A 72089-nucleotide genomic window follows, 5' to 3' on the forward strand; every position below is an offset into this window, starting at 1 on the left:
GTTTGAACATCAACTGGCTGCATGCAAGCAGTGTATTCTAGTGCAGAGAAGAGACATATCTGGTTAATCAGAAGAAACATGATTGAAATTAAGCAAGGGAAAATTCAAAGAGGGTACCTAATGCACTGGTTTTCAGACTGGGGAACTGTGAAAAAGTACTCCTGCCTGGACCCCACCCCAGAGATTCTGATCCCATTGTTCTGGGATGGAGCCCAGGCAGGGGTATTTTTGCAGGTTCTCCAGGTAAATGTGATATCTATTCTGTTCTCTTCCCTTGAATTACTATATTCTTGTAGAAATAAATAAATTTAAGAGCAGAGCCAGAGTTGAAATTGGCCTTTTGATTAACAATTAATAATTTATATTTTCATATTATTATAAACATGAAATGTCTGCATATAGTTAGTTCTTCTTTTAGTCTGGTTAGGAGTTGAGAATTTTTAACACGTTGTTGATAGAAAGCTTGCATGTTGGCAGATTACTCGGGTGGCAATAATAACAAATGGAGGAAATGCCTCCATTCCATGTGTTGTGCAAAACGTATACCATAACCTATCTATGTATACATATGCATGCGTGCATGAAAGAGTGCATCCGAATTGATTTTTTAATCAGATAAGGAAAGGGAACAAAATATCATCAGTAAAAGTCCTTCTCTATAATGAAACCCAAGGACATGTATAAAGAGAAATGGACATTTGGAATCGGTAATAGGATATGAAGACAATGACCTCTTAAATGCTATTTTTAATTTTTTTCAGGTCAATAATAGACAAATGTTCTAATATACTGATTTCCCAGTGACCCATGTCAGTTGACTAGATAATGTCAGTCTTACTAGTGAAAAAATTAGAGACAAAATTGCATCAATGATGAGATATTTAAAAACTCAAATTGAGAAATACTTGTTTACATTCTGAACAATTTCTACTCTAAGTCTAAAACCCATCAGATCTAGAAACTCTAAAAATGTACATTGTTAATAAGAGGTTGCTTAAATTGATTTGTTCAGTAAGAAATACACACACAATAGCATAAAATTTAAGGCTTTAGAGATTTAAAGAGGAGTGGTAAACTGCGAATCTGTTCAGTGTAAATGGCAAAAGGAAAAGGAAAATTCAAGCCAGTTTTGGAACAAGAAATTGAAAGCAAACTGTGATTCTATTATAATGACTAGATCAGGGATAGGAATTTAAAGACTTATACCATGCTCTGTTAGACATTTCATTTTGCTGCCTGTGACCTAATTTTACATTAGAAATATTGACTTAAAAAAGAAAACCACAAAACTTGCTGTTAGTACTGTCTACAATGGTTTATATCGATCAGGTAATTAGAGGAAGGCTACTCGTTTGATTATCATATTGATCAATCAACTTAAAACTCTGAAATCAAAGGCTGAATTTACAAATTTGAAGAGCCATTTCTCAAATTTGTACTATTTATCATAATGAAGATGGCATACATCCTTCTATGGTCCATCCACAGCAATATCTTCATCCAAAGATTATACAATAATATGGGGTTTAAAATGACAAGTACTTTTCACATAAAATATCTTTTCAGAAAGAAAACCCAATACTTGTGTTTTTATAGTTGAAAAAAAAAGTACTTCAATAGAAAACATTTCCAAATAACCTTTCCTTCCATCTTTGCAGCTGAAATAAATATTTGGTTTAATGTTATTAAAATACCCAAATGCCCAGCAACTAATTCCAATTAACAATTGCTCTGTCACCAGGTGGAAATGGTTCAGCTGTTTTAGAAGAGCTTCTGAGCTGCAAACAGGTTTAGCCCTGATTAAGCAGTAAGAAAAGTAAATTTTTAAGATATTAATATATCTTGCTCTTTCTCAACCAACTTAAGGTTTTCAAAGAATATTATTCCTTTTCCACTTAGGTAATAATGATGTCATCAAATGTTGCAGGAAAACACATAATTCTATGTCCCCAGTCTTGACAGGTAAAGCCCTCTTATTTAACTTCTGTCAATTTTTTTTTCTCCCTAGAAATATGAAAGTTTCCAGCTGTCACATGAAAACTTTAGACAGAACAAATAGCTAGAGTTGCCAACCTTACTCGGTAAGAACTTTAGCAAACCATGAAACTCTTACTCAGAAAAGTATTTCGGGGAAGAAAAGGGAATGGTTTCCATCCGTTATTGGTATATTAGATATTACAGGTGTATGATATAAAGTAGCAATCCATGTTGCTCTTAGCAGTACAGGAAAGCCCAGATGGGCCTGCTAGGTCTTGAGCCAAGTGAAAATGCATGCTGCTCATACAAAAATGTACTGGATGTAAAAAAAAAAAATGGTGTAATATGCTCTGTTTTTCCCATCATATTGTGATTAGGTGACAGTCTTTGTAAGTTTTTATGAAAGACTTGGAGTGAAATATATATGGAAAAGAATGACAGGAGCTCAGCTTTGCTATTCTAAGAGACCCATTACTCCTAATGAAATGATCATTATGACTTAACAGCAGTAAAGCCAAATGAAAAAATATTGTCCCGCTGTTTGATCATAATTCAGAAGATGAAGTTAAACACTCCAACAAGGTACCTAGATTCCCAAATACTGCCAAGGAGATAGCTGACAATACAACAATGTAACACTTGTCCTATGTGCTAAAAGAGAAAAGAGAAAAGGAAGCATTTACCTGAGCTAATCCATGGTGCGATTCAGACAGAACACTTCACAGAGAAGTTCGAGGAAAGAAAGATTCTGTCTTTTTTTTTTTTTTTTTTTTTTGCTGTACTTGGGCCTCTCACTGTTGTGGCCTCTCCCGTTGCGGAGCACAAGCTCCGGACGCGCAGGCTCAGCGGCTATGGCTCACGGGCCCAGCCGCTCCGTGGCATGTGGAATCTTCCCGGACCGGGGCACGAACCCGTATCCCCTGCATCGGCAGGCGGACTCTCAACCACTGCACCACCAGGGAAGCCCCAAGATTCTGTCTTTTGCAGCAGCTAATTCTACTCACCAATGTCCAAACTGCAGATCTTTGGTGATTGGCTGTTGGCTTACAATGTCTTGGGTTAGACAGCAAGATCCTTAATTTCTTTAGTATTTCAAATCTACCAAATTAATCGAATAGACAGTATTTTTTTATGGCAATGAAGCATTGGGACAAAAAGATTAATTTCGTTTCCAACAACAGCATTGATAAGAAGGCACAGAGGCATAAAGTTTTTCTAGTCTTCCTACACTTTACCTATTCAATGTATTCCAAGCATAATTCTTTTATTCTGTTCTTAACTTTAACCCCAATAAAAGAGGGGGATGTTAAGTAAATCATTGTCTCATTATTCATGTAGGTAAAAATCACTCACATCTGGTTCTACCCGTCACCTGAGAAAATACATATGCATACGTATATGTTAAAGATACTTCATATATAATATGCATTTTTAAAACACAAGTAATTTATTTTTTAATTGTTCAGAGCTTTCACCTTTAAAAGCACACACAGTCATTTTCTTTAATCTACTGCATAATCTTAATTGAAACTAAACCAGGTATTTATGAGATTAAAGAAATAAGCAAACAAAAAACAGAGGAACAGAGAGATTACAATTTGCCTAATGTCTCAAAAACAGTTAGTGACTGAGGCAAGTGATCTAGAGTCTAGGTAGCAAGAGATTAACTAGGTTGAGAGCAAATACTATTTTTCAGGACTTATTCCAAAATATCAAAGATGCTGATTTAGTAGAAATTTAAAAACAAAACAAACAAACAAAACAAAATACAGATAGAGAGAACAAACTAGTAGAGGCAAGGAGAGTGAGAGGACAGACAAAATAGGTGAAGGGAATTAAGAGGTACAAACTTCCAGCAGTAAAACAAGTCAAGGGGATGTAATGTGCGTATAGGGAATATAGTCAATAATATTGTAATAATTTTGTAGGGTGATGGGTGGTAACGGGTCTTACTGCAATGATCATTTCATAATGTATAAAAATATCGAATTATAGGGCTTCCCTGGTGGCGCAGTGGTTGAGAGTCCGCCTGCCAATGCAGGGGACACGGGTTCGTGCCCCAGTCTGGGAAGATCCCACGTGCCGCGGAGCGGCTGGGCCTGTGAGCCATGGCCACTGAGCCTGCGCGTCCGGAGCCTGTGCTCCACAACGGGAGAGGCCACAACAGTGAGAAGCCTGCATACCGCCAAAAAAAAAAAAAAAAAAATCGAATTACTATCTTGTATACCTGAAACTAACAAGATTAAATGTTACTTATAACTAAATAAAAAGTAAGGTGTTTACTAACAATATTGTTTAAAACTTCTCTGAAGAGGAAATTCAGACTCCAAAGAAATCCAAGTTAAGTGTTAGAATTTTATTTGAACTGAATTTTTTACTAATCTTGCTTGTACAGTACTATCATTTAAATTTTTAAAATCAAATATTATATCTTCTTCACTAGATTGTAAGCTCATGAAAGTCATGAAGAATAATCTTATTCAGGATCTCACTCTCCCAAGAAATATGCATATACTCAACAAGCACAGTTCCTCACACATAGTGGCAAACTCAATAAATATTTGTTGAATGAGTGTATGGGTTTCTCAAATAATTGACCTAATAATTCCAATAAATATCTAGAATAACAGCTGACAATTATGTACTATTTCTGAGTTTATTCAGGATTTGGTTCATTTTCATCACTAGTTTATTCATAAATTCATATTTAGATTATTGGGAAACTTCTTATCTAATTGCCAAAACATGTATCCTATATATTCGTATGAGTTTTGATTATAAGCATCATTCACTAAACCAACTAAGATATGTCATGGGCCACACAGGGTAATGGCTTCTCTCTGCCATAATAGTCCATGTTTCTTCCTCCTTACTTCTCCTCTTACTCTCTACAGGGAAGTCAGATTGGGATTGGGATACAAAGGACTCTATACTGGTTTAAATTTTGTTAGAGGATATGAGAATCCCCTCTGATTCACCCAGTCTCTTCACCAAGAGTCATCATCAGCCTAATCTCAGAGAAACAACTGGGCAACTCAGACCCAATCAAAGAGTACACAATGACTAAAATAGCAACAAAGTATCACTGCATTATCAACAAATTCCTCAGTTTCATCACTGATATATCTGCCAAACACATCTACTTTGTGCTATTTCAACCATCTCCACTGTCTGCACTCAAAATTATATAATCTCTCACCTAGACAATTAAAATACCCTCATAACTGATCTCCATAGATCCACTCTTATTCTTTCAACAGGATGTTTCCAATCCATTCATCATAGTGCAGTCACAACAACCTTTGGAAAATTCAAATCACTCCTTTGACACTGTCAAGGCTTCCCTTTGCTGTTTGAATCAAAACAAAAATTCCTAACATGGCTTTCAAAGGCCTGCATTACCTGAAACCCACCTCTACGTGTCATCTCCCATGGTTTCAGTTATCTATTGTTGTGTAACAAGACACTGAAAACCTTAGTGGCTGAAATAACATGATCATTTATTTGCTCATAATATTGCAACGTGGGCAGGGCTTGCAGAGGACAGCTCATCTCTGCTGCATGTGGCATCAGCTGGGGTCACTCAATCAGGGCTGGAGGATGCACTTCCAAGAAGGCTCATACACGTCTGGAAAGTTGATTTTGTCTGTAGGCTGGGAGCTCAGCTGGGGCTGTCAGCAAGGGGCTTCAATTATACTTCATATGGTTCCCCTCCTTGCTACTGATTGGGCTTCCTCACAGCATGGCAGCTAGGTTTCAAGAAGAAGAAAATTGAAACTGCCTGTCTTTTTAAATTCTAGGATCAGAACCAGTACAGTATTACCGCCACCATACTTTATTCACCAAAGTAGTCACAGGCCCAGCTCAGATTCAAGTTGAATGGACTCACCTGTGGCAGCGAAGAATTTGTAACAATATTTAACCCCTCAAACCCATCATCTTCTTTCTTTCTTTCTTTGTTCCAGTCTCTTAGCACCTATCAGCATCATGGTAGAATTTGATATGGATAAACAAATATAAGAAAAATAGATCTAAATTTACATCTGTTCTCCATAATATTTAGTTCTCCAATTTTACATTGATGCCATGGCCATATATCCTAGATGAAAGGGTTTGTAAATTGTCCCTTAGTTTAAATTATCAATTATTGCTAATGATTTATTGCAAATATCAATTTACTGCAAATATCAATATATTGCTAATGAAGATTTACCTGAAAATACAGGCCTGAAGTATAACTTAAGTTTGCTCTTCCTGCCCTTTTTCTAAGCTTTCACACCCTGATACTCAGTTTGTGATGTACCTGGCCTCACTAGATCATCAGCCAGAGAATGAGAGAGGAAAGATAAGATACAAATAGAGAGAGGTGGAGGGTTGGGGGGGAGAAAAAGACAGTGAGGGAGAGAAAAAGGATACAGAGCCCTTAATGAAACGTAATTAATTCTGCAAAATCTCTTTAGCTCTACATTCACTTCAACTCAAATATATTAAATCAAACATACTTATTTTGTAAAATTTCTTCTTCAGAGAAAACCACTAGAAATGTTTATATATGTAAAATAAATTATAATAGATATTTTTTAAAAATAAAGCCAACAAATACGACCACAAAAAATTATAAACATTTGGAAATTATTTGACAATATTTTTATTAAGAAATAATTCGTATCCAATTAATTTCTTTGAAAGCAGACATTACCAGAGAAATTAGATGGGGATTTGAGAACTATGTTATACTAAAAAGAAATTCAATTTGTCTTTTTTTCACTTAAGAGGGATTCAAGACTCACAGTATATGAAACTTTATCATGAATCAACATTGTACTTAGTAAAAATGTATGTGGGCTGGTCAAGACTATATATATTCCTGCAGCAAATTTCATCCTGAATTAAGAATCATCTAAGCCATTAAAATGCTTTATGAAACGTTATAAGCTGGTTCTCAATAAAACTGCACCAACTATGAGAGCCCAGTACAGAATATGAAGTAAATACAACATCGAGTTTTATTTACTATACAGGTTTTCTTATCCTAGATAGATAACTTTCCATATCATATTTCACGCGTATAACTTACATGTTACATAAAGAAGAACTAGAATCTTGTTGTGACACATAAAGATGCGCAATGAGGATATGGAGAACTTACAAGAAGAGCCAAACAGTCACAAAATTGGTTTCAGGGCTTCCCTGGTGGCGCAGTGGTTGAGAGTCTGCCTGCCGACGCAGGGGACACAGGTTCGTGCCCCGGTCCGGGAGGATCCCACATGCCGCGGAGCGGCTGGGCCCGTGAGCCATGGCCGCTGAGCCTGCGCGTCCGGAGCCTGTGCTCCGCAACGGGAGAGGCCACAACAGTGAGAGGCCCGCGTACCGCAAAAAAAAAAAAAAAAAAAAAAAATTGGTTTCAGCTCAACTTTTTTTTATTTTATTGGAGTACAGGTGCTTTACACTGGTGTGTCAATTTCTGCTTCACCTCAAGTTTTATACATCCTATGAAAGGACTGTAGGAACCAGGGCTCTGACCAGTCTTAAAGAGAAAGAGTGAGGTCGCCTGTATAGGATTATTTTCTGGTCATTGGAAAGTCATCCGATCTTAAATAATTTAGCCAACATGATAGCACAATATGCAGAATTCACTAGAAAACCATTCCTTACACTTTTCTATACAGTTTATACATTAGATTGATCTTCCTAAAACACGAATAATTTGCCACTTGCCTTTTTTTTAACCAGGGAGACTGAAGAGCATGAGGTTAGTGATCCTATAGTTGATCACGAGGAGGAAGAGACCAGGAGGGAAATGAGAGTATTTTACAAAGATGTGGAACACCTGTGAGAAAACCTTTATCTTTGTCACCACATTGCCTAAAACAAATCTATAAGACACAACCAATGAAAAACCATGTCTTTAGATGCTGCGAGGTTAAAATACAAGAGGTAACAGGGAAGGATAAAACCAAATGGCTAGTAATAAAGTGATGATTACATTATTAAACAGTTTACTAGATGGAATATTTTGGACTTGAAAATTAAGACATGAAAAGCATGAAATAAAGTTCAGTGAAAAAATATACATTCATAAATTCATTCTGCAACCATTCATACAACTATTACATATATATATTTATATATCACATGTATACACACATAAATATGATTATATCAATATATATTATTTATATGATGACAGGTAAGAATAGATGAACTTTTTACTTCCCATAATTTAAATTATTTCAAAGCTAAATTAAGAAGTTGTGAATACCCAAATGACCATTTTTAGAGAAAATATAAACACTAAGAAGGAACTCGGGGTAAAATAGAGCATAAAACTGTAAACATAGGCAGCACTCATTCTTGTTCCATTCTAAGGAATAATAAGCAAGCTCTAGAAGGAAAAGGAAGCAAAAGGTTATGCAAATCGTTGGTCGAAGAGTTGGTCCAGGATACAGCCTATTAAGAAACTAAAACCTGATTTTAGCCATGATTGTCTGCATTAGTTGGTTTTCTTCAATATTTCCAAACTACTGTTGATCAAAATATCACATGACGTTTCCCATTGCCCTAGTATGAAACCGTGTCAGCTTTCTTCTTCTTTTATCAGTCCACCCCTTATCTGAGTCTCAATTTCATGCCAAGGTGCTGACTTAGCAGAAACGCCATGCATAGTGACATGGTGACTTCTGCCCCAAACTATGAGACACTTTTCATTTATATTCATCAAGGAAGTACTCCACAGGCATCAAACCATGTACCCAGATCTCAGTTTGTTATTTGATTATCCAACTTAATCCCATTAGACACTGATCTTTTAAATAGCACAAAAACTGCTGACAAAAATGCCTCTGCAACTATTAAAAATTCCCTATGTGCAGAGTATCCAATTCTACACTTAGCCTTCATAAAAGCTGATGTTTACATTTTTTAAAATATTAATCAGGGACAATTTCAAGTAAACATGAAAAGAATCGAGTGTCTTAAAAGAAAATCTTGCAGGACACAGTGAGACTTGGTGAGATAAGCTGACTTCTTTACTTTCTCATTTATAAATCTGGAAATTCTCAGGAGCACTTTCTCCATAAAAGGACAAATGGTTTACTTTCTTCAAAAACCTAGATTTAAAGTCTATTCCCTCTATTTAACTCACTGCATGAGTTTAGGAAAATATCATATTAATAATATGAGTATACAAGTGTACTTGTGGAAAGCCAAGCTCTATAAATGCTGAATTCTTTTTTAAATATATACCCTTTAACAAAATGATCAGGAAACACGGTAAAAGGAAAATTTAAAAAGCACACTTCTACATAAAAGTTTTCCACAAACTTAACAGAATCTTTTTTCTAAAGACAATGTGAATATGAAAAGTTTCTAAAATCAAAATAGTATATCAACAAATGGTATAAAATATTCACAATGTTGAGGAATTTTTCCATGTAAATTAGTAAATATTAACAATCCTCCTGAAAAGACAAGTCCAAATTTTAGTTCTGGCCAAACGGTTTTGCCACTATTTCAGGGAGGGAAGAAAAGAAAAGACGTTTGGGGCTAAATTGAAGACATGCCCTAAATTGAATAAGAAATAATTTCTTCTCTTGCCCTTACTTCCTATATATTTTTTTTTTTTTTGCAATACTCAGGCCTCCCACTGTTGTGGCCTCTCCCGTTGCAGAGCACAGGCTGCGGACGCGCAGGCTCAGCGGCCATGGCTCACGGGCCCAGCCGCTCCGCGGCATGCGGGATCCTCTCGTACCGGGGCACAAACCCGCGTCCCCTGCATCGGCAAGCGGACTCCCAACCACTGCGCCACCATGGAAGCCCAGTATCTGTATTTTCTTGATGTTTGTCTTAACTGATACTTAAGCTGCTGTATATTTAATCATTTAACATTCACTGTGCACCTACCATGTACTAAGCTCTGAGGTAGGTATTTAAGATATAGTCCCTGACCTTGACGGTTCACTGCTCATTGGAGAACACCAGCAGATAAATTCTATACAATAAAGAAGAAATACCCACTGTTGATGGGAGTGCAGATTGACACATACATTTTGGAAACAATTTGCCTTTTTCTTCTAAAGTTAAACAGGCATATATTCTACCACCCAATAATTCCAACCCTAGATATACACACTAAAGTGATTCTTGCCCATGTTTATTCATGGAATGTTCAAGTGTGCTCTTAGCAACCTAATATTTAAAAAAATTGAGAAAACCCAAACATGCATCTTTAAGAGAATATATAAACAAATGTAAAATTGTCTCACAATGCAATACAATACAGTCGTGAAAATAAATTATCCTCAGCACACAGGGAATAACAGGGAAGAATATTAGAAATAAAGCATTGAAACAAACTGGCAAAAGACTACATAGAGTATGATGCCATTTTAATAAAATTCAAAAACAAGAAGATATGTCCATTACATTTTTAGAGATACATGTATACACGGTTGCATTATTTTAGAACAAAAAAGAAACATAAGCCCCAAATTCAGCATAGTGGCTACCTTCAATTGCAGGCAGGATGGAGGCAGTGGGGACGCGCATCTGGGAGCTTCAACGGAATCGCTATAACCTAGTTCATAAGTTGTTCTGTGGCCTCACAGTTAAATTTATTATCATGCTTCTTAATTTGTTATATGTTAGAAATATGTTTGTTTGCATCAAATTTCTCAAAATAAATATCAATTAATTAAAAGAAAACTCGATGTCAAGATATTGCACTAAGTCTTCTTGAAGGTGTTAGGGAAGGAGGCATGTAATTTCAACAGGGCTAGAAAGATGAATGAATTTTCCAGGAGAAGGGCAATCCAAAGACAGGAAACCTTATGAGCAAGGACCCAGAGATGTGAAAGAGCAGTGTATTGGGAAAAATGAGAAATATGTTGGGGCTGGAGCACAGGACACATGGGAGAAGACACAGAAGATGATACGACGAAGGACCTCATCACTTCGGTGGAGAGCCACAAAAGGAAGAAGGTTATCTTGTAAGCAAAGAATGATGCTGATGTCCTGTTTTAAAACAGATAAGTTACACAAGATCATAATTTTTTAGAAGGATAATGATGGTGGCAGGACTATGGAAAAGAATTAGTGGAGGTAAGAAAAGTGTCAGTAATAGCAATGAAAAGAGTGATGCAATAGTCTATCTAGGACACACACATGAAGATTTCAATAAAGGTTTTAGCAGTAGAGGAGAAGAAAGGAGATGGGCTTAAATTGACATTTAAGGGTCAATTGTACCTCAATAAAGCTCAAATTTTTAAAAAAGACATTTAAGGGGTAGATTTGGTAATTAAACAGATATGAAGCATTAGGAATAATTAAGAGACACAGACAACCCTAATTTCTGATATTTAATAGGTTGATGGATGATGAAGCTTTCAAGCAATTAATATGAGAGAAGAAATGACTTAGCAGGAAGATAAATTCAATTTGGGACTTGTTGGGGTTGAGAAGGTTTGGGAGATCTATGTGGATGTGCTGGTAGACACTTGAAAATACAGTAGCACGTTGGTATAGAAAATCAAATTTAGGCACCCTAACTAGTAGTTGTGACCAAGGAATCCAATGGTGTCCTTTATAGAGTAAGTAGAGAGAAAGACTTGAGAGTACTAAAGATGGATGAAATTTTGGAAAATAGAAATAAAAAAAAAAGAGATTAAAAAAAAAAAGAGGTGGCTGAGAGCTGTAGACTCTAAAGCCAGAGTGCCAAGGTTCATAATAGTCCTCTACCATCCTTGAACAAATTACCTAACTCCTTTCTGCTTCAGTTTTCTCCAACTGTAAAATGGGTGTAAGAACAGTATTTACTTCACAGGATTGTTTTGTGGATTAAATTAGCCAATGTGTGTAAAATGTCTGGTGTGTATTTCTTCATTCAACAATTTATTAAAAGCATGTACTGTAGACTAGGCAGCTAGGTCTGGTTGTGCAGGACTGTAATTATCTGTTACCTGAGAAGTAATTGTACAGATGTTGTGATTTGAAAATCCAGAAAGGATATTTTGCTGCTGCTACCCACCACACTCCTAAAACCACCCAGTATATCTCCCATCTATTGATTAATTTTAAAACACCCTTACTGATGGCAAGACTTTTAAACCACAATACTAAGTAAGTTTTAAGATGCAGCATATGGGAAAAGTAACATAATAGTTTAAATTTACAGTAGAAGACTAAAAGACTAAACTCTGATACTGTCCTAAGAATGTATGTCGAAAATGGTGAGAAAAAAGTGATAAGGCACTGACCACCAGAAATGGAGTGAGAGAACCAGGCAGGGAGACAGGCTCTAGAAAGATGAGCCTGGGGGGAACCTTCAACTCCCTTATCTTGCACTAAACTAATTCCTTTTGACCTAAAAGTTTTGATGAGCAGTGATTTTTGGGATAACAAGGAGACGTTCTACCACTGAACTACCATTTTCTTTTTATGGGCTAAGTGATAAAATCCACATAGCATACTTAGCATAGTGCCTGTCATATAATATGTGATCAATAAATGTTGTCTATGGCTAGCTATGCTTCAGGCTGTACCAAACTCCGGCTGGCTCACGGGAATCCTATCCCATTCTCTCCCAGGGATGTGCCACAATTGTCAAGACACACTCTGAAGGGATCTCTGCTTGGGAAAGAGATGATAGTTATAAAGGAATAACAACAACAATAATAATGTTAATAAAAAGTGTTTAGAGTGTGCCAGATACTACGCGATCACATTCCACGCAATACTTAGTACATGAAATATTTAGTCTTTGGATTGCCTCTTTCATTAACAATTATTACTACCCAATTTGGCTAAGGACATAGTTATCAATGAAAGATAAGATGTTCTAAAAATTTGTCAAGGTACCAAATTTAAAAATTAACTCAATAATAGAAAGACTTAATATGGAAGAAATGTTTCATTTCATCAACATTACCATGAACAGCTGCACAGGATACCACTGTAATGAAGAGAGTAAGCTTCCATACTCTCCCTTTTTCCTCTTTATTTCCTTCTGTCCCTCTTGAAAGCACTAGTTATTGACCATAAAATTCATGTTGCTTCTCAGAAAGTCAAGTAGACATTTTCAGATATTTTGTAGCTCTCCTCTTACTTCTCACGAGTTTCAACCCCAAGATTTGTAAGCTATCTAATTGCATGCTTGATATTTTTAAGATTAAACACTCTACACTAAGATGAAAGGAGAATTTTTCAAATGGCTAAAGGATAGAAATTTGAGTCAAAAAAAAACGTGTGTAAGAAAAAATATGAAGGAAAAAACAGTCAGCTGCTTCCTCTGTTGGTGCCAGTTCAGGACTGGATTTTTCTTTAAGGAGGAACTCAGCAAAATGAAGATGAACACACAGAAGCATGCTTCAACTTATCACCATTAGACCAGTTATTTAATGCACCTATACAAAGTTAGCCTAAAAATCATATGTGATCTCTCAGTCAAAAGGTTTTCTCCATTTTTAGTGCCAAAATTTTGTTAAAAATTATATTCCTCTTTTAAATCATTTTATAGTAGAAGCATATTAATGCTTTATGTACAACTGGATGAAATTTTTTCAGTGATTACATACTCTAATAAAAGAAACATAGAATAAATGAAAGACAAAACCAGTTTTTATTCTGGTTTTAATTGATAAGAGAGAGACAAGAAAACCATAGCATTGAAGAGACTTTTCTCCTTTTGATAAATTACCCGCTTCCAGTAAAATCATGGGTTTTTAAATTTTTCTTCTAAATATTTTTCACATTAAACTTGTTTTTATTTATCAGATATTTATTTTCATTTACTATTTTGAGTAGAAGAAAAGAATATCTGACTTTAAAATAAGAATGAATTACTCAAAAACAACCACTGACCAGGAGACATCAGCACACAGCAGAGGATTTATATAAAATAGACTTTTGCTGCCCTCTTTTGGAATAAATAAGTAAACAATATCAATTTGAGTCTATGCATTTTACTATTGTCTGTTTCCCACCACTGCCACGTTGCTTAGGAAACAAAGAGCCAGTACTCAATTATCAAATGCCCTGCTATTAAAAAATTGGAGATTTATTTTAATTTTATGGATGCAAAAATGTTATTTAGCAGAGGATTATTTAACAGCATACTGAATAAAAATATAATTGTTTTGAATACAACAAATCCAGATTAGATGATAACCGCACAAGCTAAAACAGTAATCTTATAATCAATATTTGGGGTTTCATGTAGCCTTATGAATAGTTATAATAACTTAAGTGTTAATTTCTAGTGTAAAATAAAGAAGTAAACAATTTAATTAGAAAAACATTAGAAAAGTTTTTAGTCTAGCATAATTAAGGAGAAGCACTGAGTATATCTTAGTTTCTAATACATTGATACCCATTTTGGCAATAATATTGAAACTTGCTGGTTACACTACTATCATTCAAAGGTAGTACTCAAATCTTTGATGAGCCTGTAGAGATTTTAAAAATTAGATAAGTTCAGACAAAGCTTAGGTGTGATCCTACTATTCATCACCCTTCCCTTCTTTTACCAGAAAAACTACCAATAAAAATGTATGATCTCAAATATTAAACTTCAATAATAACTGTAAATTATATCTGACACCAAACTGAACAAAACAAAATCAACAAAATTAAATATATGCATGTGCTTTTGCTAAGATGGACCAACAAAACATCAAGTACAGTGTGTATCAAAAGTCATAAGAACGTTGAAATCTGGTTATGTTCTTTGGCAGCATGAGCCCCTTTGGAGGGATGCACCTTGAAAATAGGACAAAACAAACATGACAAAATTACTGCATGTAATAATTCTAGGTAGGAAAAACCTAATATTTCAGCATCCTAGAATATAACACCAGCACACGGAATGCAAAACAAAAGCAAACAAAACAATTTAGTGGACTTGGGACAAGACAAACATGTGGCCAAAATCCTCATGATAAAGAACTATTGTTTTCTTGAGAAAAACTTGTTTTCGAGCATATAAAAATGTGGAGTTTTAGAAAACCTTATTCTTAAAATTAAATTCTTCCACTACAGTGTACAAATTACTGACAGCAGTTTCACGTGTGGATAAAAGCCTTGCTATAATCATTCCATCTAAAGAGAAAATTAGAAAATTCTTGGCTACGATATAACACATCAAGAGCTAGGGTCAACAGTTTCAGGTGTTAGCTGGGATTAGTGCATTTTAGTATATTAATTTATTTTATGTACCTAAACTTTAATCAATAAAATATGTAATATATGGAATCATAATTAGTAATCTTCATTTCCTTTTAGGTATTTTTGCAACCCTACTCACAATTATTCCATATTTAGATGCCTAAATCAAAATACTTATTAACTGAATTAATATTTTATAATTATAAACATGTATCACCATTCAAACCCCTATCTTATTTGAAAATTGCATAAATTTCACTTCAGCTATTACTATTCAAAATGACAAGATATTTCAACACAGATGACAAAAAAAATCATCAACCGATTGACAAATATTACATTATTAGAAGTAAGTAAAACTGGATAACCTTTGGGCTAGAAGGTCCCCCTGGATATGAGGTATAAATGAAGCTAAACTGTAGGAGTCAAAACACCCAGGTGCAACTAACCATATTGGATATTGTAGGGTAAGCCTAGATCTATAGATAAGTAATTTGTTTGATTTGGGATAAGAAAATTAAATAGACTTTGTCTAGACAGAATGACCTCACTGCATACATTTGTTCCCACAGAAGCCAGAATCTAATGAAAATTCCAAATTACTTTATTAAATAAATGTCTTTAGCTATGCATGTATGTTGTTTTCTAGTGAGGCCCTGGCAATTCTACTGTGGCAGTAGCAAATTTTATACTGCATTAAAAATTGTAGAAAAGTCCTGACATGAACATAACAAATTGACCACACTCTTATTTTTTACTTTTTTGTACTTACTGATTCCTGTTTAAATTCACTGCTATCAATGAACGATCACGCAGTCTCATAAGATCCTGCAGACTAAATCTGGTGATTTCAGGACATATTGTATAATTGTTAAACAAATAAGAATTGGCAAAAGCAAGAACATAAGGAAAATCCTAATTTGCTTTTATTGTCTATTTCTAAAATGGTGTGTGTGCATGCCTGCCTGTGTGAGTGTGTGCACATGTGTGTGTTACTTCGTTTTAAATTTCATGTAGTGTTTTTGGTTGTTCTTTTGACTGCTGTTTGCTAAGTTGGGGAAATGGAATATTTAATTGAAGAAATATATAAGAAGAGGTATGGATGGAGCTTTACAGTTAGGATTGAAACCCTTCCTTGATTGGCTTAAATTATTACTAACATAGCTGTCAGGAGAAGTTAGTAGTGGGAGGTATGCTGGCATCAAAGCTATATTTGGGCTACTCATATTATCTTTTTATATAACCAATATTTACTGATTCATGTCAAAATGGGGGGATGGGATGCTTACAAAACAAGTTAAAGTGCTGACAATTATTTGAGCTACTCTAAAATACAAACAAGCACAGCAATGAACAAATGGTCAGGGTGAATAATTTAAGGACGAAACAATAATTAATGTTGCTATTGGAAGACTGAAAAAGGTGTGTTGGTGTAAGTAAATGTCCTGTGATTTTACAGATTGTATAGATTAGCAGGTATCATGTTCATGAAGTGATTGCAGATTCTTAGAGCAACAGTAAATCAGTAACCATTGCTTCACAGTTTGTAAACTAAGGACAAAAGGTGAAATATAGCTGGTGAGATGTAAGTACGTAGAAGGTGCCTTCATTTACAAACAAAATTTTCACTGAGTGTACACTGTGTGTGCCCTGAGTTTACTTACTAGATTAGTGCTAGATTTTGGTCGACTTAAAGATTTTAGGCAGATTTTTATCTACAAAAAGACTAGTTGAAGCCCTCTGATTCAGAATTGCTGAGAATGGGAACTTCAATAACAATTTCTAGCTCCATAAAGTTATGAGGTGGCCTAACCCATTTACTCATCACGAGTTGAGGAATTACTCTTTTCTAATGGACTTGAATTCATGCAATAACACTGCTTGAGCAATCAGTAATGCTTTTATTCTAAACTGAACAATATTTATTAAGAACGTTCTATGTACCAGACACTGTACTAGATCCTGGATGTATAAGGACAAATCATGGAGATCTGGAGACAGAGGTCTGATGTTTAGCAGCAGATATTTTAAAGTAATTTTTTGAAATTAAGTATAAAGTACATATAAAAAAATGTGAAACTCATAGGTATAGCTCAATTAATTTTTACAAAGTGAACCTACTCATATAACCAGCACTGGGAACACAAAATGGATCACTACCAACACCAGACGCACCTCTCATGTTTCCTTTCACTCACTGTACCTTCAAGGGTGAATCCTATTCTGACTTTTCACACCCTAGGTTGTTTTCACCTCATTTTAAACTTTTTACAACTGAAATCATATATGTTTCGGACTTTTTTTAACATCTTGTTTTTAAGATTCATCACGTTCTTGCGTGTAGTTGTAATTCAGTTATTCTTACTGCTGTATAGTATTTCACTAAATGAATACACCATAGTTTATTTATATATTTTACTATAGACAGAAATTTGGGTTGTTTCAATTGGGGGGTTATTATGATTATAAGGCTATGAACATTTTTGCTTGTGTCTTTTGAGAACATTATTATATATATTGGATATACATCTAAAAGTAGATTTACTAGATCGTAAAGTCCACATATGTTTAGCTTTAGTAAATATTGCCAAACACTTTTCCAAAGTGATCGTATCAATTTACAATCCCACCAATAGTTTATGGGAGTTCCACTAACTTCAGATCCTCAGTAATTGTTATTATTGATCATTTCCATTTTAGGCATTCTGGTATACAGTGGCAACTTAACTGAGGTTTTAATTTGCATTTTCCAGGTGATTGATGAGGTTGAACACTTTTTAATATGTTAATGGGTCATCTGGTTAGCCCCTTTTATAATACCTGTTCAAGTCCTTTGCCCATGTTTTGTCCTACTTTCTTCTCTGGCCTTATTCCTACTGGGTTTTAGGAGTTCCTTATATTTTGTGGATATGAGTTTACCATCAAATATGTACTTTAGATACACCCTTAAACTCGGTAACTTGCTTTTTTACTCTCTTAATGGTGCCTTGTGATGATAAATTGTTAATTAAGAAATTCTCAATTTTATGATAGTTTGATTTTTCAAGGCTTCTTTTATGGTTAGCAGTCTTTGAATTTTATTTAATAAATATTTGTCTATCCCCTAGGTCACGAAGATATTTTATTTCTCTTCTAAAAGATTTATTTAAAAAAATTTATATTTATACCTGGAATGGATTTTGAATATAGTTTAAGGTCAGGTTTCATTTACTTATTATGGATAGTAAATCAGCAAATACCATTTGTTGAAAACACTATTTTTTCTCCTTTGCCCTGCAGTGTCACCTTTGGCATAAACTAGATGCCCAATTCTGTGGGTGTGTTTCTACACTCCATAATTGTTCCATTTGTCTATTCATTTAACCTTAGATCAATACCTCACTGTCTTAATCACTATAACTTTGTAACAGCTTTTGATGTCTGCTGGTGTCAAGTATAGGAATTCAAGGTTTGTTAGTCTTCAAGATTTTCTCAGCAATTCTTGGCATATAGCAAGATTTGTTAGTCTTCAAGATTTTCTCAGCAATTCTTGACAACTTTAGACTTCTACAATGTACCCAGGGGAACAAGAGGAAAGACATATCCAATTAGGAGTGGGAAACTCTTAGGTACTCTAACCCCAGAGTGAAGTCTTCCTTATTTTGAACTAGACTGCCTCTGTTTTATCATCAACAGTAACCATCCATGTCATAGATTCTACCTCCTCTTTGGAAGAATGGTATTTTTAGTAAACAGATCTCTCAACTGCTACTAAGGCTAATTAGCAAAGCCCTCCTACATTATTTTCTTTTAGATTAAAAATAAGAAAAATAAATAAATGAAAAGGAAATAATTTTTTAAAGGAAAAAAAAGACAATATATTTACAAATCACATATGAGAAAAAAATCGATAATGAAAGAAATTAACAATAAAAACTGCTGACACCGGAAGAAATAGATTTAATGCAAGAAGGAAACAGATATTTTCAACTGATATCCTCAAAGAGATGTAAAAGGATAATGTATACAAAAAGAATAATAAGCTCTATGGGAAAGAAAGCAATCAGAGAAAAAAATCAGAAAAATGGAAGCATTCCTAGATAATTTTAAAAGCGCTTGCCATTTTTTTTAAAGTTGAATTATAGCTTGTTCACTATTGGAAAATCCCTCTCAGAAAGTAAATCTAATTCTTGTTAAATGCCACAAAAAAGTTAGTGATGGGATTTTTTTTTTAGACATAAACTCTCAAGAGATGATAAAAGAAGATATCAACAAAAAATATTAGAAGTTGGAAAAGTCTATAAATGGGTTGTGACAGATTTAAAAGATCTGATCCCTAAGCAAGCAATATGGGGAACCCAGAAGTAACCCTTTTGTACTCCAGAACCGCCCCCAGAAACTTAAGAATGGGTAGCAGAGTGGGGTTGTAGGTGAGGCTGACATATGAGTATTTGTTGTATATCTATTTAAAGAGCAGGTAATAGCTCAGATTTTCAATCCCATGCGGCTGTGAGATTGTCTTTACCTACTCAAAGTCTGAAAGTTTACTTCCTAGAGAGGGTGAAGCAGAGGAATTCTGAACTAGTGATACAGGGGCAACTGGTATCACTGCCCCAGGCAGCAGAGATGTTAACAATTGTCACTGATTATTTTCACCAAATTCCCTGGGCATATATTTCTTACTGAGGGAATTCTGAGTCTGGTCAGATAAGGACAATCCCAGAAAATGAGACTTTCCGGACTGCTACCAGACGGGTCAAATAGTGGCAACTGTCTCTGTATGGGGTTTTGAGGAGACCAAATCCATTTTGCCCTCTCCAGTGGCAGATAGGCTAAACGTAAGGGTTCCCAGTCAAACAAACAGAACAGGATACCTACTTTAACTGGTATGCAGAAGCCTCTAAAAGGTTTCAAGATTACAAAATAGATTCAATGAAAGATTCATTGCAAAAGGCTAATGAAAAATTAAAGATGCAAAAGGTATCCAAAACAAAAACTATAAGATTGACGTGATTCCTACGACTCCCCTCTATCCTCCTTTGCGTGACTACTCACAGCCTATTAATCCTCCATCTGAATTGCTTTTCCACTCTGAAGAGACCACGAGGAATGGTTATTGCCTTATTTGTCTCGTTGTATGCCCTGAGAACTTGTGTAGCTTTCTGTCTGTCAGGGCAGGCAAGTTTTAAGTTCTTGCATATTCAGGCAGCTCAGCTCTGGTTGGGTACACAAACATATGGTTACACAGAAACGTGGGTTTCACACCATTTGCAGCTAGGGCCCTAGGGACTGTTGCCAGCTCTCAGGGGAATCCTCTTTCTTACTTTTGGCTATCTTTGGGAGTGGCTCTGGATCTTGGGAGGATAGTATCTTTTGCACCCTTTTTGGGGAGCCTCTCTTATACATGGTGTCATTTAATACTGCCTACTTTAACGCAATCCAGTTCTCCTCCCTTAACAGGCATTTCTCAAACAACCTGCACTTAAGCAAGGTCACAAGACTAGGTCCAGGCAATAAGTTGTGGGTGGAAGTGACTTTGAATTCCAGGCTAAAGCATAGAAAAGCAGAGGCAAGACCATCAGCTGATTCTTCTGACATACATATATCTACAATGTGTCATCAAAGCATTTAATGGTATTTTTATGCCAACATTTAACAGAGGAGCAAATGATCAGTATTTTTAACTTTCTAAATCATTTCTTATGTGGGAAATATTTCCTGCATAAAGAAAAGAATGCAGAATAAGGGTGATATTTGTCATACTGAATAGCATTATAGGTCTTTTCTCTGGGCAGATTCCAAGTTTGGACTAGGACTTGTTTGGTGTCAGTGGCAAAGTGAAAGCAGAACATAAGCCTGTAACTTTCTGCACAGGGTTTCCAAAGCCTGCCACCTCACCCCAGTGAGTGGGAATACGCTCCGTTTCTCTCCAATTACGCTCAAGGGCTCAAGGGGTTAGCATAATGCGAAGGTGAGAGTCAAAGGCCACGAGTGGGGGAAGTGATCCCTGGCCATCAGCTATTTTACTATCAATTCTAGTTTCCTTAAGGGGTTTAACTGTCACTCTGTTCAAAGGTTTAAGTACTTACGAAAGCCTTGGGCAGCAAAAAGGTAGTCGATTTTCCACTATAATATTATAATAGCACTTGTGCTGTACTAAGCTCTACTCACATAAATTTCTGGGTCTAGTGGGATATAATTTCCAGTGCGGCAACTTTACGGTGACTGTTCCTAGCCTTAGCAGACTTGTGAAATGTGAGATTCAATGTTTAGAAATGGTCTTTTCCTCACCCATCACAGTGATGGCCTTATTTTTTTGTTTCTTTTCATTTTAAATAAAAGCACGTAGAATACAGTTGCATTTATGAAATGTTTTAACACTGCTTAAGAAAACTGGTGAATAATGAAGGTCTATTATCTTCATAATAAATCACATGTCCTAAGATGCTGTGAAAGTTTATATATTCTATAATTTTCTTTTTTGTTTTAAAAGTTATTCATTCTGAGTTTTCATTAAAATATAAGAATGTCTTTATGAATTGACTGAATAAAATATACCTATCTAAATATCTGCATTTGCGTTCATGGAGTTTTATTATTGAAATACAAATTATTAAATACTTAAAGCTTATAAGCAATAGGCATTATTAACAATAGGCATTATTATATATTTAAAGCTTATAAACAATAAATATAGATGAACACATCTATATATCCCCGATAAATATCAAAGTGAAAAAGGAAAACAGGTATTTCTGGAATTAAATGTAGCTCATCTTAAAACAAAGGTGAAATATAATGCCACTTGGAAAAATTTAGCTTTCTCTAATAATTGGTGTAATCTGCATAAATAAAGCACTGTGATATTATAAAACTGTCTGATAGTCTATTAAATATGTATGGTTTATAGTCACAGAAATGTTTGCAAGGCAAAACAAGAAACAAAAAACATGTAAGAAATAATGATGTCATTATAAGAAGCTATAGCTTTCAGTTAAAACATGAATAAATTCTGGGATCTAATGCACAGTATGGTAATAGTTAATAATACTGCATTGTATACATGAAATTTGCTGAGAGTAAATCTTAAATGTTTTCACCACACACACATACACAAATGGTAACTATGTGAGGTGATGCATGTGTTAATTAGCTTGATTGTGGTAATTATTTCACAGGATATACGTATATTAAATCATCACTGTTGTACACCTTAAAACAATCCCGTTGTATAATCTAAACATATATGCTTTTTATTTGTCAATCATACCTCAATAAAGCTGAAAAAACTATAATAAAAGAAGCTACGCATAATAAACATTCATGAAGGTTCCTGTGTGTTTTGAAAAGTAAGTCCTCCATATTAAAAAAAAACTTATTTACCCTGATTTGATAGTTACTACAATAAAAAAATAAAAGCATACTAACTTTCCTTTGTCTAACTTTAGTCAACATTGCCTTCATTCTAATATACTTTTACAAGACCATATTTTAAAAAAACCAAAAACTAGTTATCCTAAATATCTGCATTTCATTTACATAAGAGTGTAAATTTTTGGAATAGGTAGGTGGACTGTTTTGTCAAAACTTTTATTTCATAAACTTTTCTAAAATGCTTATCTATTTAGATCAGACTACTTGACAGGACAGTATCTGGGCAGGCTTTGTAAAGGCATTTACTAAAAGTAAATATATGTGAATAAACGCATACCACAACTATGCTTATCCAATCAGGGAAGTCGAAAGAAGGACTGAAAAGTGAACTGTGGCTCATAGAAAGTACAGAAATTATTATAGCTACTTTTTCGAGCACGTAATTAGTTCCCAGACACTAGGCAAAGCCCTTTATTTTAATTTTTTGAATTTTATTTATTTTTTTATACAACAAGCTCTTATTAGTCATCAATTTTATCCATATCAGTGTATACATGTCAATCCCAATTGCCCAATTCATCACACCACCCCCCACCCCCCAGTCACTTTCCCCCCTTGGTGACCATACGTTTGTTCTCTACATCTTTTTCTCAATTTCTGCCCTGCAAACCAGTTCATCTGTACCATTTTTCTAGGTTCCACATATATGCATTAATATACGATATTTGTTGTTCTCTTTCTGACTTACTTCACTCTGTATGACAGTCTCTAGGTCCATCCATGACTCTATAAATGACCCAGTTTCGTTCCTTTTTATGGCTGAGTAATATTCCACTGTATATATGTACCACTTCTACTTTAACTATTCGTCTGTCCATGGGCATTTAGGCTGTTACCATGACCTGACTACTGTAAATAGTGCTGCAATGAACATTGGGGTGCATGTGCCTTTTTGAATTATGGTTTTCTCTGGGTATATGCCCAGAGAAATTGATGGGTCATATGTAATTCTATTTTTAGTTTTTTAAGGAACCTCCATAGTGTTCTCCATAGTGGCTGTATCAATTTACATTCTCACCAACAGTGCAAGAGGGTTCCCTTTTCTCCACACCCTCTCCAGCATTTCTTGTTTGTACATTTTCTGATGATACCCATTCTAACTGGTGTGAGGTGACACCTCATTGTAATTTTGATTTGCATTTCTCTAGTAATTAGTGATGTTGAGCAGCTTTTCATGGGCTTCTTGGCTATCTGTATGTCCTCTTTGGAGAAATGTCTGTTTAGGTCTTCTCCCCATTTTTTGATTGAGTTGTTTGATTTTTTAATATTGAGCTGCATGAGCTGTTTATATATTTTGGAGATTAATCCTTTGTCCGTTGATTCATTTGCAAATATTTTCTCCCACTTTGAGGGTTGTCTTTTCGTCTTGTTTATGGTTTCCTTTGCTTTGCAAAAGCTTTTAAGTTTCATTAGGTCCCATTTGTTTATTTTTGTTTTTATTTCCATTACTCTAGGAGGTGGATCAAAAAAGATCTTGCTGTGATTTATGTTAAGGAGTGTTCTTCCTATGTTTTCCTCTAGGAGTTTTATAGGGTCTGGTCTTACATTTAGGTCTCTAATCCATTTTGAGCCTATTTTTGTGTATGGTTCTAATTTCATTCTTTTACATGTAGCTGTCCAGTTTTCCCAGCACCACTTATTGAAGAGACTGTCTTTTCTCCATTGTATATCTTTGCCTCCTTTCTCATTGATTATTGACCATAGGAGCGTGGGTTTATCTCTGGGCTTTCTATCCTGTTGCATTGATCTATATTTCTGTTTTTGTGCCAGTACCATACTGTCTTGATTATTGTAGCTTTGTAGTATAGCCTGAAGTCAGGGAGTCTGATTCCTCTGGCTCCGTTTTTTTCCCTCAAGATTGCTTTGGCTATTTGGGGTCTTTCCTGTCTCCACAAAAATTTTAAGATTTTTTGTTCTAGTTCTGTAGAAAATGCCATTGGTAATTTGATAGGGATTGCATTGAATCTGTCAATTGCTTTGGGCAGTATAGTCATTTTCAAATATTGATTCTTCCAATCCAAGAACATGGTATATATCTCCATCTGTTGGCATCATCTTTAATTTCTTTCATCAGTGTCTTAGAGTTTTCTGCATACAGATGTTTTGTCTCCCTAGGTAGGTTTATTCCTAGGTATTTTATTCTTTTTGTTGCAGTGGTAAATGGGAGTGTTTCCTTAATTTCTCTTTCAGATTTTTCATCATTATTGTATAGGAATGCAAGAGATTTCTGTGCATTAATTTTCTATCCTACAACTTTACCAAATTCATTGATTAGCTCTTGTAGTTTTCTGGTGGCATTTTTAGGATTCTCTATGTATAGTATCATGTCATCTGAAAACAGTGACCGTTTTATTTCTTCTTTTCCAATTTGTATTCTTTTTATTTATTTTTCTTCTCTGATTTCCATGCCTAGGACTTCCAAAACTATGTTGAATTACAGTGGCGAGAGTGGACATCCTTGTCTTGTTCCTGATCTTAGAGGAAATGCTTTCAGTCTTTCACCATTGAGAAGATAGTTGCTGTGGGTTTGTCGTATATGGCCTTTATTATGTTGAGGTAGGTTCCCTCTACGCCCACTTACTAGAGAGTTTTTTATCATAAATGGGTGTTGAATTTTGTCGAAAGCTTTTTCCACATCTATTGATATGATCATATGGTTTTTATTCTTCAATTTGTTAATATGGTGTATCACATTGATTGATTTACATATATTGAAGAATCCTTGCATCCCTGGGATAAATCCCACTTGTTCATGGTGTATGATCCTTTTAATGTGATGTTGGATTCTGTTTGCTAGTATTTTGTTGAGGATTTTTGCATCTATATTCATCAGTGATATTGGTCTGTAATTTTCTTTTTTTGTAGTATCTTTGTCTGGTTTTGGTATCACGGTGATGGTGGCCTCATAGGATGAGTCTGAGAGTGTTCCTTCCTCTGCAATTTTTTGGAAGAGTTTGAGAAGGATGGGTGTTAGCTCTTCTCTAAATGTTTGATAGAGTTCACCTGTGAAGCCATCTGGTCCTGGACTTTTGTTTCTTGGAAGATTTTTATCACAGTTTCAATTTCATTACTTGTGATTGGTCTGTTCATATTTTCTATTTCTTCCTGGTTCAGTCTTGGAAGGTTATACCTTTCTAAGAATTTGTCCATTTCTTCCAGGTTGTCCATTTTATTGGCATAGAGTTGCTTGTAGTAGTCTCTTAGGATGCTTTGTATTTCTGCGGTGTCTGTTGTAACTTCTCCTTTTTCATTTCTAATTTTATTGATTTGAGTCCTCTCCCTCTTTTTCTTGATGAGTCTGGCTAATAGTTTATCAATTTTATCTTCTCAGAGAACCAGCTTATAATTTTATTGATCTTTGCTATGGTTTTCTTTGTTTCTATTTCATTTATTTCTGCTCTGATCATTATGATATCTTTCCTTCTGCTAACTTTGGGTTTTGTTTGTTCTTCTTTCTCTAGTTCCTTTAGGTGTAAGGTCAGATAGTTTATTTGAGAAGTTTTCTTGTTTCTTGAGGTAGGCTTGTATTGCTATAAACTTCCCTCTTAGAACTGCTCTTGCTGCATCCCATATGTTTTGGATTGTCGTGTTTTCATTGTCATTTGTCTCTAGGTATTTTTTGATTTCCTCTTTGATTTCTTCAGTGATTGCTTGGTTATTTAGTAACGTATTGTTTAGCCTCCATGTGTGTGTGTTTTTTATGTTTTTTTCCCTGTAATTGATTTCTAATCTCATAGTATCATGGTCAGAAAAGATGCTTGATATGATTTCAATTTTCTTAAATTTACTTCAGCTTCATTTGTGACCCAAGATGTGATCTATCCTGGAGAATGTTCCATGTACACTTGAGAAGAAAGTGTAATCTGCTGTTTTTGGATGGAATGTCCTATAAATATCAATTAAATCTACCTGGTCTACTGTGTCATTTAAAGCTTTGGTTTCCTTATTACTTTTCTGTTTGTATGATCTGTCCATTGGTGTAAGTGAGATGTTAAAGTCCCCCGCTATTATTGTGTTACTAGCAATTTCCTCTTTTATAGCTGTTAGCAGTTGCCTTATGTATTGAGGTGCTCCTATGTTGGGTGCATATATATTTATAATTGTTCTATCTTCTTCTTGGATTGATCCCTTGATCATTATGCAGTGTCCTTCCTTGTCTCTTGTAACATTCTTTATTTTAAAGTCTATTTTATCTGATATGAGTATTGCTACTCCAGCTTTCTTTAGATTTCCATTTGCACGTAATATCTTTTTCCATCCCCTCACTTTCAGTCTGTATGTGTCCCTAGGTCTGAAGTGGGTCTCTTGTAGACAGCATATATATGGGTTTTGTTTTTGTGTCCATTCAGTGAGCCTGTGTCTCTTGGTTGGAGCATTTAATCCATTCATGTTTAAGGTAATTATCGATATGTATGTTCCTATTACCATTTTCTTAATTGTTATGGGTTTGTTTTTGTAGGTCCTTTTCTTCTTTTGTGTTTCCCACTTAGAGAAGTTCCTTTAGCATTTGTTGTAGAGCTGGTTTGGTGGTGCTGAATTCTCTTAGCTTTTGCTTGTCTGTAAAGCTTTTGATTTCTCTGTCAAATCTGAATGAGATCCTTGCCGGGTACAGTAATCTTGGTTGTAGGTTCTTCCCTTTCATCACTTTAAATATATCATGCCACTCACTTCTGGCTTGTAGAGTTTCTGCTGAGAAATCAGCTGTTAACTTTATGGGAGTTCCCTTGTATTTTATTTATTATTTTTCCCTTGTTGCTTTCAATAATTTTTCTTTGTCTTTAATCTTTGTCAATTTGATTACGATGTGTCTCGGTGTGTTTCTTCTTGGGCTGATCCTGCCTGGGACTCTCTGCACTTCCTGGACTTGGGTGACTATTTCCTTTCCCATGTTAGGGAAGTTTTCGACTATATTATCTTCCAAGATTTTCTTGGGTCTTTCTCTCTTCTCCTTCTCGGACCCCTATGATGCGAATGTTGTTGCATTTAATGTTGTCCCAGAGGTCTCTTAGGCTGTATTCATTTCTTTTCATTCTTTTTTCTTTATTCTGTTCTGTGGCAGTGAATTCCACCATTCTGTCTTCCAGGTCACTTATCCGTTCTTCTACCTCAGTTATTCTGCTATTGATTCCTTCTAGTGTATTTTTCATTTCTGTTATTGTACTGTTCATCTCTGTTTTTTTGTTTTTTAATTCTTCTAGGTTTTTGTTCTTTAATTCTTCTAGGTGTTTGTTCTTTAATTCTTCTAGGTCTTTGTTAAACATTTCTTGCATCTTCTAGATCTTTGCCTCCATTCTTTTTTCGAGGTCCTGGATCATCTTCACTCTCATTATTTTGAGTTCTTTTTTCTGGAAGGTTGCCTATCTCCACTTCATTTAGTTGTTTTTCTGGGGTTTTATCTTGTTCCTTCACCTGGTACATATCCCGCTGCCTTTTCATCTTATCTATCTTTCTGTGAATGTGGTTTTTGTTCCACAGGCTGCAGGATTGTAGTTCTTCTTGCTTCTGCTGTCTGCTGTCTGGTGGATGAGGCTATCTAAGAGGCTTGTGCCAGTTTCCTGATGGCAGGGACTGGTGGTGGGTAGAGCTGGGTGTTGCTCTGGTGGGCAGAGCTCAGTAAAACTTTAATCCACTTGTCTGCTGATGGGTGGGGCTGGGTTCCCTCCCTGTTTGTTGTTTGGCCTGAGGCAACCTAAAACTGGAAACTTCCCGGGCTCTTTGGTGGGGCTAATGGCAGACTGTGGTAGGGCTCACGCCAAGGAATACTTCCCAGAACTTCTGCTGCCAGTGTTCTTGTCCCCACAGTGAGGCACAGCCAACCCCGCCTCTGCAGGAGACCCTCCAACACTGTCATGTAGGTCTGATTCAGTCTCCTATGAGGTCACTGCTCCTTCCCCTGGGTCCTGATGCGTGCACTACTTTGTGTGTGCCCTCCACGTGTGGAGTCTCTATTTCCCCCAGTCCTGTCAAAGTCCTGCAATCAAATCCTGCTAGCCTTCAAAGTCTGATTCTCTAGGAATTCCTCCTCCCGTTGCCGGACCCCCAGGTTGGGAAGCCTGACATGGGGCTCAGAACCTTCACTCCAGTGGGTGGACTTCTGTGGTATAAGTGTTCTCCAGTCTGTGAATCACCTACCCAGCAGTTATGGGATTTGATTTTATTGCGATTGTGCCCCTCCTAGCATCTCATTGTGGCTTCTCCTTTGTCTTTGGATGTGGGGTAAATTTTTTGGTGAGTTCCAGTGTCTTCCTGTTGATGACTGTTCAGCAGTTAGTTGTGACTCCAGTGGGCTCGCAAGAGGGAGTCCAAACCCCTTTACATAAACCATCTAATTTAATCCTTACCTGATAATAACATACTATTAATCATATTTTACAGCTGATATTTATTAAGCATGATACATTTTTATTAACATCTGTTACTTATTTCTCAAAATCATACTATGGAACAGGTTCAATCACTTCATGAGGAATCAGAGAGCCATTTAGCCAGGTTCATTTACCCATGACTGCTGCTCTCCAAGAGAAGGACTTTGCTCCAACATTTCACATTGTTATTGCCAACAAAGAAAAAATGATCTGAAAGCTGAAACCCTGGTGACCAAACAGGTCCTTGTACTTACTCATCACTTTGAATTTAGTGGTAATTCAATTTTTGGTTCTAATTCCCACAAGACTGAAATTTTATTTTATTTTTTTGAGTCTGAAGACTATATGATAATATAAAAAAAATTCATTAGTAAATAAGCAGAAAAGTACATATTTTCATGCTCTGATTCTAATGATCTCCAGGGAAATATACTAATTAAGGGCAGAGCAGCATGGGGATCCAGGGCCTGGGCCAGAGTCAGAACCCCCGTCTTCCTACTTTCCCCATGTGACCTTGGGAGTAAGTTGCTTTACTGAACTTTAGTTTTAATAGTATCTATAACATAGGACTCCTGTAAGGAATAAGGGATTAATCCATTCAAAGAACTTGGAATGGTGTTTAACCCAAGTGGGTCCTCAATAATTCTTCATGAGCATTGCGCAAGCAGGCAGACATACCAATACATGTGCCCAGCTTCTGGTCTCAAAAGTATTGGGTTGGCCAAAGAGTTCATTCAGGTTTTTCCGTAAGATGTTATGGAACGTTCCAAACTTTCTGGCCAGCCCAATATTAGCAGGAATGATTGACTTATGAAACAACTTTTTTCTTTTAAACAATGTGATTAAATTTTAGTGCTTCAAAAGACACCATAAAGAAAATAAGGGCTTCCCTGCTGGTGCAGTGGTTAAGAATCTGCCTGCCAATGCAGGGGACTAGGGTTTGAGCCCTGGTCTAGGAAAAGCCCACATGCCACAGAGCAACTAAGCCCGTGAGCTACATCTATGGAGCCCGCTCACCACAACTACTGAAGCCCGTGCACCTAGAGACCGTGCTCCACAACAAGAGAAGCCACTGCAATGAGAAGCCTGTGAACCACAACAAAGATTTACTCCCGCTCGCCACAACTAGAGAAAGCCCATGGGCAGCAACAAAGACCCAACACAGCCAAAAGTAAATAATTAATTAATTTTTTAATAAAGATAATAAAAAGATAACCCACAGACTGGGGAAAAATATTTCAAATTATATATCTGATGAATAATTTGTATTTGGAATATATAAAGAATCTTTGCAATTCTATAATAAGACAACCTCAAGATAAATAACTCAAGACAAGTAACTCAAAAACTGAGCAAATGATATAAACAGCCATTTTACCAAGAATGCCTAAGAAGAACATTAAAATCATGTTCAAGAACATTAGTCATTAGGGAGATGCATATTTAAAACACAATGAGAGACCACTTCACACCCACTAGGATGGTTATACTGAAAAGACAAACAATAGCAAATGTCGAGGATACAAAGAAACTGGAACCCTCCTGCCTCGTTTGTGGGAATGTAAAATGATACAGCCACTGTGCAAAATAGTTTGACAGTTTCTTACAAAGTTAAATATAAATTTACCACACAACTCAGCACTTCCACTCCTAGGTATCCACCCAAAGATTTTATGTGAATATTCATAGCAGAATTTTCACAATAGCCCCAAAGTGAAATCAAATGTCCACCATCTGGTGAATTTATAAACAAAATGTGGTATATTTATACAATGGGACACTCTACAACAATAAAAAGGAATAGATTACTGATACTTACTAGAGTATGAGTGAACATGCAAAAAATGCTAAGTGAAAGAAGACAGATGAAAAAGCCTTCATATTGTATGGTTTCATGTATATGAAATGCAGGGGGGAAAAAAGTCAAATCTATGGAGACAGAAAGAGATCAATCTAGGCCTGGATGCGGGAGCAGAAATTGACAGATGAGACAAAGAAAGTTTATGGGGTGATAGAAATGTTCTAAACTGGGTGATGGTGAGAGTTGTACAACTCTATAATCTACTAAAACCATTGAACTATATACTTACAATGGGTGAATTTTACAGAATGTAAAAAAATCTGTAAGAAATGTGGTAAGTACAAAGTTATACAAGGATATTATGAAAACACTGAGGCATATCATCTCACTGTATCCAGCTTCTGCACCAGATGGTGCCTGAAATGACTATTAGTGAACAAAAATCAGCAGCTGAATTGGAAGAAGGAAATCTAGGCAAGGAGGCAGGCTGAGCCACGGCACGAGGGTGAGAAATGGACACGCTGAGACACACAGAGGAGACTGGAGGAATCTCCAGGACATTGTGTGAACGCTGCCTATTGGGACTTTGCATCAGTTTGTTAGGTGAATGGAGGGATGAGGAAGAGTTATTTTTCTCTGTCTTTTGAAAGTAGGTATATTAATAATGGGACAAAAAAAAGAAGACTGCTTTCAGATGGTCCCATGTTGGAAAGTTTAGTACTACCCAGCTTAGGGTACCGAGGAGTCACAGGCACGCTGCTTGTAGCCGTGATACTTGTGGAATCCTAATCGCAAATTAATAAAGAGCCAAGGCCCTCTCCTTGGCTTTTATGACTTTATTTTCTGTGTTGCAAGAATAACCCAATCAAAATGGCCTTATTTATATACTAAAGAGTGAGAAATGACTACCAACATGTTGACAGTATAGGAATTTTTTTCTTGTTTTTTAATAGGAGTTTGGAATCTCTCAAGGAATACATTAATGGTCTTTCAAATAATACTTTCTTGATGCATATATTACCTGAAATAATAATTCAAAAATATTTAGAGATATGCCAAAAAGAACTTTCTGTGGAGAAGCCTAGAGCACATTTTCCTTGGATCTAACCTGCCCTGCAATGTTTTGATCACTATTATTTCACCAAACACCTCATGAGAACTGGCAGACCACCAAGAACCTTGGAGAATATTTGTTTTTACTTTTGTTGCTAACTGTGTGTCTTGTTCACTAGAATACATCTGTCAAACAAATATGGTCCACTCAATGCAGTAGGTTTTTATTAGAAACATGCTTAAATTAGAATGTATAGGAAATATCCTGCCTTCTTTTTGATAAGATATAAGCATTTTGAAAAGATATAAGACAACTGAAAAATTTGTTTCAATAATACGGTAAACAAGCCTCAGGCATCTTGTGTGTCACTCCTCAAGCCTTAGATTAGGCTCCAGTATGGTAAATTAAAAAGATCTATAAGACATGGTCAGTCTATTTCCCTACTGGGGTTTGGATAAAGAGGAGGGGGTCAGGGGATAGGCAGACTGACACTAAACTATGGCAACATGTGATAAGACACTCAGTGCTTCACATTTTAGAATATCATGGATTACATGGACTAATTTTGCTTAGAGAGGTCAAAGAAAGTATCTAGGGATATGAGCTATCTGAGTTGGGCCTTGAGTAATTAAGTCCCTAGGAGCGGGGAATGAAAATGATTATACGCCTGCAATCATTTCTATATTTGGCAGAAAAATCAGGCTCAAGAAGCAACAGGGGTACCCTTTCCCTAAAACTGCTTTTGAAGACCATACGTGCTGTAGAAGACTCTGCCAGTCCCACCCTTCCCCTTGGTACTCAGCAAACCCTCTGCTTCTTGCTGCACCCACTGGACTCTTGTCTGAAGGCTTTCTCTAGGCTCAGGAGCACATTAGGCCTGTGAGTAGAACAGGCTGGAATGCTGAGTCTTAGCCCAGCAACAGCCCTCAACCCTGAGCTGCATTCCACTTGGCGTCCAGAGGTCCCAGGGGAACAGAGGCTGACTTACTTACCCACAGCACCTGCCTGTTAATGGAGTCTATATATTAACTCCTTCCTCTTCCTGTCCCACTTCCCCACTCTCCCACCAGTACTTCCTTTCATAACCATCTATGAGTTACCCGTCACTGTGTAACAGCTACCCTAAAATATAGTGGCTTGAAATGACACCCATTTTATTTCACTCACAATTTTGTAAATCAAGAATTCAAGCAGACCCCGTTGGGTGATTCTTCTGTTCGGCACTGACTGAGGACAGGCGGTAGTATAGTCAATTGGTGGACTGCCGGCTCTATAGTGTACAGGACTGTTCCACTTTCATGCTAGATGACTCAGCAAGAATGGCTAAAAGGCTGCACTCAGCTGGAACCATCAACCAAAATATCTAATTTTGCCTCTCCAGCACGGTGGTCTCAGGGTGGTCTGGCTTCTTACCTGTCATTGTAGGACCTCCAGAGGGAGTGCTCTGAATGTCAGCTAGTGGAAACTGCCATGCTCTTAAGGCCCAGAAATTGCACGGTTACATCTGCAGTACTGATTTGACACAGAACACCCTGACAAAGAAAACACTACAGACCCCACCTAGGAATGGCAGGAATAGCAGAGTCAAGATCACCTCCAGAGAAATCAACCTAAAACACGTGTTTCAGATTAAGCACCGTAACGAAGCACCACCCCTCAGGGGTCACAATTCACCTAGCTATTAGAAAAGCACGTGGGGAGGCATGGAGAAGGAAGTTCCAGCCCTTCCTGAGGAGTCCAGCTCAGTGGGGCACAGCCTGCTCCTATAGAATCCCACCCAACGCTCTGGAGAAGAGCAAGCACACCTGTTTCCTAGTACACCCACCTGCATACAGTGCTTCCCCAGCCACGGGCCGGGCGTGTCGTGATGTCACTTCTCTCATTAGCCTACTGGTGGCTCTAAGAAACTCAATTCCCACTCCTACCGCAACTCTAAAGCTGATATTGTCACCTCATTTGAGGAGGCCCTTTAGTACTGCTTGTGATTGCTCTCAATGTGGGTGATCTGGGTGTGTGGAAGTGGACAGAGTGCAGGCACCAGTGTTCACAGCTCACCCAGGCAGAGCTCAGCTGAGTATGGTTATTGAGGATGGGTAATAATGTTTTAACTTAATTTTTCTTCTTTTCTTTTTCTCTACTTCCTGTGTTTTTATGGGAACAAAGAGTGATTTCCCACAAAGGGATCTAATGGCTGGCAAAGACTGACATGCTATACCATTTTAGGGGTATTGTATATATCACCTGAGCAAAACTTGTCAGTAGTTTTAAGCTAGATTCTTTTTTTTTTCCTACCTAACATTTTATTTTATTTATTTATTTTTTTAACATTCTTATTGGAGTATAATTGCTTTACGATGGTGTGTTAGTTTTTGCTTTATAACAAAGTAGATCACCTATACGTATCCATATATCCCCATATCCCCTCATCCCCTCCCTCTTGCATCTCCCTCCCTCCCTCCCACCCTCCCTATCCCACCCCTCTAGGTGGTCACAAAGCACCGAGCTGATCTCCCTGTGCTATGTGGCTGCTTCCCACTAGCTATCTCTTTTACATTAGGTAGTGTATATATGTCCATGCCACTCTCTCACCTCGTCCCAGTTTACCCTTCCCCCTCCCCATGTCCTTAAGTCCATTCTCTACATCTGCGTCTTTATTCCTGTCCTGCCCCTAGGTACTTCAGAATCTTTCTTTTTTTTTAGATTCCGTATATATATATTAGCATATGGTATTTGTTTTTCTCTTTCTGACTTACTGCACTCTGTATGACAGTCTCTAGGTCCATCCACCTCACTACAAATAACTCAGTTTCGTTTCTTTTTATGGCTGAGTAATATTCCATTGTATATATACACCACATCTTCTTTATCCATTCATCTGTTGATGGACACTCAGGTTGCTTCTGTGTCCTGGCTATTGTAAATAGAGCTGCAATGAACATTGTGGTACATGACTCTTTTTGAATTATGGTTTTCTCAGGGTATACGCCCAGTGGTGGGATTGTTGGGTCATATGCTGGTTCTATTTTTAGTTTTTTAAGGAACCTCCATACTGTTCTCCATAGTGGCTCTATCAATTTACATTCACATCAACAGTGCAAGAGTGTTCCCTTTTCTCCACAACCTCTCCAGCATTTATTGTTTGTAGATTTTTTGATGATGGCCATTCTGACTGGTATGAGGTGATACCTTGTTGTAGTTTTGATTTGCATTTCTCTAATGATTAGTGATGTTGAGCATCCTTTCATGTGTTTGTTGGCAATCTGTATATCTTCTTTGCAGAAACGTCTATTTAGGTCTTCTGCCCATTTTTGGATTGGGTTGTGTTTTTGATATTGACCTGCATGAGCTGCTTATATATTTTGGAGATTAATCCTTTGTCAATTGCTTTGTTTGAAAATATTTTCTCCCATTCTGAGGGTTGTCTTTTGGTCTTGTTTATGGTTTCCTTTGCTTTGCAAAAGCTTTTAAGTTTCATTAGGTCCCATTTATTTATTTTTGTTTTTATTTCCATTTCTCTAGGAGATAGGTCAAAAAGGATCTTGCTGTGATTTATTTCATAGAGTGTTCTGCCTAGTTGTCTGGCCTTACATTTAGGTCTTTAATCCATTTTGAGTTTATTTTTGTGTATGGTGTTAGGGAGTGTTCTAATTTCATTCTTTTACATGTAGCTGTCCAGTTTTCCCAGCACCACTTATTGAAGAGGCTGTCTTTTCTCCATTGTATATTCCTGCCTCCTTTATCAAAGATAAGATGACCATATGTGTGTGGGTTTATCTCTGGGCTTTCTATCCTGTTCCATTAATCTATATTTCTGTTTTTGTGCCAGTACCATACTGTCTTGATTACTGTTCAAGCTAGATTCTTAAGACCTAGAAATTCTGTATTCTGTTTCCAAGTTATTTGCTAAATGAGTGACCTTTGAAAGAAATAAGCCTTACATGATTTAGTTTCTCCTAACTGACACATTGCAATAGTAATCCTTCTCTGACTCACTTCACAGGGTGTGAAAGCATTAAATAGAGGAAGAGACGTAGAAGTGATATGAAAACCAGAAAAGACCAAAATCTTGATTAAATGTCTCAATTCCTTGATAGCAAAGATTGTTACTATGCCTGGGTCATACTAAACATGTAATAATTACTGAAATGAATAAAAGCATTATCGTTAGTTCTGCAAAAAATTAATAGTAGTTTGTAAATTATACAGAAAAGATGCTTTGATCCCACAGAATAAGAACCAGCAAATAATTAGAACCAGTCAGTAATTAACCTCTAGCAAGAAGTATTATGAATTGTCCCAAACCTACAAGTTCAAGGAAACTGCAACTTTTGCAACTTTGAAAAATACAAAGAATCCTGGCCTAGTGCAATTCTAAGAAGAAAAATTTTGGTTGCATTGGAAAGAGAAAATAGTGAGGAGACAGAATTTTTCTATGAAGCAGATGGATTATTTTTTAGCTCTTAGGAAATATTGTAACCAGCGACCATAAAAGCCTCCAGCTGAGATGTTTAAAGGTGAGCAGTTCCAGCCTTCAACCAGGCAGTCTGGGGGAGTGGTGAGTCGCTGTGCAAAAGAACAGGGAGTCATGTGGTCCAACTGTAAAATAGAAAAATTGCATGTAATTATTTTACGAGCAGAGTGCGACGATGTGAAAGGAAGAACTAATGATGGTGCTCTCAGCTTGTTAGAGGCTTTTCCTTCTGGGGAGCTCAAGGTTACAAGAAGTATTGCTCACTGGAATTTTTTTCTTCCTTTTCCCTGAATACAAAATGTTACAATAAACCATGCACTGAGGGGGTTAATGCTGCAAAGGATGTTTTAAAATAATTTCTGTGACTAAAGCCGGAGATACAAGCCTGGCAATAATTCTCCCTGACTTCAAGCATCCTGTATTGATTGATTAATTATTCCACCAATGAACTAACAGGTATTGACCTTATCTGGTTGAGTAGCATTTAGCCAAAAGTCAGTAATCTAAATCGATCACTTAATGGAACATCAAAGCTCAGCATTCTGACAGGTTTATGTCATTCAGCAAAAATCTGTCTATGTTTTGCTGATACCTTGACCTTTTGTATCAAACAGTCTTTACAGAAAATGAAAAGCAATGAGAAAATTAAATCTTGGAAATAATGCTTTGTTATGTAAAAGGAAGTTCTTCTTGGACTATTACAAATAGCTTCTGCTAAGATTCCATTGAGCGGTTTCTTTGCAAACTGAAAAGAAGTTTTCTGCATGCTTGCAATTCATGATATTCTGCCGAAGCAAGAAATTATCAAAACAATGAATCCTGGACTAATTAACACTGCAGCAGAGCTTCACAGAGATAACACTGAACAAATTGGATTCTCTAGGGAGGGGTCCATATAAGGAGGACTTGGGCCAATGATTCAGAATGGGCAGGCCTAGCTGCTCTCTTTGCCCATTCTAAGTTCCAGAATCCTGATTAAATATTCAGACAAATCCACTGATCCAGTCCAATAACTATCTATCTACCTCAAAAACTGGAAGAGTTTTTCACAACAGAAGGCTCAGTTGACAATACCTAAGCCCACCTTTACAGTGATCATTATATACTTTGGTATCAGATTTATGGACAGTGAATATGAAAAATACACAGTAGATTCTTACTATCTATCTCCTCCTCATTAAGGAACTGGTGATGAAACCCTTAACAAACATGGCTCAGGCAATGGTCTCTGGAGCAGTCCCTCCAGAATACTCTTCTGTGGCTCCAGTACTACTGTTGTCCCATGAGGTCCGGCTGCATAAGGATGCTCACTACTTACTTGAGAACTCTTATTTTTACGTCTTAATTAGTTCTCATGCACTTGACTCAAGTACAGTTACCGAGGACAAAGCCTTGTCTTCTAGGAAGATTCTGCTACCTTCCATCATGTGAAGACGGTGGTTCTACCCATGCAGCGCTGTATCACAGTGCAATATGCTCTCTCTCTGTATCTCTGCTCCTAAAGGCTGCTTTTGGTCTGGACGATGCAGCTTCTAATACGCTGGAGTGCTAAGTGGTAAGTCTATTCAGTTTAAAGCTCTTTTAGTTTGAAGCAGCTATTTCTGCTTGGAGCCTTACTTAAAATGCTTCTAACAATTGCCAAGCACCATTTCAGTTCATCACATGCAGTGCTCTCCATTTGAAGACAAGCCATGAGCTGCGTCTCCCTTACATTTTGATAAGCTTGTACACTCCACGTCACGCTAAAATCTAGGTCTATGTCTATGACTTGTTTATTAATTAAAACTAAAATTTATCTTTACCAACAATGCTTTCCAATAAATGTTGAGTATTTTCCACAGCTAATCTAATAATCACTGTTTAGAATAAAAATGGTAAACAGATTTCAGCCTGGATTCTACTCCTTCTACGCTTATTAATTATTTCTGTGGCTCTGGGTAAGTCACGTGTCATCAGTTTCCTTACCTGCAAAATACGGGTGTTGGCCTAGGAGAAACTTAAGATCAACTCTATCACTTACATTCTGTTATGCTCTACTGAGTATTTATCAATCAGTTATTTCAGAATATGTTGATAGGAAAGCTCACACACAAAAAAAATAATAACAATATGCTGGAGTAACTTTTCCTCCAAGCTAAAATGAAATCAGAAAAGGCATGAAATAGGAAAAATACATTAACCTTAAATGACCACATGGGGCAATTTGACTGATTAGTAGATAAAGTTCAATGCTTTTGAACTGAAAGTTGGTTTCATTAAGAACCTGACCCAACAGGCACAGCTCATATGGTATCACAGTCACCAAATGAAAAAATGCTGTAAAACATTTAGGCTCTCTGAGGAAGGAAGGAGAACTCAGACTCATCTGGGCCTTCTGTGCTCTTGTGGTTCATTAACAATAAAGAGAAAATCTTAAATGGATAGTTTTCACATTAGAATTATTTTCCCTTTAACTCTAGAGTGATTAAATTGAATCAAGGTGGCTAGAAAAAAATGCACATCTTTTATTATGATCCTGTAGAATGCATGATGTATTTTGTCTAAAAATAGTCCTTACTTTTGGTCAGAACATACATATTAATACTGACTGTGACTGACATATTAGTCATTTGTTTAGATTTTGTGCTCATTTTGTATAAACTGTAGAATTTTGTCTCCTTATATATTGTGCTCCATGATATAAACTAGTCAACTGAATTTACATTAATGCTTATTTATCTTCATAATATGCACGTAGACCCTATATACTAAGTAGAAGATACAAGTAGGAGATACATCGTCCTTCTGGAGACATAAAAATAAGATTTACTTTTCCAAAAGCACTAACCTTTGGATTTCATAATTTGAAGAAGGATACACATACTTTCTTGGTACAAAAAGTTAGCAGAATAAACAGCCATACAATTGGACAGAACTTATTCCAGGCAGCTTGGGAAACAAGTGTATAAAACATTGGTGAGTATAACTAAATTAGGCAAACTAATACCAACTGTTAAATTTCTAGAAGTCCAAGTCATTGAGAGAATGAGGAACCAGGAATCTAGATATATGAAGTCCAGTGATTAAAATACAGACTCTGATTCATATAAGAGGCATTACTCACTCTACTGCAGTTCAGGGTTCCCAAATGTTTTGGCCTCAGGACACTTTTATACTCTTAATAACTATTGAGGACCTCAAAGAGCTTTGGTTCATGTGGGTTCTACCAACTGATATTTAACCACATTAAAAATTAATTTAGTTTTAAAAGACAATAACAAACATCTTACATGTAAAACAAATAACAGTTTTAAGAAAAATAGCTACACTTTTCAAAACAAATTAATGGAAAGAATGACATTGTTTTACTTTTATTTTTTTCAAATTTAACATGCGTCTTATATGAAGGTAGCTAGACTCTCACATCTGCACTTATATTTAATCTGTTGCAGTATGTTATTTTGGTTGAAGTAATAAAGAAAATCAGACCTCACACAGATCTGTTGTAAAAATATTTTAATAAATTTTTCATATAATTGTGGATATTCTTTTTGCTACTAAAACAAAACTCACTAAGTGGTAGTTTCCTAAAAATCAGTTGCAATGCAGAATCTATAACCATATCAAGGAATTTTTGCATCTTAATTCATTAAAATTCTTTATTCTATCTTTTGTATGCAATTTTTTATTATGTATGGCATTTTGTATGGAATTTTCACCCATAAGTGATTTTTAATAGATTTTATTTTGGGGGAGAGTTTTAGGTTCACAGCAGAATTGAGCAGAAAGTACAGAGAGTCGCTATATACCTCCTGCTCCCACACATGCATACCTTCCCCCCACAATCAACATCCTGCACCACAATGGTACATTCGTTACAATCGATGAACCTACATTGACACGTCATTATCACCCAAAGTCCATTGTTTACATTAGGGTTGTTCTTGGTGTTGTACTTTGTATGGATTTTGACAAATGTATAATGACTATTATACATATTATTATAATACATATTATTATAATACATACATATTATTATAATACATATTATAGCTATTATATTATATAATATATTATATATTATATATTATATAATATTATTATATATATAATATATATATTATATATATAATTATATATATATAATTATAATATATTTATATATATTTATATATAATATATATAAATATATATATAAATATATTATATTTATATATTTTATATTTATATATTTATATATTATTTATATATATAAATATATAAATATATATATATAAATATATATAAATATATATAAATATATATATATTTATATATATTTATATATATTATATATATAATTATATATATAATATATATATTATATATTATATAATATTATTATATATTATTATATATATATAATATATAATATATATATATATATATATAATAATATATTATTATATTATTGTATTATAATACATATTATAGCTATTATTATAGTGTCATACAGAATACTTTTACTGTCCTAAAAGTTCTCTGTGCTTCACCCATTTATCCCTACCTCCCTCCAACCCCTGACAAACACTGATCTTTTTACTGTCTCCATAGTTTTATCTTTTCCAGACTGTCGTAAAGTTGGAATTACATAGTATGTAGCTTTTTCAGGTTGGCTTCTTTCATTTAGTAATATGCATTTAAGATTCCTTCATGTCTTCTCATGGCTTCATAGGTCATTTCTTTCTAGTGATGAATAATATTCCATCATCTAGATGTACCACAGGTTATCCATTCAGCTACTGAAGGACATCTTGGTTGCTTTCATATTTTGACAATTGAATAAAGCTTATATAAACATGTATGTGCAGGTTTTTGTGTGGATATAAGTTTTCAACTCCTTTGGGTAAATACTAAAAGGCACGACTGCTGGATCATATGGTAAGAGTATGTCTAGTTTTGTAAAAAATCTGCCAACCTGTCTTCCAAACTGGCTGCACCATCTTGCATTTCCACAGCAATGAACGAGAGTTCACCAGAATTTGGTGCTGTCGGTATTTTGGATTTTCACCATTCTAATAGGTGTGTAGTAGTATCTCATTGTTTTAATTTGCAATTCCCCAATGACATATGATTTTGAGCATCTTTCTATATGCTCAAATTTTATCACTGGCTACATATACTTCCAGTCGTTTTTTTTTTTTGACAGGATCATTTCATTCGCTTTTCAGAAAGTATGTCTCAAATACAAAAATCTGAATAACTATAAGTTTGTCATCCATTCTTTAAAGAAAAAAAATCGTGCTTTTGGGGGAAACAGGGCAACTCATTAAGCTCCTTTCTATTTTCAAATAACTGCACAAATGTTTTTCTTTGAGACAGCCATCATACTTCCATATCACCACAAATGATACCTTCTTCTCATTTTATCGCACAGAATATTCAGAAGACATATACTCAGTGGTCAAGATTGAATAAAATTAACTTTTATGCTTCATCATCTGTAAGTTGAATTAGCTTTTTTTTTTTAACTGTGAGTGCATGGCAGTGAAAAATACACAGACTACAGTATAATTTCATGTAAGTGGTTTGATTTTGTGCTAAGGGGCCATCAGTTTTACCCACCCTCAAACTTGCACCATGCCACAGTGAAAGGCAAATAATGACTTAGCATTATTACATAAACAGTTTTGAACTTTGGACTCCTTAGGAGGGTCTTAAGGATCCCCAGGGTTTCATGAACCAGCCTTTAATATCTGTGGCAGCTGTGCAGTTTTACCTACCAGTCACAGAAGTCTTGAGGAATTGTTGAAACTTGTACACCCCCATTCTAGACAAAGGTACACATGCAAAAACGTTTTACACATGATCTTAGGGGTTCATACACAACCAAGAGGCCACCCCTGGGTAACCAGACAATAGGTAATGAACTCTACTTAAAAGCCATGGGCTTTATTAGTTACCCACGTAGAATTTTCTACCACAAAATTCTGAGAAGCCTTAATGTTTAAGTGTCTATTTTCAAATAAAAATACACCATGTTTGCTACACACAATGTCATAAATAATTAAGAATAGAGTCACTTAAATAATAACAATAATGATGTTTCTATAACCAAGGTTTAGAAATGTGATTTCTGAGAATCCCTAGCTCTGTCCCTTTAATTTCTTCCCTATTAAGGAAACTAAAATAAATTATCTATAAAGATTGTTTAAATTTTGATGTAGTTGACCTTAAATGAACTGGTTATATGTTTACTTTCTGATTATTTCAGTTTCGTTTTGTTTTTCCCACCATTTGGACCTCTTGCTGCCAATGAACTCAGGAGAGTATCCCCTTTAATAGCCAGCCTCAAGTCAGTTTCAAAGGTATTCACAGAAGAATAGCCATGCTGATGCTATACCCCTGGACCAGTGATATAGTAGACCATTACTGGTATCTGCAATTTTTAGAAACTATCAGTTTGGCACTATTTTACTCATACAAATAGAAACATACACCTTAATAGAAGCATTTTCTGGGAAAAGAGAAAGTAGCCTTTTAGTACCTCATTGCCTGTAAGCTGGGCTTTATGTACAGAAAGTTACTTTACACGGATAATAAACCTAACAAAAAACAGTTACTTCAGGCAGCTAATTTATCTTTATAGTTTATAGAGGTGTCTTCTTCATAATGGTACCTTCTGATTCTACTTTCCCCGAGTTCAGCAATCAGTGTATATTACTGCCGGTTTCCACAGAAATGAGACAACTAACGGTTTTTAAATCTTCATTCGTGGACTAGTTTTACAAATAATGTAGAGTTTAGAATGACTTCTTACTAAAGACATCATGATTGAAACAGATGCCAAAAATTTTAACCCTTCGAATGATGTTTAAAGTATTTTTGTGTAGTTTTTGCTAACAATAGACCCACATATTTAAACACAATGATCTATAGATCCAACACTAAGGGGATTAAGTGACCCTCCCCTAAAGGGATTTTGAATGAATTGTATAATATGGAAGCAGCTGTTGAGCAGTCGTGAAATTTGAGTTGTTAGTACACATTGGCTACAATTTGGCAGGAGCTTATTGTTTTTATCAATATTAAGGAATATCCAGATTTTCCTTAAAAAATTTTTTTTTGACATTTAGAAAAACTTTCTACACCCCTCCAAAAATTGCAAAAGAAATGCTAATCAGGTTAAGTTAATATTGTTAATTACTCGGCTTCAAAATGCATTCATGTTCTTAAGTAGTGATACCAATTGTTGGTCCTTGATAAGTAATTGCTTATTATGCTGTCTTTGAACTTTCTGTATTTGTAATATAAATTTAATGTGTGTACCTTTTATAGTAGTCATTTTCTTTATGCATGCTACTGTGGATAATGCATTTGTAATCCATTTATAGTACTTATCAATTAATTTAGTAATTAAAATACAATTACTAAAAGCAACACAAATCAGAGTTCCATCAATTAGTGTGGCTCATTAAAGCTGGAATCTTTTTCCAGCTCTATAACTTCCCTCAAACCACTTGCCGGGTTCTAATTTTGTTTTGTGAGCATCGTGGAGATTACAGCTATAATGTTAGGCTTCCTATCATCTCTCCCATTAACAAGATACAAACCACTAAACTTCATCTCAAACTGTCCAAGGGAATATGGGATAAAGTATTATCTGGTCTTAAAGAGCACTAGAAAGGTGAAAGAGTACTGGGTTTCTGAGTCTGTGAACTCCATATCCATTTTGACTTGAGTTACCAATCAAGCTTCATATTTCTCCTTTTTTCTTAAGCACACTGTGTCACCTTTCCCATTTCTGAACCAAATCTGCTGGGGGCCCTCTAATATGGCGACACCTCACACTTCGTTGCAGGATATAACTTACAGTCATCATCAAGGGTGCTTTATCTGTGACACTAAAGTTAATCCAAACCTCACTTACCCTCAGAGCAGATTATGCCTCCATTTGCAGGTTTGGTCTCAAGCAGAGTGTTTGCATGACTGTTATGTGCCTCAGTGGGGTACTTCTCCCACATTTGTTGATGTCAGAAGTCTGCCATGGCTGGAGCTCACTTTTATCTAGCATTTCAAAGGCAAGTTAAAAAAACCCAGCAGGGCCCAGCTGAAATATGTTCTCTCAATATGCCCAAGCTGCAGGCATAAAACGCAATAGCAAAATATACAATGGAACAAAGTAAAAGGCCTTTATAACAGATCTTTGTCATGCCACAGTGCGTACTTCATAACATCAGCTACTGTTTTTCTCAATTGACATCATATAGGTCTCAGTTAATGAAAAGAGACATGGAGCATATTGCATCAAATAGATGCTGGACAGGAAACAGAAAATGGATCATGAATCCAGGCCCCCTAGCTAAAGCAGTCAAACCTCTGAATAGCGAAAGGACTAATGTGTTTTAGCTGTTCTCCCTTCCAGCCATAAACTCAAGAGCAACATTGAAAGTATTTTTTTTTTCTAGGTTGCTCACCAACCCCCTAGCCACCACACCTCACCGTGAAAGCCAGTCAGCAAGGATGAAAAACATTTCCTTTTAAATGAATCATGGCAATCCAATAAAGATGCAACATGCAGATTATGTTCAAATCAATGACAGAACCATAGCCAGTATCAGCAGGCCTCAAGGAACAAAAATTGCTCACAGTCAGGGGGTGTCTGTCCAATAATGAGCTGTGGGGTTAAACACAGAGCCCATGCTATGCTCTGGGCACAATCCCTTGAGCTTCTACTGTTCTGGCTTCTTTAAGCAACACTGGACTGTTGTAGTAGTGTCCTTTTTTTGTACCTCCCCAGATGGGCCATGATGGCTTAGCTTAGCTTTCCAAAGAGGGCCTTCAGTGACACAGTTACATCCGGGAAACAGGCAAACAACTGTAATGCTAATATCTAGAAATAAATGTTCATGTAAATAGGGGACAGGATGGATTTAAGAGAGTCAATTACTATGCATGATTATTCAAGAATCCTGAAAAATAAATACAAAGAAGATTCTTAAGTGTTCAGTGAACTTGCCAACAACTGCCTGTCAACTGTTTCTTGATTGCTGGAGATATTTTTCTATTTGAAAAGCAAAGGGAATAAACACATATTGCTATGTGTCTACCACACTTTCATTTTTTAAAAGTATTTAATAGCATCAACCAATTTGCAGACCTCTCTAATCTCCTTATACCTCTCTTCCCTGATACTCGCTATTGTTCTTTTCATGTAACACTGGAAGTTCATTTTCACACTGGCACAAGGAAAGCATGATGACACTCAGTTCAATAGGCTAAGGTATGAATGAAAAGATAAAAAGATAATCAAGGATCAAACAGTAAAAACACAGAATATATCTCAGAGACCCAGGTTTTCACTCCAGAGTAACACCAATGAGGTATAAGACTTCAGACAGGCCACTCACTCTCCCAGAGCTTTAGTTTCTTCATCAGCCACATCTTTTCAGCTCTAAATTTTCATTTTCAGATCTAAGAGTGTGCTTCCAATTAAGAGAAAAGAAACTCAGAGTCTTTCACATTTAATCAAAAGAAAGTTTATGGCCTTCAGTCTCTTTCAAGAGCATTTCATGTACTACATAGAGATTTGACAACAGTTGATCTACCATGGGCAATTTTTCTTCTTTCATATTAAAGAAACTATTAATATGACTCACCTTATTTAATCCATTACCTGCTAATAGCCTCCTCTAGGATTAGTCCAAAGGTCTAAAATAATAACTAATAATCATCTGCTGATTAAAAAACTATCTCCTTCGAGGACGCTTCTACTTCCTCTAAATTCACTAGCCCATTGTATTTCACATTCCTATTCCCAGGGTTTACTGATCTCTGAGATCGGTCAGAGCATATGGCACAGTTATCCTCTCTGGGAGGAGAGAATCAATTTATTCCAAACAGAAAGAACTTATCAGATCTAGACAGATTTCTAAAACACCTGTAAGATAATTTGGAATCACAGCAGTAATAAAATAACAAACAAATTTCCCTCTCCTGAAAATGATAAATTACTGTATTTCATTGAGCAGACTTCTCTTTATCTGATTTGTTTTAAAAATGATAAATATGTCCCCATAAATCTGAAGGCAACCCAGGAGTCACCATCTACCTAATTGAATCAGAGCTTATATGATTCAAAGAGATAAGAACACATTAAACAAATGAGGATATTTCACATTGCAAAGGTGGATATAAAATTCACCTTTGAAGAATACAAGGTGAAACATAAACACTCAAAACAGATGAAATATCAGAACTGAAGGATAATTAGTGGGAGCTGCCTCCATTTATGAATGGAGGCAGCTTGAAATCTCAATTTTACTTTTGCAAATATTCTGACCAGTTTTATTATGATTTCCTTATACGTTTACTCATTAATTACCCAGTTCCTTGCAGTTTATAATGAAATCTTTTGTCAGTAAATTTTCCTTTCTGTTCATGACCTTAGTGTTTCCATTATCAATGATTAAGTGTTCTGGGGTTTTGATTTTCATCTTTTCAGGAAAAAAATCCTCTTTCCGATACACATTTCTTTTGCAATTCTTGTTGTCAGCATTTAGCTTGCTTCCTGTCTCATTTTGCTCTCCTCTTGGGCTCTGCCTTCTCCCACCTTCTGGCTACCCTTAATTGAGACCTCTGCTTCATTTCCTCTTAATTCTTTGTCATTACTTTTGATTTCCTACTTTCTCTTCAATTCTTCTCAAAGTAAGGCTCTCACTCCTTCTCTGACTACTTCTGGGCAAATGTTTGGCTTTGGAACTCTGCTTCAGGGTCATTATTTCGGCCACACGGCAGGAGGATATCTGAAAACTCATGGTGACTTAAAGGAGAAGAGCTTGGTCTCCCTAGACAAGTAAAGAATGAGTTTTCCATTGATTTTTATGAACTACGACACTAATACCATTTAGAATCAGGAATCCTTGACACAGTCTCTCAAGATAGAAAAATAAAATCTGTCTTTGACATGAGAGTGGTAGGTAATTCATTTCATAACTGGAGACCTTTCAAAACACAAAAAAATTCTTTCTTTTCAGATGGCTTAAGTGAATACTAGATGAAATCAGTGAATCCTTTCCAGTTTATAAACATATGCATATATCTCTTTATTTTACTGTAAGTAAGAGAAAGACAAGAAAAAATAATGGGGTGAAGGAGTGCACGTCTGGACAAACTAAGGCATATGGGATACTGGAAAGGGGAGTTAGCCAGAGAAGGCTTTTGAGATCACAATACTCCCCAGATCAAAATCTCCAAGGGCTTCCTATCATATCTGAAATAAAATACAAACATCTTGTTATCATCTACAAGACCCTACCTTATCGGTCCTTGACAATATCTCCAGCCTTACACTTTATCACTCTCTCCACCCCCTAACCCAAACCCTGCCCCCAAATGATCCACTGGAGCTTCATAAGCATTCTCTCAGTTTCTGGAGCAAAACAAGCTCATTTCCACCTCAGTATGGTAGCACTTCTTGTTCCTCTTTCTGGAATACTCTACCTCCAAATCTACTCAAGGGCCACTCTCTCACTCCTGCTGGTATATGACCTCCCCAGAGACATCTTCCCCAATTCTTCTGTTAAAAAAAGATCACTTTTCCTTACCGTTTTGCCCTAGACTCTTTTATGCTATATATTTTTTTCTAAAACACTATGGAAAATAGTGCCTAGCACAAAATAATAAAAAAGTATTTGTTAAATAAATGAATGGAACTATTAAGTTTAAGAGTAAAATGAAATAATGTATGAAGAGTACTTAGTACAGTGCCTGGCACATAATAAATGTTCAAAAATTATCTTCTACTATTATAACTTATTATTTCTACCGTTTCCCACCAGATTATCAAGTTCCTCAGAGCAATGACCATATTTTTTTTTTCCCCTTACGACTCTATTCTCAGGACCTAGGACAGTTCCCGGCTCATAAGAAGTGACCACTGAATCTTTTTCTTTGAATGGATGGAAGAAAGAATATTATATGCTGGGCAACACATTCTAACATAGTTACTAATCAAACCAATAGTAATTCTCCCAACTCAATAACCTAAAGTATTAAATTAAGCAAACATTTAAATTTCCTTTGTTCAATTATATTTATTGAGAACCTACTATACACAAAACTTGATGCTAAATGCAGCAGAAGAAGCAAAGATAAACAACAATATATATGGAATCTAAAAAAAAAAATGGTTCTGATGAACCAAGAGGCAGGACAGGAATAAAGATGCAGATGTAGAGAATGGACTTGAGGACACGGGGAGGGGTAAGCTGGGACGAAGTGAGAGAGTGGCATGGACATATATACACTACCAGATGTAAAACAGATAGCTAGTGGGGGGCAGCTGCATGGTGCAGGGAGATCAGCTCAGTGCTTTGTGACCACCTAGAGGGGTGGGATAGGGAGGGTGGGAGGGAGACGCAGGAGGGCTATATGTATATGTATACGTATAGCTGATTCACTTTGTTATACAGCAGAAGCTAACACAACATTGTAAAGCAATTATACTCCAATAAAGATGTTAAAAAAAAAATAGATGCAGCCCCCACGAAGCTAAAGATAAGACTAAGAACAACTTACTTGATGTGGAAATGAGGGAGTTCAGTTAGACAATGATGTCACAACTTTAAATTTGTATACCTTGGAAAATTATGTATCAATAATTGAATGGAGAAAGAAAAATGAAGCAAGTGAATATTGAGTTATAATGTAAATAAGGGAGAAATGATTCACAGTCCATAGATCACATTTAATCTCATGGTTTTTTTTTTTAATCTCAGGGTTTAATGGAGACATATCTGCAGTTTTAACAATTTCTTGATGAGTTACCACCACACAGCAAGGAAAATATACTCATGGCATTTTCTCTAAACTATTGTCTCCAAGAGGGTAACACTTTCGTGAAAATCTTCTAAATAATTAAGTTTAAATACAAATTTCCAGATCATAAAAAACTGAGAGATAAAATATTTTCACTAAAAAAGTCTAAAGCTACAATTCACAATGTAAGAGACACAAATATATGAAAAATAATGATGATTTTTAGGGCACCAGGAATGAAATCTTCATACAGATATTATAGCCTACTTAAAGACAGAGAGAAGAATTTTAAAACATTTTGTGTTTTATTTTTAAAAGGTTGCCACATCAGTTTATAGCACAATAATGAATCCTAGCTCTCAAAATGTATGTGCTGAACTCCTGATTTTGAAGCAAGCTACAGCTGCAAAATTATATCAGAAACATGCACAAATTTTCCCTTCAACTACAATAAAAACAAATAATTTTTGTCTTATACTCATCAATCTTTTCTAAATGTGCAAAAGCTTGAGGAAGCCTTTTCACAATAATGATCAACTCTTAAACACAAGAATCATTTTCTCATAAAATCAAGATAAATTAACTTTTTAAACTGCCTTTCTAAAATATGCCTCCCAGCTGATTACTACAATAGTTCCTTTTCAACTAGTTCTCTTTGAATTATCATATTAAATTATGTTCACTTGATAAATATGATGTAACTTTTAAATGTATTCACTGAACCTAAATTGAAAAGCTTCTTTAATTAGCTTAGAATTGGTATCTTTCTGTAGACGAGCAGCTAACTTGCAGCACTCCACTCCCTATAGTTCTAATTTAGTAAGGATTTAAAGTCATTAATATAAAACAGCTCTTTTTACAAAAAAAAAAAAGAATTGCATACTTCTGCTTCTACAGAGTTCACTTACTTTATGGATGACTCTTACATCTGATATTATGCTCCTGTAATCAGTTCCACCAAAAATGTATTAGATAAACTAAAAAGAGAGAAAACATCTTATTCTAGTGTGATTAAGTATGTTTATTCTCATGTGATCTAGTATGTTTCACGCTAACTTTAAAGTATACAAAAGTCTTACTCCTTTGTCATGCTGATCGTGATAGTGAAAGAAGCAGAGTGCAGGTTACAGGGCTGCTCAGATGCGCAAGGGCTGCCACGTACTGCTAGTTTCATTCTCACAGAGTATACCACTAGTTAAAGTACTTGAGCTTGAATAAATCATTTCTCTTTTCATTATCTGAACTTCACCAAGACTTCACTGCACTAAAATAAAGAGGAAGATATCTTAATGGGAATAATTCATTTTTATATGTAAATTCAACTTTTTTATTGAAGTATAGTTGATTTACAATGTTGTGTTCATTTCTGCTGTACAGCAAAGCGATTCAGTTATACATATATATATATATATATATATACATTCTTTTCATATTCTTTTTCACTACGTTTTATCACAGGATATTGAATGTAGTTCCCTGGGCTATACAGTAGGACCTTGTCGTTTATCCATTCTATATAAAATAGTTTGCATCTGATTCACTTTTTTAAAAAAGAAACAAAACTCCTGCAGACTCACTTAAGGAACCAATACTTATATTAATAAAAATTAAAGATTTACAACTATGCCAGCTGGTGAAAATAATTGGCATGTTCCAAACGAGAGAAACACCTTCTAAACTGATACGACTGATATGTGCAAATACAGGCTAGTCCCTCGTGGTGGACCATGTCATTAACCTGCAATTCCTCTTTGACAATGGTCCTTCTGGCCTCATAAATGACATAGAACAGAAAGAACTTGAGTATAAATACTGTACCTATTAGCATATATTTTATGACTCATTTGAAGATTTATATTGTCAGAATACTAAAACACTTCATTTAATGTTATGTATTAATAAGATTACTGTATGATCTTATTACTTCTCAAAAATTTTTTTTTACTTGAATGGCACAAAAAATTAAAGAAAATGAATTTACAATGATTCAAATCCCAGAATTCTATCTATGGAAAATATTTCAATAATGAAGTGTAACCAATAGGTTAAGTAAGTATGACACGGACCTGTGATCAAAATGCATCTCTAATTCTCTCTCCAAGCATCACTTTAAACATTTCTACTCTTCCTCTGCCCCTGTATGAAAACTTTTGAAGGTCTGTGAATCTTCCACTCACTCTCAGGTAACAGACAATTCTACAGCCGCAATGGACTGCCAGCAGCCTCAAGGCAAAATTTAGGTTTTTCACTTCTCTGCAATAATGAAAAATCTAATCTCAGTTTAAACCTTCTCTTCTGCTGAGGTCTGAAACCTGAAGTGGGAATAGAATGCTTGCTTGTCTTCTCTCATCTCCCTGCTCGCTGTCTCCCCCTGCCTCTAACTGCTCTTGCATTCTCCCTAGAATGAACAGTAGGAAAGATAAGGATAGAACAGGTCTTGCTGAGTTTGACAAGTTCTTCCCTTCTGGTTCTGAAGATGTCACAGCTGAGTACATTTCATGGGGTGCTCTTGAGTCTCCTTGGAGATTCCTCTCTGCATTTCCTTGGACTAAGATAGACGTTTTCTCAGATCCTGGGCATCCAGGAAATCCAGCCTCTTTCCGCTGAGACTTTCTTGCTTTTTGCAGACTTTATGGAAGAGAATCCAAGTTGATCCCTTTCTGGCTACCTCTGCAGTGTGGTCCACATCTGCATGGGAAATACTCACGCATCGTTTGACACAACAAACTCTTGGACTGTTCTCAACACTACATCACTGACTGTCCTGGCTCTTCCAACAAAGCAGCTAAGTCAACCCTGCCCTTGCTTTTGGGTTTTTCAAGAAGATAGCATCCTCTCTGCCTCCCAATGCTCCCCAGGAGGCCTCTGAAAGCCCTTCTCACTGCACTGGGAGTTAGTGTAACTCCACCCTACCCTTTCCCAAAGATGGGTCAGGAGCCTCACAGTAGCACAACTACTCTCACCAAAAAATCTACTTGTCAGTCTCCCTTTCAATCCTCTGTTTGACCCTCTTTTTAAATTTTTCTGATCTTGTAAAGAGTTTAAGAGTGATGGAACAGTCTCTCTCCTTTCCTGTTGTAAACTCTGCATATTTGGGCCAGCAGGGGTGGGGAGGAGACCTTGTCTCACAATACTTTGGTTTCTTGACATCTGTCACACTGTCACCTCAAATGAAACTGAAGCTAGTCCATATTGTGAGTTACGGTAATAGCTTACTTACTCCATATATGGGCAAATGGAAAAAAATAAGCAAGAAAATAATGAACTCTGATATCTGTATATAAATTGTTTTTACTCCTGAGCTTTTGTGCTATCTTAGCTTTTTAACATGAAATAAGTCTCCATGGTATTAACACCTCTGTACAGTCCATATAACATTGAATCAATTTTTCAGCTCTTTCCTTAGTGATTTGCATTAGAAGGGAAAGGATATCAAGCTTTCTGACATCTAAGCTTTGGGGCTGCCGCTGAGGTTATTTTCAATTATGTATCAAGTAACAGCAACAATGCTGTGTTGCCAATTAAATGGCTTTGATTCCCCATTTAGTGTGAATTCAAAGCTCAAATACAGATATAACCAGGCATGATGGAGCTGAAATCCAACAGGGGTCCTGCGAATCATGGGATTTAGTTTAAATAGCTATGTTTTGAACTCTCCCTTCATTCTATTCAGCAATTAGTGACCATTAAAACCAAGAATCAAAATGTGCTAATACCAGGGAGTACAGGAAAATAAATGGAGACGTCACCAACATTTATTACAGCCTGGAATTATTTACTTATTTGATTGTTTATTTCCTGTCTAGATCACCAAAATGTATATGCAAAGAGGGCAGATACCTTGTTTAGAAATGAAAGGCAGATACCTTTCTTATTCATCATGTATTTCCAAGTAATTAGAAGAATAATGTCTAGCACAGAGTAGGCATGTGGTAAATATTTCATTTGATTGAAATGGGTTGAATAATGAATAAATTAATGAAAAATAATTTTTTGAGTGAATACTGCAGTTAATTCTAGAATGGAGATTTAATTTTTTATGTTTTCCAGTTAATGACCAACTCTAAATCATCTAGACACTGATTTCTTTTTTTACTATAACCATAGAACTTTAATTTTTAATTCATTCCCAGAGCTTAAAAAAAATAGATTTTACTGTGAACAAAAGAGGAAAGAGAAATGAAAGGTGATTAAAACAAATACTTCTTTCACATTAGCTGGAAAACAACATCTAGAGAATAATAATGTCAGAGGTCAGGCATGGTAGCTGTATTAGTTTCCTAGGGCTACTGTAACAAAGTACTACAAACCATCTGGCTTAAAACAACAGATTCTTATTGTCTCACACTTCTGGAGACTAGAAATCCAAAATCGAGGCATTGGCAGGGTTTGTGCCCTCTGGAGGCTCTGAATCTGTTCCATGCCTCTCTCCTAGGTTCTGTTGTGTAAGTAGCTCCTGGTGTTACTTGGCTTGAAGCTACTTAACTCTAATCTCTGCCTCCATCTTCATGTGTCTTTCTTTTCTCTGTGTCTCAAATTTTCTTTCCTTTCTCTTATAAGGACATCAATCATTGGATTTGGAGCCCACTCTAAATCCAGGATCATCCTATTCAAGATCCTTAATTTAATAACATCTGCAAAAATCTTATTTCCAAATAAGGTCATAATCATAGTTACCGGGATTTAAGAAGAACATCTCTCTTGGGAAGACACAATTCAATCCTCTACAGTAACTTTCAGGTATTGGCCAATGGAAGCCAATACTAATCCTCTTCAGAACTATAAATCCAGTTAAGTTCACCTTTTTTCCCAGTCTTGGTCTCTGAACCAAGTACTCCGATTTCTCCACATATAGGTTCAGGTGCGTTCCAAATCCCTGACTAATCGAGGCATGATTTGGTCCTTCCTGTGAGACCGAATCCTGCCTGTGAATGCCTGACACACTGGGACAATGACCACTTGCCTTTCCAGCCCCCAAGTGTCAATTCCTGTCCTCCGGGTGCCATATCACTTCCTTTAGCATCCTGCCTAAATCATGACAGAGGTACGCTGAGCTTTGCTCACCTGTAGATTTTTTCCCTGCTCACCATCCCAGCCTGTGGTTCAACACAGAGGACACATTTCCTATGAGGTATGCAAACCCCACCTGCCCTGTGTTGTCAGGAAAACCCATGATGTCTTGTATATTCAACTGCCTTTAAAGCAACACACTGCCCTGATGTTTCTTCTTCATTGAGCTAAGAAGCTGCCTGAAATTCAACATTAAAGTGTTTGAGCCTCAAATGTGTTCTTAGAGAATATGTCTGCCAGAAGAGAGAGAAGAGTGCCGTGAGGAATCAGGGATAACACAAACCTGGGAACTAACTAGTGGGCTCTAGAGGAGGATCTGCCTTTCTTAAATGTTTTCCTACACCTGACCCGCCTTCAGTCCAGCCATTATCACTAGTAATTTTTAATGCCTTTTCCCTCAGTTATCTCAATGTGATGGTGAGCATGGAAGAGGAAGAATGGCAGTTTCCCCAAAGTTCAGTTAGTATTATTTTACTTCATGTATAATATTGCAGGCCCTATAGAAATTTTAGGATGATAAATTGATCTAGCACATGTTCTTTGAGGTTTGTGGAAAAAGAGCCTAACAGATATGAAATTCAGCTGGATGTGGATAGGCACCATGTTCTTCTGGTTAACACGCTGACCTGGGCAGGGGAGACTGGTCACTCTGTTCCGAGTAAGACACTAAACAGTTTTGTGAGTTCAGACTATCGGAAACTTAGCTTCCTCCATCAGTATAAACCAGCACAGAGATTAGATTCCTCTGAACTCTAAAAGGTATAGTTATAATTGTTAGACAGGATTCAACACAACAGAAAGATTCATCACAAAAAGAAAAGAGAATTGAAGTAGAGATTTGCTGACTCTACACAGTAGCAGTCATTAGTTACACTTCCCTATATGTTGACACTTGATGCTGGAATGGCCATTCTGTCACCAAATTGAAACTAGAACCTTGTATTCATTAAAGTGAGAGCTGAGATCTCAAATGCTGGTAGTCTGTCAGATCTTAAAAATTAATAATTTCACATCAAATTCCAGCTGTTCTTGAAAAATTAGTAAGTCCCCATTACTGAGCATGCAGTTTCATGAGGCATTAAACCACTGAAGCTGAATGCAGCTGCCCGCATTAGACAGAGCACAGGATTTCTAGTTTGCCACAGTCCTCACCACTCCCTCTTGTTTCCCTGAGGTTGTAGCTGAAAATCAATTGCTATGCCTGTGCTATTTTTCCCACACTAGGCCTGTTTCAGGCAGTTACAATACAAACCTGGCCCCTAGAAATTTGCAAATTTGAAATTTGCAGCTGTGGTGTAACATCCCCAGAGTCCCCCTAAATGAAGGTATGTCCGTATTGGTGGTCAAGCATTTTCTGTGGAAGGATGGATCCTTTAGAACCTAGACTTCTAGAGGGAGGATAGACCTTGATTGTAAGCCTCTGCCCACAGCTCTAGATACTGAATTGTGGACTTCCATTCAGCAAGCACTTGGCCCATGTATGGAGCACTTCCTAGGTGCCAGGAACTGTGTGAATCCAGAATTTCTGTGTCAGAAAATTCCATCCATGAAGACTTTGATAATGCTCTGGAAACAACAATATGGGGCTAGGTAACAACAGGAATTTAGGCTTACCTTCCTCATACAGCTTCCTCTTCAACCTGAGCCTCTCCCCATCTTTTGCTCAAGACTGCCACAAGAGTAGAGGGCCTCTAGAGCACTTTGGAAATACACTTTGTTGCATATACTTACTTTTGTCTCAATTTAAGATTGGATCTCTTCTTCTGTGTTGTAGATGACGAAGCCCACGTCCTTTGGGCAGACTGTGTAACAGGTCACTTAGGATTTTGCAGACTTTGAAAGATCAGGCAGGATTGATTGGTTTGCAATGCAATACCTCAAGCTGACCAAGGATAAAGTTTCACCTATGAAACAAATATCAAATCAATTTTTAGATGTTCCTTAGCTAAATCTTGCTTATAGCAGGCTTTTCATATTCTTTCAGCTCCCTCAGTTGCTTTTGAGATTTTTCCATACCAGGGTAGGAGAGAAGTAAAAACAATTCCAAAATCATGACTCAGAATGAAGCCCAGTTCTGCCCCCACATGAGGGGAGAAAGAAGGGAGGGGGCAATGAAGATGCAACATGTTGGGATAACTGGATACAATATAATCAGTTTTTTAAGAATTTACCAAGTTATTATCCAAGGAATGATGTTCCCCTTCCCTTGTGTGAACATTCCCCTTCCCTTGTGGGATGTTTCCCTTCCCTCGTGTGTCTACCATTAGTAGACACTTAAAATGGTGTACATATTGTATAAGTTATGAAGTTTTTGAGGTGGGAGCGATAGTTAGAACCACAAGACCTTGTTTGCACAGACAAATTATATGATGAAGTAAGACAGTTGTCTAAATGTACCATTTTAATGATTTGTATAGCTTGTTCAACTGATGGAGAGAATATTAGCTTCATAACCTGATAGAAGCATAGGTCAAAAAACTGAGAGTTTTAAAACAGCTGAAATGATCTCTGGCTTCATCAATATTCCTTTAACCTTTGCTGGGAAAGCTATATGATTCATCACAATCTAGAGAGTTTCCATTAGAATCAGCCTTTGCCTTGAGACCTCAGACTCCTGGAATGTATCTGACTTTCTCTCCTATTTATTCTAAATAAACTTTGCTGATGAGAGAGATTATTAAGAGGACCTCTATTTGCTATTGTAATCAAAATTTCATCTTGGTCTACAAATTCCTAACTCAGCTATCAATTGTTCACAGTAGCCTTCTATTGGTCAAGCTATCATTGTGTTAATCTTAATTACCCCATGTGTCAAACTCCAAATGCAAAATATATATTCAGCCTGGGTCTTATTTAAAAAAAAATAAAAAACAAGCAGTAAACAAATATCAAACTCTAAATCAATGGTGCATGTGCAGAGGTGCTTACGGATGAAGTCTGAAACCTACTTTTAAGAACATCAAAAAAGATAATAAGATGGCCTGATGGATGGCTAGAGGAATGATGGACATATGTGTGATAAAGCAAATATAGCAAAAGATGAACTGCAGAATCTAGGTAGTGAGGATATGCAATGCACAATTCTTTCAACTCTTCTGTATGTTAAAAAATTATCATAATAAAATGTGAAAGGAAAAATTCACTTGAGGTATGATATTAGAATACTGAATAATTGGATAATATGGGCACTGACCAACCAGAACAAATGTTGGCAGGAACAGGCCAGTTATCTGCATTGAATCACCCCTATTATTTGTGCTGAAATCTAGGAATTCTGGGGAATACAAGAGATACAAGGCCCTGATCTCTGAGAACTGACACTTTTATGGGGGATAAAGGTGTAGACAGTAGCACAGTCACAAATAAAATTCACACAACATGAGTGCATTAGTCAGGGTTCTCCAGAGAAACAGAACCAATAGGATATATACAGATATATTTATGAGAGGAGATTTTTTTTACAGGAATTGGCTCACGTGGTTATGGAGGCCAGGAAGTCCCACAATCTGTTGTCTGCAAGCTGGAGAGCCAGGAAAGCTAGTGGTGTAATTCAGTCCGAGTTCAAAGGCCTGAGAGTTGAGAAGCTGATGGTGTTAAGTCTGGTATGAGTCCAAAAGCCAAGAATCAGGAGCACTGATGTCCAAGAACAGGGAAAGATGGATGCCCCAGTTCAAGCAAAGAGAGCAAATTCACCCTTACTCCACATGTTTGCTCTAATCAGGCCCTCAGCCAATTGGATGACGCCCACCTGCACTGGTGAGGGTGGATCTTCCTTACTCAGTCTATGGATTCCATTGCTAATCTCTTCCTGAGACATCCTCACAGACTCACCCAGAAATATTTTATCCACTATCTGGGCATCTCGTAAACCAGTCCGGTTGACACATCCATCATCATGAGAAAACGAAATTCTTTTGTTTTTAATTAATTTGTCTTTCCTCCTGAGCCCCTAAAATCGGTAGCAGGATAGAAACAACTTTCATCAGGTTTTTAACTTTATTGGCATCTGATTATCTTAATGCTTCCTTTATGATGGTAAAGCTCTTTCTTAGAAAAATAATAAGTTTTGTCCTAGACTTCTTGGTCTTCTGTCCATATCTCTGGCTCCTCTACAAAATTATGTTTGAATGTATGTGCCAGTGGAAGGGAGGTGTGTGTCTCCCACCACCTCACAGTGGAGAGAATGAGCCAGTCTCTCTCCGGGCACTGCATCTCTGGCCCTCTGGTCTCCAAGGCAATGCTGTTATTTTAGTGCTGCCTGCTTTATTTGCATTTACAACTGAATCCAACATCTATGACAGCTTAGAAAATCTGCTCTGCTTAGGGCTCCAAAGAGTTCCCTGTGCCAGTGGACCCCACACTGGCTTTCAGCTTCCCCTCAAACCCTGCGGTGGAGCCTGCAGTGACTACGTGGATTCACCTATGCACAGTGGAACCAACTGCTGCCCAGGAAAGTTCAACTTCAAGGCCTCCTGTCGCCTAAGCAAGTGACACTGCCAAGTTGCTTTTATCAAGAGATGATGCACTGGCACCCAGGTAGGTAGAACATCCTGTGCAGAGACCTCCTTCGGGAGGCCCACCCTTTTCCAGCACATGTCCCCTTCTGCCATCTGCAGCCTCTGAGGATCTGAAAGAGTGAGGAGACCAGCTGTTGGAGCCACATGCTTTATTACCTCCCTCAAGCTTTTTTTTTCTCCTGGCAATGAGGGTGTATTAGTTTACTATCACTGCTGTAACAAATTACCACAAACATAGTGGCTTTAAACAACATCCATTAATCATTTCATGTATGTGTAAATATTCTATAGATCAGAAGTCTGGGCACAGTGTGGCTTAGTGAAAACTTCCACTTAGAGTGGACTAAATACAGGCATCATCATACTGTGTTCTGTTCTGGAGGCTCTAGGGAAAAACCACCTTCCAAGCTCTTTCAGGTCATCGGTTAAATGCAGTTCCTGCTGTTGTAGGACTGAGGTCCTGGCTGGCTGTCAGCAGGGATGGTCCTTTGCTTCCACAGGCTGCCTGCATTCCTTCTCACAGGTTCCACGTGACTTCCCTCCAGCAACAGCAGAGGGAGAGTTGCTCTCACACTTCAGATCTCTCCCCTTCTGCTGCATCTCTCTGCCTTCCTCTTCTGCTTCTAGCCAGGGAAAAGTTCTCTGCTTTTACAGGCTCGTGTGATGAAACTGAACCACCTGATAATCCTGGATAATCTCCCGATTTAAGATCTATAACATATTCACATTTCCAGGGATTAGTGGTTGGACATCTTTGGCAAGGGGAGGGTATTCTGCCTACTATGGTGAGGGGTTATTAATGATTTCCTCTTCCTGGATGAAACTCTGTTAGGTAAAACACTTTGATCTAATTACCTAGCCTATTATTGATATATTATATGAAAGCCAAAAAAAGATATTGGTACAACAGTTTTGACCTATTGCACATATAAGAAAAATGAGGCTCACAGAATTTAATTGTCTTGCTCTCACAATCTGAAGATTCAGTGTCTGCCTGTGATGAGTCACATAAACAATATTCAGACCATTGTTTTTCCACATTCTCCCTCTTTTGGTATGTGGAGTCATTTTTTCAGTTCTGATGACATCCTGAAGACAGCCCCTAGGAACTAATGATGTCTATTTTTAACACCATGGTACAAGATCAATCCAGTTAAGTAATATGGGCCTCTGGCAGGCACTGGCTTCTTAGGTTCCCACTTTACCTATGGTGCTGAAGTACTTGGGGACCTGGAAGATCTCTATCTATGATGAACATAAACATCAAAAAGTAAAGAGAAGAAAAAGAAGTCGTTTTAGCCAAGGCAGGAAAGTTTGTCACAAATCCAACTGTTTTCTTCCTGAGCTTCCTCTTATTTTAATAGAGAGGCATGCTATCCACAAGAGGCTGAATTCTAGAGCGTGAGTCCTGGTTTACATAATTTATCTCCTAACCTCTTTTATAATTTTAGAGGAGTCAGGCAATATACAGAAAAATGTGACCAATTTAGACAATATGGCAAAACATGCCATTTGGTCTCATTTATCATAATAGGAATTTAAAAGGATACTCACGAGCCACTTAGAACCCATGAGTTAGCTAAGCAGAACAAGTGGCTTTGAATAAGACCTACCCTTAAATCATTTAGTGCCTTGCTGCACCATAAAAAGCAAATACTGAAAAAAAGAAAAACCTCTGAGAGTCATAACAATCAACTTCTCAGAAAAACAATTTCACCCCTGCTTAAAGGGCTTGCAACGTCCAGAGGACCACCTTTATTCTAAGTTCCAATCCCTCTGCGATAGAAGGTGCATTTCTCCCCTGGCTCTATGACAGGGGAATGGAACCTGCTTGGCCACCTTCATCCTCCCGTGTAACAGTCTCCAGCTAGTGTGTTAACTAACTCTGGACACTCTGTCCAGCAGAAGAAAGAAGATGTCCACAGTCAATTTTGAGGCAAGAACACTGAACACAGAGCAAGAGCAAAAGGAGAGGGTCAGGTTTGTGCAGTGGGCGGGTCTGCACATTCGGACGCGTTCAAGCCCGATCTAGCCTTCTGCCCACGGGCTTCAAGCCCCTTTCATGGAAGAATACAGTGGAAAGGGAGTCACATCCCCCAACACGCCCCTCACAGTAGACAATGGAACTACAGACTGGGATCTCTTAATGGTTTATGAATCATTGTTCTTCTGTGAACAAAGGAGACTGAGACCTATAGTGAAGAGACTGTTCTGAACACCAAACGCAGCCGGCAGAACCTCTCCTAAGAGGCAGAGACTCTACTAATGGAATCTCTCAAAACCACTAAAGACACTGCCAGCATCCTACTTCAGGATCCCTGTGCTCACATTATGAACCAAGGGTACAGAAGGTATCAGTGGTACATGTGATTTCCACTGCACCACATCACCACAGCTACCATAACATCATTTTTACTGACCACTGATACAGCTCTTGTCACAATACATCAAAATTATTCATCTAAATAATAATTATAATAAGTTAAACTTTATATATGTTATCTCAGTTGATCCACACAGTAACCTGAAGAAGTAGACACCATGATTGTCCTATGTGATAGGTGAGGAAACTGAGCAGTGGTGAGGTTAAGTCATTTGCCTCAGATCACACAGCATCTGCTAATCCGGATCCACCTCCGGATCCAGCCCTTGAATTCTGTGCTAATAATACCTGCAGTGGCCTGCTTTTCCTGCCAGGCAGCAAGCTCACTGAGGGCATAGGCTGCTTACTACACATCTCTGCATCCCCCATGACTGACATATAATAGCTGCTTCGAAAATGATAAATAAATGTCACATGAATAGTCCCACGTCTTGTCCAACACAGTTCACTGATCCTTCTGGCTAAAACATACTTTCTTTAAGGTCATGAACAAAGACTCATTCATAGGAAGAATAGACTGAGGAGATGGTAAGCGGAGTCTGGTCAAGTGGCCAATAACATTCCTTGAATTGGCTATATTACTGGCTACTTGCCCTTATAAGCTATTGGAGGTCAGGGTGACAAACTCATTTGGCGAAGTTTCCTTGACTCAGTATTATTTTATTATATATAACATACGAGTTATTAATCAATCTGTAATTTACTTACATTTATACTGAATCAGGTAAGACCTACATAATCATTGTCTAACAAGTATTACTGTTTTCTTCATTACTCAATTGGGAGATGAAGTTGGGGGGAAAAAAATTCAAATATAGAAGTACACACAGGAAAAGATCAAATCCTCTACATTCTCTATGTTTTCCTCCCAGAGGTAATGACTATAAACAACTGACTATGTATCTTGCTTTGCATTTGTATACAACTTTTCTCCCAAATAAATGAGATTACATAAACTGTTGCACTGAAACTAGATTAAGTTCTGTAACAACGTAAGAAAGAGGATGGAAGTATAACCCTGTGTCTCAGCAAAGACTGCTTATAGAGTAGGTGGAGCTCACACTCCCACCCTCCACTCCCACCTGTTCTGAGGGATTCCCCACTTCTCATAGACTTGGGGGACCTCCAAGCTTTGTGAGCCTTTGTAAGTCTCTATTAGGAAATTAGGAGCAGATTCGTTTGCTAATAAGCTCAAAATCTGGTGCATCCTTCATACTGATCAGTTATTGCTTAAGTAGTGAAAGTGACAGTAATTTTAATTGAGTGAGTCCACACTTTCCATTTTCAGACCAAGCCTTAAAGACGGGTGTTGCTTGGGATTGCTTGTTGATTTTTATTCAAAATAAATCTTGGACATCTTTCTATTCTTCTTAAAAATTGAGTAATATTCTCAAGTATGACTGTTCCATACGATAATTAGTATTTCCCTTTTGATGAAGGAGATTTAGGCTCTTCCAAGATTTTTCCTATTAGAAACAGTACTGTGATACATTTCTTATAAAAGTAGTAGGACTTACTGTAGAAAAAACGTTCAAAATGTGTATTAAAATACCTTAAAAAGGTAACTGTTATGTATGGACGGCGTGGTTGCATCCCCCCCAAATTCGTATGTTGAAACACCTCAAATGAGATGGTGTGTTAGTAGATGGAGCCTTTGGAGATAATTAGATTTAGATGAGGTTGGAAGGGTGAAGCCCCCACAAGGAATTAGTGTCCTTATTAGAAGAGAAAGATTAGAGCTCTCACGCATTCTCTGCCATGTGAGAATACAGCAAGAAGGCATTGTCTGCAAACCAGGAAGAGTGATTTTACCGGGAACAGAATGGACTGGCACCTGGATCTTTGCCTTCCCAGTCTCTAGAACTGTGAGAAATAAATTTCTGTTGTTTAAGTCACCTAGTCAATGGTATTTTTGTTTTAGCAACCTGAAATAAGACAAAAATCCCATCTGAAAAATATAATTGCTGAAACTATCTTAAAATATTTACTTATTTTGAATCATTTTCCCAAGTATATAAAATATTAGTTTATATGTTTGGCTAATGCTGTATATTTGATTGTGTATTGTGCTTTGTATTACACTTAACATTCTATCATAACATTATTTATTGTTAGATTTGATTTTTAAAGGTTGATTTTAAGACATGATTTTTAAAGGTTGCCCACTGCATCACATGTATGTAACAAAATTTATCTACCCTTTCTTCTATTTTGGCCATTTACACTGTTTCCAATTTTCAGTTATAAACAACGGTCAAATGAATATTGTAGTAAGTCAACCTGTAAGGTAGGTAATGTTTTAATGAACATTTTATAGATAGAGACCATGAGCCACAGGAAGGCTAAGAAGCTTGCTAAATAGAACAAGTATATGGAATAGAGAAAAAGAGGAAAGAATGATAACTGTTATTTCACACTATTTACCCTCTCTGCCTCAATTATTTTACTATCTCACAACAGGATTATTAGGATCAAATGAAAAAATGTTGAAATTACTTTGAAAGAGAATATTATCATGGAGCACTTATGATATCCAGATGTAATAGGGAATAACAAATCTGACTCCATATTAGATCTGCTTCTTTTACCTTAACCTTTGTTTTCTTTCGTTACAAGTTAATTGTAATGTTGCTTTCGTTACAAGTTAATCACTAAAGGGATGTTGTCTATAGCTTAAAGTACACATAAGCCTGTCTCCAACCCCCATGCCTGAACGTAAAACTAATATACCTTTGTTCAGCTCACAGGCAGCATCCTGACCCAGCCCACCTGTGAAGGGCTGCAGGAAAGGAGAAATTAACATATCCCCTCCTGGAGGCAGGCCAAAACCAGGAGATATTTGCAACAACTTATGGCCTTTTTACTTTACCTCCTCACCTTCCCCTTTCTTTGTTCTATAAAAGAAACTAGCATTCAGACCTCAGGAAGATGGTTCTCTAGGACATTAGTCCACCATCTTCTTGGACTCCCAGCTTTTCAAATAAAGTCGTTATTCTTTGCTCCAACACCTCATCTCCTGATTTATTGGTCTGTCATGTGGCAAGCAGGATGAGCTTGGACTCAGTAACACAGATATTAAGTTAAAAATGAAGGTGAAGCTCTACTCGGGGAAAAGAGTCAAATATAATGTAATGTAAATATTGTAAATATGTACATTATGTAAATATTACTTGTAATGTAATATTGTAAATGTAAATATTACATTTACAATAATGTAAATATTACTTAATGTAAAAATAATGTAAATATTACTTAATGTAAATAATGTAAATATTACTTAATAATGTAAATAATGTAAATATTACTTAATAGCTACATAAACAAATTTGCATTGGATAGTTAGAAAATTGTGTGAAAATAAACAAATTTGCATTGGATAGTTAGAAAATTGCCTGTTCTTATTCTTATTTTATACTTCCTTGGTAATTCCTTTTTATATGTGAGTTGATTCCCTAGGGGGAAAAATTGTGTGCTAGAGCTCTTATCTGATTTATTAACAGTTTACTTTTTAAAGTGGAATTCATATTTGTATAATTGTGAATGACCTTTATGATTTTTAAATCTTTTTGCATCATTCATGAAAGATAAGTCTACGGCCGCATATGGTTTTGGTGGCTTAGGTTCAATAAGCTGTTGAACCTCATGAAACTGTTTCTTGTAAATAAAAAATATATCATGGAATTAATATAGAGTTCAACTTATTAACTATTAATACTAGGGGTAATACCAGGTAATACCTTTGGACTGCTACCTAGGGGCACTATTGTCTCATAAATTCAAAGAAACAGAACAAAAGGGAAAGGGAAGGAGAAAAATATAAGTTGAATAGAAAAAAAAACAAAACAGAATGAACAGTAAGGAGGATTAAAGAGGTAGACATAAATGATACATTGCCAAAAATTTGCAGCAACTTACACTTAATGTAGCAAGGTTTATATGTTACCTATGTTTTTCAGTAAAGATTTCAAGAAAAATTTAAATTTGGGGTTGGATATTATAAAGCAGTACACTCAATACAAGCTGTATATTATATCTCTTCAACAAGTAAATCATGATCAATAGAAGATCTTACACATGTTTTATAATCAATATGTCAGCCCCACCTACCATAGCCATGAAAGCTATCTTTTCTCCATTCTACGGAGAGGAACTTTAGCAGAAAAGTGATTCTGTTTAGAAGTGGTAACTCCACCCATTCCCCCAAATGGTGCTAGAGTCAGTACTTCTGAGGCTGAATATTCCACCTACCATAATTTGATTCTAACTCCTTATTCCAATTTCCACCCCCTTCCAACCATCATTCTCCTAATCAGAAATATCGTAAGAAATCAAAGCATTGCTGATGCCTTCAGAAATCCTGACATATCAAGTGGATTTTCTTCAGTTCCAAGGTACAGAAATCCCCACTCAAACTAGCGTAAAACTGTAAAAGAAATCATTGTCCCATATTACTGAAGATCCAAAGGAAGTTCTGAATCCAGGAGAGGCTTGATCCAGGAGTTCCAAGGAAGCCACAAAAACTCAGTTCTCTGCACCTTTGTTCTACTATCAACGGTACCCACTTCATCCCTGAACTCTCCAAAGAGGCCTAGCAGTTTCTCTGGGCTCTGCTCTGGTGATAGCAAGTTTCCAGAGTTCCAAACCATGTGTCCTCACATTATACCAAGCATGGGGAGAGAGAAAACATCTATGCTCCAGAAATATCAGTAAACATCTCCTTGCGTCTCATGAACTCTGACTGGGTTGTTGCCAACTTCAGAACTGGCCAGAAGAATGAGATTTGTTGATTGCATTTAGTCACTTAGGACTCAAAGCCATAATTTGGAGTGGAGTGGACACTAGTCAAACACGTGACTGTTACTGGGACGTATTCGGTATCCCAAACCAAAGTTGAGCTTCTCTTATATAAAAGGGGGATTGGATACTAGGCAATAATAGCAACAACATTCCCACAGTAGCTGCTGTACATAATGGTTTAGAAGAGGGAAGACAGTAAAGGGAAAAAGGGTAATGATCATGATAGCACATAAGATCCAGGAGTTGTTCTAAGGTCTGTACAACAGAACAGACCGAGAAAGAGTTAAATCATAAAACCTCACACATCAACAAATACAATCTTAGAAAAAGCACCCTAACTTTCACTTACCTGGGTTGCATATACCCATGAAAAATGTGTAATGCCATTTTCATCATCCTTACTGAAGTTAATCAATTTTGAAAGAGCAATGATTAAAAGTTACAAAAATTGGAAGAAAGATATGATCTTCAGAAAACATTTCAAACATACATTAATATAGCAACAAACCTCCTAAAAAACAGATAGTGATACATAATGCAGACATTCTTAGTCCTATGAAACATGAGAGGAAAAAAATTCAGGCCCACTCTAAATGGAATACAAATTTATTGTAGGAGGCAGATTTTACTACTACTTTGAGAGAGCTGTTATTGTCTATCATGTCAGCTCTCCCATCTACCACAACACATCTTTGTCACTGCACTGTCACTCAAAATAGGAAAAATCATAGACCTCAAAATAATTAGAAATCTGTAGTTTGTTGGCAGTGCATTAGAAGACAACATATTTAATAAGATCAGAAAATCCAACAAAAGTCAGTACTCCTCCGAATCAGAAAGCCGCAAGGTTTTCTCTGCAGGTACTGAGAGAGAGGGTGGCATCACACCAATCAACCCTTAGGCTCAGGTTCCCCCAAGAATTGACTTTCGACAATTCCAATCTATTACACTTCTCAGCTTCTATCATATCTTAGAAATCCGCCATCTAACCCAAGGGCCTGAAGAGTTCATGATACAAGTGCACAGGACTTAGCCTGCTGCCTCAGGGCACATTGACACAAGAAATTATGGACTAAAAAATATGTGACATTGACTGCAAAAGATATTTCAACTCACTTATTTATTTAATAGACAATTACTGAGTATATATTTGTGCCAGGTATTATGATATGCAATAGAAATATAAACCATGAGTAATAAAGTTTAGTGAAGGATAGTGACAAAACTACTGTGTGATACAGTCTAGATTTGTGATTGAGAATTGAGACAGGAGCTAGGTTTATGGGATCAGAGAGAAAGAGAAGCAATCTAGAATGGCCAGGTCTAGGGTCAAAGGAAGGAAGGAATGCAAAGAATGGGGGAGGCTGGAAAAAATACATTTTGATGAGCATGAACTTAAGATGAGTACTTCAAGCAAGTGTATTCAAGGGTCTTTGCAGTGTGGGTGGGGGTGAGGGATAAGTTAGGAGTTTGGGATTAACACATCCACACTACTAGATAAAAAAATGGATAACCAACAAGGACCTACTGTATAGCACAGGGAACTCCACTCAGTACTCTGTAATGACCTATATGGGAAAAGAATCTGAAAAAGAATGGATATATGTATATGTAGAACTGAATCACTTTGCTGTACACCTGAAACTAACACAACATTGTAAATCAACTATACTCCAATATAGAATAAAAATTATAATAATTTTTTTTACAAAAACAGTCTTTGTAACTAGCTAATGTAGATAGGTATTTCCTAAAAGTGCACTTACAAACCTTTATGCCAATAATTGGAAACTATTAAGTACTATACCTAGGGCAATCATTTGTCAGCACGATATATACCTGCTGTTACAACAATATTTATTAATGGTACCCCCTTTCATCCTCAGAAGCATCCTGGTTTAGACGATAACTTGTATAGTTACCTTACTTTAACAAAATATCAGTGGGACCTTTTGTCACTCCATGATTTAAGTAAATTTGCCTAGAAGCCTCTCCCTTCCCTCACACTGTCTTGGCCTTTGGAAGCCCAAATCTCTCCCTGAGATTTTGACAAATTCCCTGGGTCTTACATTAACCCAGACTTCTGGGCTCCCATGACCCTGCATTCTCCCTGTGGGCTGCCCTCATGGCCCCAGGCAGAAAACGCATCCCTATACATTCCACAAAAAAATACACTCCCGCAATTAGCATCGAAATTCTTTTTTAGTGATGACAAGTGGAAAACAGAGCAGAGGTGTGCAACACTCATCACCCAGAAAACTAATTTCATCTGTAAAGTATGTAGCTGTCTTCTAATGGCAGTGGTTCAGCAGTTTCCATCTTACCTCTTCTCCCAGGTCATGTCCAGTCTCACGTTTGTTTTTTTTAAAAATAAATTTATTTATTTATTTTATTTTTGGCTGCCTTGGGTCTTCGTTGCTGCCGATGGGCTTCCTCTAGTTGCAGAGAGCAGGAGCTACTCTTCTGGTGGTGTGTGGGCTTCTCATTGCGGTGGCTTCTCTTGTTGCAGAGCACGGGCTCTAGACACGTGGGCTTCAGTAGTTGTGGCTCGCGGGCTCTAGAGCACAGGCTCAGTAGTTGTGGTGCACGGGCTTAGTTGCTCCACAGCATGTGGGACCTTCCCAGACCAGGGCTCGAACCCATGTCCCCTACATTGGCAGGCAGATTCTTTTCTTTTCTTTTCTTCTCTTTTCTCATCTTGGCAGGCAGACTCTTAACCACTGCGCCACCAGGGTAGCCCCCAGTCTCACATTTTTCCAAATCCTCTCTCTACGCGTTTTCTTTTCTCCCCCTCTTCTTTATCTTTTCCCCTTATCTCAAGGAGTCAATTTAACCATTTCTCCCTTTATCTGATATACGTTCAACATGAGATCTTGGGATCTACTAACATCTGTTCTAACCCCCTGTGAGGGGAGAGAGGCAAGTTCTCTCTCTAGTTATAGTTCTAGTGCCAGTGGAAGCAGAGCTGGGAGTATGCGGGAAAAGGAATGGAGAATTAGAAGTAGTATGTCTTGGGGAAGAGTGGGACAAGAAAGATCACAGAGATCCAGGCAAATATGCAGGTGACTATTCTTATAGGTACTTTAAAAAAATAATTACCCTAAATACACCTAAAAGTCTCCTGCGCTTGATTTTCCTTTTATGCAAATTATATTATTCTGGGGAAAAAATCCATGACTTCTTCTCAAAATACAAACAGTAAGATAAAGTACATAAAAGGGAAGTATAGAGGAAGGAGGAAAATTTGGTTAGTACATTTTTAAAAAACGCATTTCACGTGTGCTAGGAACAGGCTGCAAATTTGACTCAGTGCTTCCTAGAAATGAAAGCAAAGACAGAGAGAAAACCAGTAAAAAGATTCTTGATAGCTATGAGAATTCAAAAAAAAAAAAAAAAAAACCTCAGAAAGAGATGACTTTCTTATTACTAAGACCTGAGAAGAACTTCTCCCATGAGTTTTCTTTATAAGTGTACTCTGAGATGTAATGAACCTCTTCCTCAGCCATGTTCCCTTAAGAACTTCAAGTTTCCTTCACATGGCTGCTTCTTCTTCCATGCAAGTTAATGGCATATGCCCAATGTAATTGATTAAAAACATTTTTAGAAGAGGCTAAAACTACATGGTAAAATTTGTAACATGGTAAAGATTTGTAACATTTTGATGGCTTGATATACATTTTTTTAAGCCGTCTACAGCATTTGAGGGTTTGCCTAGTTTTCAGTCAATCCTCCTTGATTATAATTTCTCAAAACCAAGATTTTGATAGGAATTGAAAAGCAAACAGTTCAAAATTGTATTCTTTGGCAAGAACTTATAGTGTTGATACTGTGTGCTGCTGATTAAGGGCAAATCCATATTCCTTGGCAGTCAGCTGAGCAGGTTTCCTATAGCAATTAAACAGTCTAATCGAGACTTGCTGCTGAAGAGATGGCTACCCCATCTACACATGAGGTGGGTCAAGAAACTCCTATTGGCAGAGCGAAGGATTCCTCAGAACATAGCTCTGGGTCTGCTCCAACACTTGGACAAATAAGCAATCAACACCCAAGAATTCTTTGCCATAGAGCATGGGCAGAATACAGCACCAAGAGAAGTCTTACGTTGAGCAGTATAACTTCGCGCTGCAATCCAGTTCTAGTTTGCAGAATGCAGTATATGATATTTGATCTGCTAAATAGAATTTGGTGGTCTCAAGCTATTAAATATTGGGTGACATTTCCTGAAAATAGCAATTTAGGTTTTGAATCAGATTATCTTGAACCATTCTCTATAATAATCATTAGCTGACAGAACTTGCTTTAAGCCATTCACTACTTAGGACAGAAGAATAAGTTCCTATTTTCTCATAATGAGATGAAAGAAAACGAGATGTTCTTCCATAGGCTGAAGAAGAAGTGGGAGAGCCATGCTTGAAACACAGAGAGGTAGTGGCCTAATTCCACTGTAGACAGTGCAAGGCCTGGTTGGGGAAGCACAGAGCCACAACCTGGAGGCCGGGATCTGGGGTTCTAGTTGGAGTTCTACTATTTACATGGTGTGACCTGAGTCCATCACTTAACCTCTGTGGATCTTTGTCCTTCTTTTATAAAGAGGAAAAGGGAAGGCCCAGGACAGATTATGGTTCTTAAGTATTTAAAGATATAGAATTTCTTCAAATAATAAAAAATTTGTTTCTACATTGTGTAGTATAGGTGATTGCACTGTTGGCCTGAAACAAATAGACTGCCAGATATTTCTCCAGCAAAGACGAGTTTATTCAGGATCAGCAGAGAATTGCAATTTGAGGTCTACAACCATGGCAAGCCACATGCAAGTCCCTGCACGGCAAGGGAAGGAGAATGCTTTTATAGAGGAGAAAAGGAAATTGAGAGGGCTGGAGTAAACAAAGAGTTCATGGCTCCTCATTGGCTGAGTCCTTGCCAGGAAAGGAGAGGAATCTTTCTTCTTCCTGCTGGGCTCTACTATCATCAAAGGGTGTGAAAGTGTCCCCTCCTGGTTTTCCAACTCTATTTAACTGAGGTTTCTGTTTATCAAATGTTTTTGCAGCACCAATATGCCTTCATCAGAGTGTTAAAGCAATTTTTCTGCTCCAAAATTAATGTCTTCCAATTTAGAATAATATGCATAATATACCTTCATCAAAAGAGGGCAATGAGGAGCTATAGATAATATATACAGTATCCTTACCTTTATACATGATACTCCAACAAAGGTATATGTTTTTCCTTTTCTTGTATATAGATTCTGTGGAATACAAATACGAGGAAAACTACCAAAATGGAGTTTCTAAGTTCTCAATAGGGGAAAATGTCAATCCAGAGTTTCTTCATTTATATATTCCTATTTTAATGAAAACCATTTTCTTTAATGTTATCTATGAATAAACTTAATTGTAAAACATCTGCATTGTTTTAGTTCCACACAGATCAATTTATACAAATAGCCTTCACAGGAAACAAAAGTTGAGCTCATTTTTTCACCAAAGTGAGCATCTGCTAACCAATAAGGCTATAGGGCTTCACTGGTGGTGCAGTGGTTGAGAGTCCACCTGCCGATGCAAGGGACACGGGTTCGTGCCCCGGTCCGGGAAGATCCCACACGCCACGGAGTGGCTGGGCCCGTGAGCCATGGCCGCTGAGCCTGCGCGTCCGGAACCTGTGCTCCGCAACGGGAGAGGCCACAACAGTGAGAGGCCCGCCTACCGCAAAAAAATAAAAATAAAAATAAGGCTATATATGCATGTGGCTTCCACATATTTCACTGGCAAATATTTCCCTCTGAACGAAAGTGGATCCTTCAAATGCAAAGGAATCCGCCATAGATAAGGAGTCTATTTTTAAATAATGCAGGAATGAATGTGTGAGTTCCAATTCTTCTTAGTAAGACCGGACACTCCCATGTTAACATTCTTGAACAAAGTACGTCCAATATTCCAATGCACAATGACAGGAAAAACACAATGATGATGATCATTTATAGATCTTAAATAACTTTAATCTTTTAAGTAGAGTTCCTCTTTCACAACTCTTTGAGTATATTTTCCAGCTAGTTAGCCTTCAATTCATAAAAAAAAGATAATTATTTAAAAAGTCAACCTAAAGTCTTAGATTTGATCATATACAATTCAAATCATGCCCAGTATTTCACCAGCCAAAGTGCAAATTTTAAACTATAATTTCTTTCTTGCTTCTATCCTCATAGATAAATATGGAGACTGAAGAGGAAATCCATCACCTAGAGAAGCATCATGACCACACAGAAGAGGATCAAAACTGATTCTGAATTTTTCAGAAGAAAACCTAGTT

This window comes from Grampus griseus (assembly GCF_964374135.1).
Source record: "Grampus griseus genome assembly, chromosome: 3".
Classification (NCBI taxonomy): Eukaryota; Metazoa; Chordata; class Mammalia; order Artiodactyla; family Delphinidae; genus Grampus; species Grampus griseus.